The sequence below is a fragment of the Peromyscus californicus genome, unplaced genomic scaffold, assembly GCF_007827085.1.
Source record: "Peromyscus californicus insignis strain IS unplaced genomic scaffold, ASM782708v3 Scaffold_23__1_contigs__length_62951481, whole genome shotgun sequence".
NCBI lineage: Eukaryota > Metazoa > Chordata > Mammalia > Rodentia > Cricetidae > Peromyscus > Peromyscus californicus.
In genome coordinates, this window is record NW_026294534.1 from 46,470,550 (window position 1) to 46,533,131 (window position 62,582).

General features: G+C 38.8%; 1 protein-coding gene across 1 annotated transcript; it reads left to right on the forward strand.

Moving 5' to 3' along the window:
* The first annotated feature begins 27,812 nt into the window (after window positions 1-27,812).
* On the forward strand, window positions 27,813-57,619 carry Hpgd (15-hydroxyprostaglandin dehydrogenase). The gene is made up of 7 exons (XM_052752310.1): window positions 27,813-29,656; window positions 29,897-30,020; window positions 33,197-33,303; window positions 40,388-40,484; window positions 53,216-53,292; window positions 54,647-54,810; window positions 56,646-57,619. The coding sequence occupies exons 1-7, from the start codon at window positions 29,564-29,566 to the stop codon at window positions 56,782-56,784; spliced, it is 801 nt and encodes a 266-aa protein (XP_052608270.1). The 5' UTR covers window positions 27,813-29,563; the 3' UTR covers window positions 56,785-57,619.
* Window positions 57,620-62,582: the final 4,963 nt, after the last annotated feature.

The following is a 62,582-nucleotide window of genomic DNA, read 5'->3' on the forward strand; positions in this document are numbered from 1 at the left end:
CTCCTTACTGTTTAAGGAATAGGAAGTAGATTGTTTGAGACACTTGGGACATGTCAAAAACAAAACACAGCAAAACCTCTGCCTTAGGGAAGCAGCATCCATCCTGAAACCAGAAAGCAGACAGTAAAAAGAGGACAGGTAAGCTTTAATACAAGGAATAATGAGTGAGATATGAATGCAAGAAAATGAATGCACATCCAGAACAAAAGTAATTCCTCTATATGAGACCATCACAGCTTAGCAACACAAGACACTGTAAATGTCCAAATGTTTGTCCTCAAGATCAAGCAGTTAAGTGAGAGAAGCTATCACTGAAGGTTTTCAGGTGAAAGCTCCTGCACTAGCAATCTTAACAAGCTGCATAGACCCAGCCATGCATCTTCAATATGCTAATTAAAGAAACAAAGTGACAAGAGACAAAATTTATCCAGTGTAGCCACACTGGAAAGAGGAACAAATAAAGGACTCTACAGACCATCCCACTCACCCCCACCTCCCAAGTTTTCAGAGTAATGACTTAAGATTCAGTTTTAAATAGAAGTCAAGAAGGATACATAATCAAGCTGCAAGCTGTACTGGTCATTGTGTGGTCCCTCCCATCATCCATCCATCATTTGTCTTGGCTCTGGACTGTACAGCATGAAGTTCCTCAAGGTGGTCTTATAAATTGGTAGAATTCTGTGGAATCTCTTCCTGGGAGATAAGTTCCTTCTCTGCCTGGCACCAGCTCTTCAGTCTTTTCCTTCTCCCAGCAAGAAATTCCTGGGGAAATTACATTTCCTGGGGCCCATTTCTTCAGTGGTCTGATAGCCAAGGCAAAGGGCAGAAGTTTCTGTTTAAAATATCTTTTCTACCTCTCTCCCAGTTGCTGTTGCCAAGAGGCAAGAGAAGATATCACATAGCCTACCACCATCCTAGGAAGGATCAAAATTCTAAATCTTAAATCCTCTTTCTACTGAATGCAGCTGGCTTCCCAGGTACAGTGATAAATGAAAGGTCTACTCAACATAAATCAGACATTATTCATCTGTGTCCTCAGTGTTATTAATCTCCTTTTCCAGCCCTGCTTTCACCACTTTCCACATTTTTCGATATGCCGTGTTTTCATTTAGTTAGGAATATTTTTTTCAGTTCCTCTGGAGATTTCTTCTTTGACCTGGATGTTAGTTTAAAAGTAGTTGTTTAGTCCAACAGTAACTGTGTGCTCTCAGCCTCCATCTACCCTTTCATTCCCATTTAGCTCAGGAAGGCACTTATGATTTTTATTTCTTTTTAAATTTACAAGGTTTTAGTGGCCCAGAGTTGTGATGTCTCTTGGGGAATGTTACACGTGAGCTCGGCTAACTTGTGTGCTGTGCTCCGGCCGGGTAAATTTCTTTGTAAATGTTACTTACATCCTGTTGATTTGGGGCAGTGTTGAATTCAGCTGTCTTTGCAGATTTTCTGACTGCTGAATCTGTTTGTCTGTTTCTGATAGCATGGCACTAAATTTTCCAACTGAAATAGAAAGCTCATCTGCTTGTCTTTGCAGTTCTTGCTGCTTTCTCCCATTTGTTTTGATGTTTTTGTTGTTGAATGAAGACATATTGCAGGCTGTGATGTAGTCGTGGTAACTGACCCTTTAATAATAAAAAAAAAAAATACCTCATTTATACTTGATGACTTTCCTTAACATGAAATCCGTCTTATCTGAAATCATATAACTACCATTTTCTTTAACTGCTATAAGCATGTGACTTATATTTTATTCCATTGTTATACTTACGGAAATTTTCAGCTAACAACAAAATGAGTCTTTTGTTTATGTGTTGTTTGGTCCACTTGACAGTCTTTAATCACATTAAATTTACTGACATTTGGAGTGGTTATTATTACACTTGGATCACATCTACCATATTTGTTACTGTTTCCTAGTTATCATTATTCTTTTTTTTTACTTTTGTACAATTTCTTGTATGTGTGTGTGTTACAATTGAGCATTTTTTCTATTCTTTCCTGTCTATAGCATATTCAGTAATATATACAAACACACACACACACACACATATATACTTATACATATATGTATATGTGTATGTGATTTCTGTGACTAGAAAGTGATAGGCCTCAGAATAGCTCCCTGTAATGCTTGGTCTTTCTGCGGTTGTTGCTAATGTATTTTAGTCCTTACTGTATAGTGTTCTCTGTGTTTGATACATCTGTGGTTTGGTTTTTGTTATTACTGTGAGGAAATTGTCAGTAATTGTTACTTCCAATATTTTTTTTCTGTTCCTTCCTCTTTCTTTTGGACTTACCATATATACTTATTCTATTTTAGTGCCACAATTCTTGGATATTCCATTTTGTTCTCTCTCTCTCTCTCTCTCTCTCTCTCTCTCTCTCTCTCTCTCTCTCTCTCTCTCTCTCCCTCTCTCTCTCTCTCTCTCTCTCTCTCGTCATTTTTCCTTTTGCTTTGAAGTTCTGGGAGTTTCTTTTTAAAATGTATTTTATTTTTCATTAAAATGTAATTACCTTATTATCCCCCTCCCTCTCCTGCCTCCAGTCCTTCCCATGTCCTTCTCCCAAACTGATGGCTTCTTCTTTCTTTAAGTATTATTGTTTTGTATATATAAATGAAGAAATACATAAACACAACCTGATGAGCCCATTTTCTTTTTTTTTGCTTGTTCAGGGCTCACCCCTGGAGAAGGTTACTTCTCCCTCCCTCAGCAGTCACGAACTGCCTGTAGTTGTTCATCTTGGGGTGGAGACCTGTGGTGATATTGTGCTCCCCAATATATCGTGCACCCTAATAAATTTATCTGGAGTCAGAGACCAGAACAGCCACTAGACAGACATTGAGGCCAGAAAATCGTGGCACTCACACCTTTAATCCTAGCATTCCAGAGGCAGAGATCTGCCTGGGTCTCTGTGAGTTCAAGGCCACCACGGAAACAGCCAGGCATGGTAACAAGAGCCTTTAATCCCAGGGAGTGATGGCAGAAAGCAGAAAGGTATATAAGGTTTTGAAGACCCAGGTTTTGGCTGGTTAAGCTTTTAGGCTTTTGAGCAGCAGTTCAGCTGAGAGGTTTTCAGTCTGAGGAAACAGGATCAGCTGAGGAACTGGTGAGGTGAGGTGGCTGTGGCTTGTTCTGCTTCTCTGATCTTCCAGCATTCACCCCAATAACTGGCCTCAGGTTTGTTTTTATTAATAAGACCTGTTAAGATTCCTGCTACAGAGACCCATTTGCCCTGAATACCAACTGGTGATGCCATTGTTTGGGTTTTATTTATGCAGCCATATTGTTGAGGTATCATGGATGCAGATTTCCTGTCATTCCTAAGAAACAAAATCTCACAGAAGACTTCCTGGTCCTCTGTCTCTCTCCTAATCTTTCTGACCCCACCCCCTTCCATGATGTCACCCAAGCCTCAGTTGTAGATGCTGTGTTATAGGTATGTCAATTTCTTTGGGAAGCCCACAATCCATTTGCTACGTTTTGACCAGTTGTGGTTTTCTGGAATGGTCTCCATCTGCTATAAAAAGATGCTTCTTTGATGAGGGGTGAGAATTACAGTTCCCTATGGGTATAAAGATAAGTGTTTAGAATGTGACTGGGGATTATCCTAGTTTAGAACAGTGGCAACAGTATGTGAGATCTCATTCCACCGAGCCTTCTTTGGGCTCCTAGAATTTTATCTCTGTATATAATTTACTGATATCCAAGGCATTCTTCAATTTTGTTATCATATTAATCCACAGCAGTTGTACTTAGTTTGTATTGTATTTGTATACATATACAAAAATTTACATATTTGTAGATGTATACAAATAAGAGTTTGTATTTATTTTTAGTTAAAATTTTGTTTCTGTTTAGAGTGTCTCCAGAGTCGTACACTGTCTGCTACATACATAGAACCATTTACACAGAAATTATAGTTGCCTGAATTTACTAGTCTCGTTATTCCAACAACCTTGATACATATCAGAGTCTGTTACTAATTAATCCTTACTTTTCTCTATAGACTCTGCTTGCTTCCTTCCTTTGTAATTGTTTCTTGAAAGCTGGATATGATGTAGTAGGTAAAGAGACCTATAAATAGGTCTTTACAATACTATTGTAGAGTGTGTGGGGAGAAACGTTCTACAGTCCTATAATTAGATCTTACAATATCATTATATGGTGTGTAAGGAGAAGCATTCTATAGTCCTATTATTAGATCTTGGTATTCTAAGGACTCTGGCTTTGTGCTATTTTACAAGCACCTACCAGCTGTTTGCCTGTGGGGCTTGGTTTTGTTGTTGTTGGTTTTGTTCCTGTTGTTGTTGCTGTTTGTTTTGGGGGGTATCAGTTCTCTACCCCTTTAGGTGGTACTGGACAGCCACAGTGGACTAGAGCTGGGCATTTCCGTTCCCTTGAGTCAGTTAGACTCTAATTAAATCCACACAGTTAGAGTCGCAGTTAGTTTCACAGGATCAATGACCTTGTTAAAAACAACCTTGGTATAAGTCAAAGTAGTTACTCCCACCACCTCTGCAACACACATACACACACACACACACACACACACACACACACACACACACACACACACACATATGCTTTGAGAAACTGCTAGAACTTACAGAGCCAAAACTCAGAAGCCTGGGAATCTCCAGACTAGCCCTTTAGCAAGCTATCAATTAATGCTTAGGTTTTCCTACACCGGCTTTGCTCCCCTTGGTGTATCAGGCTCCCTGGCTTCTGCTCCCTGCAGTTGTGAACATTGATGTTTACCTTATCTTGGGAACTGTGCTCTTTCTCTGTCACAGCATGTCTACTTTGCCCTGAGAAAAGTTGTTGCTTCTTGAGTCTATTTGCTTCCTACATGTTTCTTGGAATGACTTCCGAGTTATTCACACGATGGACGAGCAGAGTCTTTCTACAGCTCTCTCCTTAACTGCCATGTGGTCAGCCACCTGGTGACTAAAGAGCCCTATTCATTCGTAGGTCCTAACATTCATGGCATAATGGGCACTGAGCATTACCTCCTATTCTAAGCACTAGGTCAATGTTCCCAGGGATTTTTCTTTTTTTCTTTTCTTTTTATAGAATCAAAAATACAGAAGGATATTATTGGTAAGTATTGGTGTCAAACACTACTCCAAACTCCTGAAGAGAGATGAATGCAGGCATTTGTATTCCCCTCTTTAATATATACATATTATATATATATATGTATTTATATATATAAATATATATATTTATTTATGTATATATATATATATATAAAATTTTATGTGTATGAGTGCTTTGCCTGCGTGTATGTCTATACATCATGTTCATGCAGCTCAAGAAGGCCAGAAGAGGGAGTTGGATCCCTTGAGACTAGAGTACAGATGATTGTGAGTTGATACATGGGTGCTGGAAATTGAACCCATCCTCTACAAAAGTAATTAGTGCTCTTAATTACTAAGCCATCTCTCCAGCAATCCTACTTTCCTAATTTTTAATGACCAGAAATTTAGTCCCAACATTTATCTCTGCCTCGACATAATATACATGGCCACTAGCATACCATATAGCACTTCTTACTACCATTAAGTCCTCTTTAATTATAAATAGTCTTCACACTCACACACTTCTTTCTTTTTTTAACCACCGCTGTGACAACTTAGTACATTTTAATGTGCATTTTTGAACTTTTAAAATGTTGCTTCTTGTCCACTTTTGCTATTTACATCCATTTCTTTTCATAATGCCCAGAATAATTAATTTGAAACCTAAACATATCATGCTGCTTTACCATCCAGTGACCTCTCAGCATGAAATTTCAATGGTAGTTAAATGACAGCTCACTCTTACAAGTAGATCTTTTAACCTATAGCAACAGCCGCATTCTTTTATAACCATGGACATGGAGTCTCAGACTTCAAAATGAGCTTTTTTGAAAAGGTCAAAATTATGCTGGATGGCTATAGTGGTTGATAATGTACTGTACTATTTTCAAGGACCAACTAAATGGGATTAAAGAGAGTTTAAGATAATGAGCAAGTTTAAATGTCAAAAGATGCCTATTATTTAATACACCTAGAAATTTTACACTAATTATCAATCAGCTTATAGAAAATTATTCTCTGCAAAAATTTTACTTTATAATTATACACTTCTTAATTATGTTTTAAAGGTACAAATAGGTTTCACTCTCAGAGTGAAAGAACTGCTCAGATATTAAAAGGTCAGTACATTTCTTCAGATTTTTGGTTAATTCACTTAACACCATTCGGGATAGTGTCATGCAAATGTGAAATCTGCAGTCAGAAGACCTAGGACCAAATCTAAAATACACTTACTTGTTTTAAGAACTTGACTGATAAAAACTTTATGAGACTCCATTTCCATATTAATGTAATATATGTAAAAACAGAAATATATGTGTGTTACATTTCTTTCTCAAGTAATTCAGAGTTACAAACAATTACTCTGCAAATCAAGGAACACAGGGTTACCCTTTAAGTGTACAGTCCCATTTAGTTATCTTTATAATTCCCACTGTGGCTATCAAATATGTACAGAAGTCTAATTAGACTGTTTCTCCTACATGCTGACATCCACTTAGACCAGAACCATTTGTTGAAGATGCTTTCTTCTTTCTATTGCATAGTTTTGGCTTCTTTGTCAAAACTCAGGTGTCTATAGGTGTGTGGATTCACATCTGGGTCTTTGATTTGATTCCATTGGTCCACATGTTGGTTTTTATGCCAATACCATGCAGATTTTATTACTATAGCACTGCAGTAGAGCTTGAAATCAGGGATGGTGATACCTCCAGAAGTTTTTATTGTACAGGATTGTTTTAGCTGTCCTGGGTTTTTTGTTTTTCCATATGAAGTTGAACATTGTTCTTTCAATGTCTGTAAAGAATTGTGTTGGAATTTTAACGGAAATTGCATTGAATCTGTAGGTTGCTTTTGGTAAGATGGTAATTTTTACTATGCTAACCCTACTGATCCATGAGAATAGGAGATCTTTCCCTCTTCTGATATCTTCTTCAATTTCTTTCTTGAAGAACTTGAAGTTCTTATCATACAGGTCTTTCACTTGCTTGGTTAGTTACACCAAGATGTTTTATATTACTTGAGGCTATTGCAAAGGGTGTTGATACTCTGATTCTTTCTCAGCTCTATCATCTTGCACAAAACTCAAGTCCAAGTAGATCAAAGACCTCAACATAAATCCAGATACACTGAACCTGATAGAAGAGAAAGTGGGAAATAATCTCAAATGCATTGCACAGGAGACAACTTCCTGAACAGAACACCAATAGCACGGGTACTAAGATCAGCAATTAATAAATGGGACGTCACATGAAACCAAAAATTTTCTGTAGGATAAAGGACACCATCAATAGGACAAAACAGGAGCCTACAGAATGGGAAAAGATCTTCACCAACCCCACATCTGACAGAGGGCTGATTTCCAATAATATATAGAATTCAAGAAACTAGACATTAAAAAAATCAAATAATCCTATTTCAAAACTGGAGTACAGATCTAAACATAATTCTCAACAGAAGAATCTCAAATGCCTAGAAACACTTAAGGAGATATTCAACATCCTTAGCCATCAGGGAAATACAAATCAGAACGACTCTGAGATTCCATCTTACACCTGTCAGAATTGCTAAGATAAAAATCACAAGTGACAGCTCATGCTGGTGAGGATGGGGAGGAAGGGAAACACTCCTCCATTGCTGGTGGGAGTGCAAACTTGTACAGACACTTTGAAAGTCAATATGGCAGTTTCTCAGAAAACTGGGAATCAACCTACCACAGTAGTCAGTAATACCACTCTTGGGCATATACCAAAGGATTCTCAATCATACCACAAGGACACTTGCTCAGTTATGTTCATATCAGCTTTATTTGTAATAGCCAGGAGCTGGAAACAACTTAGATGTCCCTCAACTGAAGGATGAATAAAAAAAATGTGGTACATTTACACAATAGAGTATTATTCAGCTGTAAAAACAAGGACACCAGGAAATTTAAAGGCAAATGGATGGAACTAGAAAAAAAAAATCATCCTGAATGAGGTAACTCAGACCCAGAAAGACAAACATGGTATGTTTTAACTCATAAGTAGATATTAGCTGTAAAATAAAGGATAAATATGCTACAGTCCACAGACTCAGAGAGACTAGGTAACAAGGAAGTTTCGTGGAGGGATGCCCAAATCTCCCAAGGAAGGGAAAATAGAAGAGAAGAGATATCATGAGTGAACTGAGTGCCGGTGACAATGGGAACATAAGTGATCAGGTTTGGGGAGGGGTATTTATGGGGAGAGTACTGAAAGAGACTACTGGAAGTGGGTACAAGGAAATCTCTCAGGAACCTACAAGGAAGACCCCAGCTAAGACTCCTAGCAATAGTAGATCTGTGGCCAGATTGGTGCCTAGACCAATGGTCATCAGAGAAGCATCATCCAGCAACTGATGGAAACAGATGCAGACCCACAGCAAAACATCAGACAGAGTCCAGGGAATCCTGCAGAACAGAGGGAGAACGGATTGTAGGAACCAGAGGGGTGAAGGACACCACAAGAAAACTCACAAAATCAACGAACCTGGGCTCACAGAAACTGAAATGACAACCAGGAAGCCTGCATGGGACTGACCTAGGCATTCTGCACATAGGTTACAGCTGTGTAGCTTAATCCTCTTGTGGGACTCCTAACAGTGGGAACAGGGGCTGACTCTAATTCTTTTACTAGCTTTTGGGCCCCTGCTTGTCATGCTGGATCACCTTGTCCAGCCTGAATATATGGGGGAGGTGCTTAGTCTCACTGCAACTTGATGTGTTATGTTTTGTTGATACTCATGGGAGACCTGCCCTTTCCTAAGCAGAAACAGAAGAAGAATTGATTGAGGGGTAGGAACAGATGGGGGGGGGTGAAGGAGAGTAACCAGTAGGAGAGGAGAGAGGGGAAACTGAGGCCAGGGTATAAAATAAATAAATAAATTTATTTAAAAAAAGAATATGTTTCTCTTGCACTTAAATATCTTGGATAAGTGTTCAGATGTGGAGTTCCTTCTGTAGTTCTTTCTGGGGCTCCTGTATGATTCAGTTTTTGAAACTGAAAAGAAAATGACTAAAAAAAATTAAATGCTTTGTGTATATTACCTCACATGTGGTATTATGAAATTTAAGAACTGGCTTTCAGAAATATTGTAACATATAGGACTTTTGCATAATGTAAATGTATAATTATTACAGCTTCATATCAGACAGGTTAAATGCTCTGTATTAATTCAAGAGAATGAATTTTTGAATCACGTTGGTACAAATAAAAACATTGTTTTCTTTGTTTTATTCCTCACACACACAAAAAATAGATGTTCAAGATGGTGATCAAATTGGCTTTAGTTCACATTAAAAATAACGCAATTTGCGGGGCAGTAGTAGCAGTGCACGCCTTTAATCCCAGCCCTCGGGGAGGCTGAGGTCAGGCTGGTCTACAGAGCAAGTTCTAGGACAGCCAGGACTGTTACATAGAGAAACCTCGTCTGGGAAAACCAAAAAAAAAAAAAAAAAAAAAAAAGTAATGCAATGCAATTCTGAATCCAAACTAAGTAACCTAAAATCTACTTATTTAGCTACCAATTCTTTACAAATCAGTAGGTGGGAAAAAGGGGGAAAGCAGTCTTTAGAAACAGGACAAATTATCTTCAGACTCACTGGACTCTGACTCGTCTGCCTCATACTGGTAAGTGTGGGAAAGTTGGTCTGAATCAGCCCCACCCTCTAGTGTCTCTGCTTCCTGGTGGCAGTCAGGGGACAATAGCAGCAGTGAACTGCGCCTCCACTTCTAGTATGCTCTTGTGTCCCACCCAAAGCTCCTGGCTTCTGTCAACAATAAGTGGAGAAAACATCTGTGTGTGGTCGTGAAGAAGATCGTGGACCGTTACTAGCTTCTAGTGAGGAAGAGGGTTTTTTTGAGAAGGAAGAGAAGGCGCTGTACTGTGTGGGTCTGGAGCACTTTTCCTGCTTATCTTCTCTGGGTTGTTGGGTTGGAGCCAAAGACAAGCAGGTATTTTCTATGCTTTGTTAGATAGAATCAGAGTGGCATCCATCCATCAGGAAAGTTCATCCCGGCAAGCTGTGTGTTTGGGTGCCGAACGACATAGTGTGCTTGACGGAGCACCAAGGAATACTAGCTGGGCCAAAACAGGACATTTATGGGGCATGTTGGCAATGATTCTGCTTCAGTGTACAACACACCTGGCTCGGAATCAGAAGAAATAGAGGGGAAATGTGGACAAGATCTCCTTTGTGCAGATTCGGAGTGTCAAGGAATCCTTTGCTCTGCCAGAGCTCCCCAGGGAAAATTCGCCAGAGTCCACATTGCAGCAAGGCTTGATGAAAATGTAGTAAATAGACATAAATCCTTGGCTTGATGCAACCTTGGCCCGTTCACAGTGGTGAAAGCCTCCACAGTCAGTGTAAGGACTGGGGAAGGAAGAGCCCTTGAGGGGGAACTGTGTGCTGACCTGAACTGCACTCAACTTCCATAGTAGAGAAATGTCTGGAAAGTTCCACGTTATGTGAGAAGCTTTAAGGAACTATGCAATAATACATTTGACTTGTGGAAGATAAGACCTTTGCCAGGTCTAAATCACTGCTGTGTTGTGGTGAATAGGCTCTTTGATTTCTATCCCAAGTCCTCCAGAGTGTGGCTCACCAATGTAATTAAAAAAAAAAAAAAAAAAGGACAGGTGTTTCTCTCTCTCTCTCTCTCTCTCTCTCTCTCTCTCTCTCTCTCTCTCTCTCTCTCTCTCTCTCTCTCTCTCTCTCTCCTCCCTCTCTCCCTCCCTCCCTCCCTCCCTTCCTTTTTTTTTTTTGAGAAAATTTGATCCCTCAGAGGAATATCGCTCCTTTCCCTGAACTTAGTTAAGGCCTGGACTGAGGTATTACATACTTTTAGCTACTTTCAGTTTTTATCTAATTTGCATTGCTGAGAAAAACTGACTATGGAAATCCTACATTTTTTGTGGTACTAGTTTGTGGCCTGGGTGCACGATTTTGGGGGTTGCTGTTCAGAGGTCATACTGAGGCCTGGGAGGTTGTTGTGACAGCTCACGCTGCTTTGGGGAAATCATGTTAGTAACCTTTTTCCTAAAGGAAACGCCCACAATGATTCAGGAGGGACTGTTCCTTGGGCACTATACTGGAAACAAGTATACTAAAACCCAAAATTTTGTTTGAGGGAGTAACTTGTGGTAAGACTACCGTGGCCAGGCTGAACTCACAAGTAGTATAAAGACTTTAGCCAGGTGGTGGTGGCGCATGCCTTTAATACCAGCACTCAGGAGGCAGAGGCAGGTGGATCTCTGTGAGTTTGGGCCATCCTGGTCTACAAAGTGAGTTCCAGGACAGCCAAGGACTGTTACACAGAGAAACTCTGTCTCAAAAAACTGAAAGAAAAATAACCTTAGTGATATGACCTCAAAAGACTGTGTCATAGCCGGGAAGATGCACTAAAGGAGAGCATGTCCACAGGTGTGCCATGGTTGGTGGCTAAGTGTGATAAGAAGAGTCACTTCATACTGGTGCTTTCCCTGGAATATACATGATTGTCAGAGCAAATTAGATTTTGTTTACTCTTGTGATGACCTCTTAGATATCCTTGAACAGTCAAGAGACTGGGAGAGAAAATATTCTTATTGTTTGCAAGTACTTCCGATTAGAATTTCAGGGCTTCCCTAAGCCAGTCATGGTGGAGTCTACCCAGAGTTAACAAATATTCTGGTTCCAAAACAGATAGATGATAACTTCAAGATTTCTTTTAAAGCCTTATTGAAGTATAACTAATAGGCCGAGAGCCTATATTTAATGTATAAAGCTGGACTAACTTGGATACATGCTACATCCTAAACCTATGAAATGATTTTAATCATTCTAAAGAACATGACCACTATCACTGTATTTACTTGCACCCTTTTATAATTTTCCCTGTTTAAGAACCAGCTCTCCAGGCAATCAATGACTTATGTACGTTCTAAGTAAATTATTTCACATTTTCTGGATGATCATATTATTTCAGTTATAGAGTATCTTTTAAAATTATTCTGATTTGTAAGTGCTGCTCTTATGAATATTTTATTTCTATTACTTAGTATTCTTCTGTTGTCGCAGGAATATGTGACAATATTCCTGGAGAGATATAAACAGTCTATTCGCCCAAGATAAGTGAATCGACAACAGATCAAAGTAAGAATATGACCTAAGTTCAACTTGGTGAGGCAATGGCTTCTATCTTTCATTGGGATTACTGACAGGAGTATGAGTAAGAGATTTCTTACAGGAGTAGAAATGGTTCAGAAACAGCTGTAACACCAAAAGCTCACTTCGACATCAGTGAGAGCTCACAAAAGCTGGAAACCTGGAGTGCTCTGAACGACCACAGGCAGCTCAACAGGTTGGAGACTGTCTCTTTCAAGCATGTCAGGGTAGCTTCTTCCAAGTAGCTCAGCTGATCTCAACTTCACATAAGCAGCTCAGCTGGTCTTTGCTGTTTGTATATGCTTGGGGAGGAAGGATTCTAGTCTATCTCATCAGTTCGGGGGACTTCCTGATGACTTTGAATTGTTTGTGTCCGAGATTAAGGAACTTCCTGCAGGAGAGAATTCACCTCACTTTATAACATCTTGTATCCTAATGGGCTTTCCTCCAAGATGCCTTAGGGGAATACACAATATCTGTATGATTACATACTGTTTATCTATTCATCTAATAATGAACATTTGTACTATTTCTGCTTTGTGTCTATTGCAAGAAAACCTGTATGTTAATGATATTTGATGTAGTGTTTTAATATATTCTTATGCTCTTGAAAAAAATGTTTCTCTTGTTCCATTTAATCTATTCTTATTAACACATAACATTATTAATAGAAGGCAACGGAAAGGCATACATTATGAAGCTCTATGAACTCTTCCTCCGTGTTTTATTATCATCTATAATTTCATCGCCAGGAGCTTTTTCTTCTGTCTCCAGCATACTACCTGGTAGTTTATTTATAATATCAGACATCATGTCATTGAATGGACAATACCTTAAAACACATTTCTAAAATGTAAGTGCTCTTTTACAATGCTAATAATTACCACATGGAAAAAATCCAAATGTTAGAAAGTGGATGTAGTAAACAAGCTGACAGTTTATTAGGTAAATTTTATATGTAAGGAGCATATGAGAAGTATTCAGGATCACTAGTAATAAGAATTCAAATATAAACAATCATTTAATTGTATTACCTACATTAGGAAAAGACTTGAAAGAGTGATAGTATTAGGTAGAAAGAATATGGATTCTCTCCAGCTATTTGGTAGGTGTGTATATTGGTGTCAACTTTTTGTAAAATAATCTAGCATATTCTATTAATTCTGAAAGTTTGATTTTTAGCAATTAAAAGAAAAAATTGCAAGAAAAATGTAAAACTGAAAATAAAAATCAGTGCTGAGGTGTAGGAATTTAGAAAACCAACTTATCAGGATTCTGGCATGTACTTTCATGGAATAGTGCTATCACTTAAAGTAATTCTGTGACTAAGAGAGCAAGCTCATATAAAGTCATAGCTAAATTAAAATAAATCTCACTTACCATGAACAAAAATAACAAAATTCATAAAAAATGTGTTTAAATATAGATTATATTAACTATTACATAGAAACGATGAAAATTTGTTTGCATCTAAATGTGAAGTTTTGTTTCATATTGTTAGCAAAGTCATTGGCAGCATTTTGACAATTGAATAACAAATAAATCAATATGTTAGTTATGTTTCATATAGACTGATCATGTAGATAGAACAAAAATATTAAAAATGGTATTGTTTGCAAAAATACAATAAAGTGGCAAATTTGTGTGTGCTAGTACATTTATAAGGCTATAATTACTTATAATAATAATATTAAGATAATGATAATATGGTTTCTATCACAAGGAGGAGAAAGGAAATAATATTTTATTAGTGTGAATCTATTCTGTTAAACCTTTGTTCCCTTAAATTTGAATTATGATGGTTATCCTGAGTTCACATGAGAGAGACTGTACTGTCAGCAGGCCCAAAATATTCTGGGGTGAAAGAACGTTATATTGACAACTTTCGATCAAATGGACCCAACACAAACAGTTCCTTGTGAAATTTTTAAAATATTTCTGTAACTTTAAAGTTATTACCAAAAAAAAATCCAGTTTATGATTTTATTTAAACAAGACACTCTAGAATAACCTCAGTGGGTTATCCACAAAAGAAGACAGAAAAGTGAGAGGAAGATTAGAATTTCAGTGGGAGAAAGAGCTAGATGAGAGATGAGAATAAGGTGTGGAAATGACTAAAATTCATTATATATTACAGTGTTAAACCGTTTAAAAGAAAATAACTAAACATTACTTTATCAAGTGAATTCATAAGTCACCTCTGTCTCATTACTGCTTGCTAACACAATTCAGAGGGCAACTGTAAGCAACTGACAGTTTTACTTATAATAGACTCATGTGTATTTTTCCAGCTTCATCTCTTGTCAGTACGCTTTCATGTCCAAAGAATGAACAAACTCAATGTTCCATTGAATCAAATATCTTTCATCACATGTAAATTTACTATTAATCAATTTCTTATATTGTGTGTTCATTATGAATTAATTTGTCCAGTCTTATATCTTCAAAGGACAATGTGGAATTTTCAGATACTAAAAACCAAAATTGAATATTCTGGATGCTAAAAACCAAAATTTCATTTACTTTGTGCACTTTGACTGGGAATTTGAATTTTTAAAGGGAGGGACCTATGAATAATGGAAATGCCATGGCATGTGACTGTTGGCAAATACACTTGCCATTTCTAATGTAACTAGATGTGAATAAAATGTATTGCTGTTTGTTGTTTGGGTGACCCAGTATCACTAGATTTGCTTGCAGAAGCATGGATAAGGATTTGTTTACAGGATCAGGGACACCTCACTAGTAGCTACACCACTGAAGAAAATGTCTCTCCATCTCTCATCAACCATTAACTGTATATAAACCTTCAAAAAGGAATGGGACACCGTGAACCCCTTCCAATTCCATGACAGGGTGTTGATATCCCCAAACTTATGCATATCTTGCTGTTGTGAGTTCAGTATGTCATGACCCAGAAGTCAACATTCTAGAAGACAGCATTCTCTACTGCTCTTCTTCCAACTCTTCATTCTTTTGCCCCCTTCCTCTATTATGTTATTTGAATCTTGAGGGGATAGTGCAAATGTCATATTCATGGCTGGGTATTCAACAGCCCTTTATTCTCAGTATTTTGAGCAGTTCAGAATCACTACAGTTACCACTGACCAATGAAGAAAGAAGTTTCTCTGACCCAAACTGACAGTAACTGCCACTAATATATGGCCATGAGCATTGGTGTTTAAAAGGCAATTTAGTTATCATGTGCCATTTTAGTGAAACAACAACAGTAGCTTCAACCACGAGGATCTATGGTCTTCACAGTCTTGAATTTTTGTCTAGATGTGAATTCCTTCCTGTGAAGTAATCATCAAATAAAATTGGTTGGTTACCACCATGACAGACTTGCCATTATTGCATCAACAGGATTATTTTGCCTAGCTGGCTCGTATTACAGTTCACAGGGTTCATAGTTCAATAAGACTGTCAATGACAATTTTCTCCCAACAGCCTGCATAGTACCTTCCAACACTGTGCAGGCTCCAGCCAGCAGAAAAGAAGCTTCCATCCCTGCTCCATCCATATTCTCTGTTGAAGTTTTTATAGCCTCAGTTTGGAAAGATAGGTACCAGTCCCGGTATTTCTTTAGCAAATAGGAGTATTGAAGTGCTCGGTGTACAAAATAGCTCATCCTTAGTATTAGACTTTACCAGAGTCATTATCATTCCCCTTTTAATTCATCAAATTCATAAGCTCACAATCCATAGTTAAGTATTTTTCACATGCTTTGTTCTTTGTCATAAACAGACAAAAATATACACCCTAATTACTAAAACCTTTCAGTCTGTGCTGTCCCTGAAGGGCTCTACTTACAGTCACCAGATTAACTCTTGTGAACTTATCATCTTCATTTTTAAAATCCCTGTCACCACACAATACATGTTGTACTTCTTGACTGTAAGTGCAATTGTTAGATAATGAGTGTTAGGACATTTGGTAAAACCTCAGAAATACAGCAGGACAGGAGATGTTACAGCATAAGGTGAAGGTGGTTTCATAATGGCCACCTCTGCCATTGACTAAGGGTATGATGCCATGTAATTTACCAAATATCTCTAGTCCTCACTTTCATAATAATGAAATAGCTGTCCATCCTCATAGAGACTTATACCATTGCTTTAGAGAATAAATGAGGTAATATGTAACTCTAAATATAATACCTGTTACAAGGTGAGCACTTAATATATGTCAGCCTACTCTAGTCTAATGTGGAATTTCTAGGTAACTGAGTTACTGTAGATCCCATTGTTTTCTTTATGTACATAACTATGTGATAGAAAGAGTACTTCCCAGAAAAGTTGATCTAGCTTCTAGATGCAATTTTAATAACTTTTGCAAGAAAGAAAAACACTGAATTAATAATCGTTTTAATCTCATCTATAAAGTAATTGGAACAGATCATAATTAGTGATGTCACCACTGAAACTGAAGTTCTCAAATTTCCCTTTGGCCAGTTTCATGACAAAGAATGAATTCCCCTCCAGTGACAGGTCTCTTCATTCATTTCTGGCTATCAGCAATAACTCTTACACAACTTTCATTTCAAAACTAACAAACACCAAGTGTTTCTGCTGTCTAGCAGAAATTCATAATGACCCAGAAATATTAATGCAATGCCAAATAGGCCTAATAGTGCATTCTTTTTGAATAAATACATTTGCCTGTCATTATCTTTACATCATCAATCCTGCCAAAATTTCTATAAAGCACCTAAGTAGGATGTAACAGAAGCATTCTCATCTTACAGACAGGAAGAAAAGCTTGTGCAATACGAGAAACTTGCATAGTTGGAGTAAAATTACTTGTAATGCAGGGAGCTCCATAGAAAAAACTAGATTGCTGAGCTTCCATATCAGATTATTTAAGTGGGATGAGAAATAGTGACATGAATAGATGAGGAACCAAGTAGAAGATGTCTTTTGGCTTTATTCAGATTTGACCTACCTACCAAACAAAACAGATGAGATCAGCTGCACCCCAAGAGTCTAGTTAAAGAATAAAAAATGTTAGCAAGATTGTAAAAATATTATCTCCACCAAACTACACAAAACTGACAGCAGGTCACTAAGAAAATACCCAATATTATCCTGCTGCCAACCCAGTTACCCACCATGGTTATCTAGTCGATTAGGAAGCACACTGTTCCTGTGGTGTGCTTCGGAGCAGCTGGGCACTCATTCCAGAGCCAGGCCTGGAGGTACTGTCCACGAAAATACTGACATCTCAACCCTTCCTCCCTTCCTGCTTTGCTTCCTTTCTCCCTCTTCTCTTCTTCCACTCCATCCTTCCTCTCCTCTGCCTTTTTCTCTTTTGTCCCTCCTGGTCTAAATCTCTCTCTTGTCACCTCTATGGCTACAGGAACCCCAAGATTACTGACACAGTTATCTCTAAAATCTGTAGGGATCTGTCTATCATTAACTTGTATGTTTATTCTTACCATACAAAGTATGTTTTCACTTTTGTAGTTTCAAAAGGCTTTGGGGGCTAGGGGTATGTATAATTGTGACAGAGCGCTTGGCTAGAATGCTCGGGGCCCTGTGTTTGAAACTCCGTACTACAATTCATACATACACGAAATTGACCACAATCAGGAAAACAGTTTTAAAGCTGAGTAAATGTACAAGCGAGCCAGTGTACTGACATAAAATAAAAGTTCCCAAAAGACAACTTCAGTGCCAATATTCAGCTGAATAATTTTGAGTTATTTTAATGTATATACATGTTTTTGAATTTCAAAACTTTTAGTTTTTTTGTGGTTTTGTTTTTGTTTTTGTTTTTTGTTACAGATAATCTTCTCAAACACATTTACCCCCATCTCCTCAGTAATAAGTGACCTATTGTGAGCCATGAAGCAAAAGAAAGGATAACAGTCAGTTTTGATTAAAGATAGCTTCAGAAGTTGCCACACGTTCCAAGCCCTATGACAGAATACGCACAACGTGTACCAAATAAACTCTAAAACACATTTCACTAGTACTGCCTGCCATTAAATCATCTTGACTACAAACCAGTTCCAGCTCCAAGACAATAATGTGTGAGTCCTTTGTTATCTTAACAGTAAATCTAATTGTCTCCACATGGGAAAGAATGTATGCTGTGACTCTCTCTTCATAAGCCACAGGCCACATAAGGCTCAGGTCCCTCATATTCTATTGCGTAAAATTCCCTCTGAGATTGAAACATTCCACATTCCAGGGAAGCTCCTTAAGTCAGAAGGTAAACAACTCAAAATAGCTTTGGGAAGGCCCTGAAACTGATCAGATTCACCAGGCCCCTTCTTCCCAAGAGTAAACAACCCAAACTGCTGCTGAGAGTCACTCTCGGACAAGTTCTTCAAGGTTGACTCTGAGACCCGACCAGCTGCCTGGAAGGGATTGAAATCACTTGGAAAGAACACTCTCTAACCTGCCTGAAGGCTGTCCAGAGTCCCAGCTTTTGTGCTCACTCATGCTGGGGTGAGCTTAGGTGATGATGCAGCTGTCTTTGGGTTCCTTCTGCTCCTGTTAGTAATCCCTTACCACACTCCAGTAAACAACCCCGATAAAACAGATTGGCTTATCAAGTTGGATCTTGGTGTATCCATACTTTGGTTGATCGTGGGTTCTCTATCTGGAGTATTGTGTCTCCCCAGGAAAAGTCGTCACACAGCAATATATATATATATATAATTTATTGCGTTGTTATGTGATACAACGTGACAGACATTATAAACTGCATCATATTAGCAAATGTTATAGCCAATTGCCATATCTTCTTCTAATGGTTCAACTATGTTGTTATAAGGCTGCATCGATCCTCATCAGTATTTGCAGGTCAGAGAGTGTGTGGTGAGTGGAATGGGTAGGTACAAACCACAGCCACCTGAGTTCTAAACTCTACCCTTCTCAATCCTGTTATCCCTGTTCTCGTCCCTTTCCTCGTCCACTGTTGCAATGATTTAAAATCCTCTGCCATGCAAATCATGAATCAGCAGACATGGAATAGAGGTGAAAGCAGAGACCAAAGAAAGGTCGGAGTGTTCAGTGGGAAGACAACCTGACCCAATATGCCCAATTCCTAATAACACAAGTGAGAAAACAAAATCCAATTTTGTTAATGTCGGGTTACTCATTCACTTAAACATATGCGACAGCAAATTTTCCAGAATACCAAGTTACAGCTCCTTACAGTTCTGGATCTAAATGTCTTTAGTGTGTTCTAAATTTCAAAACCAAAAATGTATCTGAGGGCCTTAATGATAATTTTAAAATACATAATTTATGAATTTCCTACTTTCAAAATCCAAAGAATTAATAAAAGGTAGAAACAAACTTCAAAGAGTTTCTTCAAAATCTAGGCAACTGGATACTGAAAGCCACCTTCTCTGTTACTGTGCATTACAGAGTGTGGTGGTATGAAAGAAAATGGCTTTCAAAGGGAGTGGCACTATTAGGGAATGTGGTTTTGTTGGAGCAGTTGTGGCCTTGTTGGAAAAAATGTGGCACTGTGGAGGCGGGCTTTGAGGTCTCAGGCATACCCAGTGTCTGAGTTCGCTTCCCGTTGCCTGCAAGATATAAAACTCTCGGCTTCTTCTCCCGTACCATGTCTGCCTTCACACTGCTGTATCCCACCATGATGATGATGGACTAAAGCCTCTGAAACTGAAAGCTGCCACCTCGATTAAATGTTTTCCTTTATAACAGTAGCCATGGTTAGAAACCCTAACTAAGACACAGAACAAGGGTGGCACTGACTTCTGCTGGAATAATCTCAAATTATTAATGACCTATCAACAACATAGTCACATTCTGGACTCTTAACCTTTCTTCCATGGAGGGTTAGTTGTTCACTTGAGCAGGGTGAGCCATGGGTTAGTTGTGCTAGGACCTTCAGAGATCCTCTCATCTGATAAGGGCTCCAGTACACCCTCAAAATGAATGAAGATGTTATTCCTACTGAGCATAAGAAGGTCTGAGAACAATACATGCAATCCCATAAGTGTAGAAGACATGCATGGTGTTTCCTTGTCATACTGTAAAATTTGAAAAGACTAATGTGGTTATGCATCTCTGACCAAGACAGTGGAATTACCAAACAGAACAAGTGCCAATCAGAAGGGATTTTTCTAGGACCCTGCCCACCAGTTCAAAAGGAATAAATTACTTCTCAAAGATGGAATAGCTCAGTCAAGCACAAAGAAGTTGCCTTCCTCAGATTTAAAAGGCAAATGTACATCCTTACTGTATTATACACAACATACTGTTTTCATTATCGTGAAAAATATGACGAACTCAAAAGCAGAAAATACAGATGTGAGTGACTGACATTCCTCCCTTGCCTCTGCCCTGTCAAGTCAATTTTTGTGGTTGGCATCATGTTGGCTTCTCTCATTACTTGGCTTCTTCCTAGTACTGTACTTTTCATAGCTATGCAACTGAGTGAATAAGTTACTCTACAGCTTTTGCCCCCATGGGAGTTCCTTCCCCAAGAGCCACCAACATAAACTTGCAAATAACCCATATGAGAAAGCTCTCCGGCTTTAAAAGCCATGCGGTGATTTTCAGCTGTTTGTGGGTAAACATCTGAAATCCATTTTCTTGGCTTACGCTGTTCTTCATGTTCTAGCCCTTGTTTTATTCTCCAGCTTCATCTTCTGCCATTCCCCCAACCCCCACCAACATCTCAGTGCTCCCTCACTGTCTCCAGCACTGTGACCTGAGACTCCTGTTTGTACTACCCCTTTTCCGTCTTTCCTAACATCTGTTCTACTCATCTTCCCAGTCGGAGAACAAATAACACTTCTGTAGGAGACCTGCCTCTCCTACCTCACTAGATTGAGCTCTTCTACAAAAACTCTCCTGACAGTCTGTTAGGGTCCTGGAGAAGTCCCACAAAAGACCATCTACTCATGCAATCAGCAAGAGTAAGGTACCAGTGTGCTGGGCCACACATCCAACATAGCACAAAGGCAAAATGGCGTCCATGAGAGAGGCTGTTAAGTACAGCTGAAAGAATTCCTAGGACAGTTAGGTCATTTTATCTACGATTGGCTTAAGCTAGTGGAAATTATGTTAGTACATTGCTAATTGACTAGGGCCAGCAGAGGTTGACTAGGGCTGAAGTTTTCCATTTTTGGACAGGCCTGGACAAGTTCCTGGCTTTGTCCTTATTTGCTTATTACCTTGAGCTGTTGTAGGGGGCTGGCTCAGGCCTAGCACATGCTGTCTCCCTCACCCCTGACAGCAGGGGCATTAAGTATTGATTGTCCTTTGTTTGTGGCTTCCTCAGAAACTGCCTGCTCAGCTTCAAGAAGCAGGAAGTGAGGCCTAATTCTTAACTGAGTTATTTGGAGCCTGTCACGATATTTGCCTGGCCTTCTAAATGTCCATTATATATTAAATCCATGTTGCTGTTGAGTCATTGTTTGCAACAGATAGTCAATATAAGAACACAGGTAAAAAAAAATTATTCTGACTTTACTCACAGTTACTTATAGGAGGTATATTTCTTTTCATCTTGCTTCCTGTCAACAGATTACCAGCATACGACCACCGATTCATACGATTATGAAATGCCTTGTTACTTTCAAACCACAAGACTGGTTCAATCTAAATGAGACTACAAAATTTTCCAATACATATTTTTAATTATTAAATAGACTTCTATTTCCAGATTGGAATGTGAGGAATTTTGTGCCTGGTACCACCAAATTCGAAACCCGACTCCCAAAAACAAAGAGCATGAGTATAATATATAAAGATGGGACCTGTATTTGTTTTCTTGATAACTCATGAGTTCCTTGAGAATTCTATACGACGTATTTTGTTTATATTCATATCCCATTTCTTCCTGTGACTCCTCCCAGATCCACCCCCACCTCCCTCTTCCATAATTGTGTGTTCTCTGTTTATTCATTCTTAATTAACTCAACAAGTCCATTCTGTGCTCCTTTTGTACATCTGGGTAGTGGGCCATAAACTGGAGGGAATTCAACTTGCCTTGGGCCATACCCTCAACGAAAATTGAGTCTCCCTCTCCTAGGATCCATTATCTGTCCATAGCTTCTCCATTAGAGGTGGGGCTTGTGAGCTCCTTTCTGTTCCATGTTGGAGTCTGGGCAGAAAAACTGGTAGCTGCTCTGGGCAACGAGTGCCATGAGTGTAGTGCCCCTGTTATGTCTAGAAGACAGTTTCTTTCCGCTGCCACCTGCCAACCTCTGGCTCTTGAAGTATTTTTGTAGGGTAAAGCCTTTTAAAAGTCAGTTAACTTAAAATGAAAACATTAGGACAGCCCTTACTCCAGTCTGCCTGTTGTCCTTGTATGAAGAAATCTGGCCACAAAAGGAAACATCAGTGAGACATATGTCCTGTAAGAGGCAGCTACCTTTAAGCCATGTAACTAGGCCTCAGGAGAAATCAAGCTTCTCAGCATTTTGACCTGGAACTCCAGAATTAGCCTCCAGAACTGTGAAAAGTACATTTCTACTGCTCCTCCCCCAAATCTACAATACTTTCCTGTAGATAGTCTAGCAAACTAACGCAGCATGAAGAACTGGGAATATCTTACTTGCAATCTGGAGTTGAAATCTACCATTGTGATCTGAACATTCATTCATTTAGAGTTTGTGACTAATTATTATCTCTAAAATGCAGAAAGAAATAGGACCATCAAAGGAGAAACCTGATATAAATAATTCATTATCACTAAATAAGTGCTAGGCATGACAGTGGGTGATGCAAGGAATGACAATTTGTTCTCCCTGTGATGGATCAGGAAACAGACTCAGAGAGGCTGAAGGAAGCACTCTCGTAGCTAGCAAAGGGAAAGAGAGGCTACATACAACAAACAAACAAACAATAACAAGAACAACAAACCCCTGGATGTAAGGCAGCTGAGCATGGCAGAAAAGCAATGGCTTTGAGGCCATATGGCTTGTTTAAGGGCCAGGATTTGTGCCAAACTTCAGGGTGACCTTGAGTCAAGTCACTTGCCTTCTCTGCATCTCAATTTCTTCATCTATAAAATGAAAATAAAGGTAATGTTTACTTTATAAGGCTGATAAAAGGATTAAGTGTAGTATATTCCGAAAGTACAAGAATTTACTTGACCTTGAAAAGAAGACTGCGGGGGTGGGGGGGTGGAGTGGGGGCTGGAGAGATGGCTCAGAGGCTAGGAGCACTGGTTGCTCTTCCAGAGGTCCTGAGTTAATTCCCTGCAACCCCATGGTGGCTCACGACCATCTGTAGTGAGATCTGGTGCGCTCTCCTGGTGTGCAGGCATAGATGCTGGCAGAACACTGTCTACATAATAATAAGTAAATAAATCTTAAGAAAAAAAAAAGAAAAGTAGACAGCTTGTATCTTAATCCATTTTCTATTGCTATAATAAAACAGAAGAAGCTTGATCCATTACAAGGAAATGTATTTAGCTTATCTTCTGGAAGTTCAAGGTTGAGAAGGTACATCTATACAGGCCCTCTTGGTGGTTAGGACCCTGCAGAATTTGGAGAACATAAACACTCAGCAATAAAGGAACAAGCAAGATCTCTTTTCACCTACTAGGAGAGACACTCACTAATTGAGTGGTGAGAACCCCGCCCTCATGACCTCCTTGGATCTGAATGACCTCGTAAAGGGCTACCTCAGGTATCATTAGCACAGGGCTTTGGGAACTACCTTCCCAACACATGGATACTAAAAAAAAAAAAAAAAGGATGCAGATGGCAGAGCCAAGATCCCAGAGTTATCCCACATGGCCTTCATGTTTTTGCTGCTGCTGCTACTGCTCTGTCACTGTTTGTGCGTTTCAGTGACTAAATTGCCTGTCTCTGTACTTGTTTACATCGAACAAACAAGACGAAGCAAACGTGTAGACGTGACTGAGTGCGCGCATGACAACTTCATCAAGACAAAATAGTTAATTTTTTTTTCAAAATAAAATATACTCTACTCAAGAATCAGCCAGACCCAAGTCAAAGCCTTCTCCTTCAATTTTCTAGATAAGTGGTGTTGGTGTTGGACCAAGTTCTCCAGACTCCCCAAACCTGTTTCTCTCATCTATAAAATAACCACAATAATAACTACCTCACATTGTGGCTGTAAATAACAGATGCAATTATACATGTGTAGTACTTATGTATAATAGCATTTGTATAACATGTGTCGGGTACCAGTCACTGGCTTGTGCCCTTGAATTGTATTTAACTTATTATATGGTCTTCCCAACAGCTTTACGAAGTAGGTACTATTATTATCCTTGTTTTGCTGGTGAGAAAGCTAGAACTGGTGGTGCTCAATAGTTTCCTGAGGGTCACAGGGCTGATAGGTGTTGGGCGTGGCCTCAGGGAGGCTGAGCTATTTGCTATTTTGAGATTTCTACCCGACCCGTCCACTGTAAATGGTAAATATTCAATACTTACATTTTCCCTAGGGAAATAAGTATCCTTTTTGAAATTTCACAACATTTTGTTTTCATTTTAAGAGATCTTGATCAAAAACTAAAACAATCATAGGAATGTTCTCACAAAATTATATTAATAATGAATCTCAGATTTCTCATCTTTCTAGCCATGAATCACATTTTTAGTAGCAACTCACTGTGGCAGTGGAAATATGTAGTTCATGTAAACACAAGTTAATAATATAATTCACACGATTCACGGGTAAGTGGAAACACATTTATCAAAATCCACAGAGGAGTGAGGGTGTCATTACAGGATAAAGAATGTTTGGGGATTTTTATTTTTTAGACAAGAATATACAATAGGCTGTAGATATTTTTAAGTCAAAATGTACCTTTCTTATAAAATATATTAAAATTTTAAAGTATTTTCCTAAAAGTATTAATTTTTCTTATCTTAATATGTGAAGCAAATCAACACAGTAGCTGAACTCTCAGCATTCAAGCAAACTTATCCATCTTCTCTTGACACGACTCATGTCCACCTCTGCTTTTCTTCATCCAGCATGCACTCAGTACACACACACACACTTGGGCCAGATACTGGGAGACACACAGAGAAAAAGACACAGCCTTCTTTGGTGGAGGTGCTCAGATGGTCAACTAAGTATAGTCGGTGGAAAGCTGGACAGGTGACGACAGAAGCAGGTGAGGGAAATGGGAGGAGGAGGAGGAGATCCAGTGAGCAAGTCTTGCAGGGCAAGGTCATGAGGGTGGAGATTGGAATATGTTGTAACCGATACTTCTTCCCGGAATGTAGTGAGAGGCTACCAGATAAATATACTGCATTGATTAGATCATATACAGTACCCTGGAGTTAAAGAGTTTTCATCACCAGAATGGGGAAACATGAGCCCATCGACGTCTTTAGAATTTTTCCTGGTTTGGCATAGAAGCTGAATGGAAGAAATTTAAGGACAGATAAATTCAGGAGCTGTAGCTGTCATAAAAGGTAAGGTTCAACTGAAGCAATCAGAAATCGGTAGTGAAAAAGTGGAGATTGATAAGGAAAGTTAACAAGTCTTGATTTTGAAATCCTAGGTCTTCTTGGATAAAAAAAAAAAAAGAAAAGAAAAGAAAAGAAAAGAAAGAAACAAAGAAAAGAAAAGTCCTTGTTTCCCGACTCTCGTGAATGATTTATGAACAATCTAGAAACAATTTGTTAAGATGAATATTTATTGTGCTATTATTCTGTTCTAGGCCCTGTGGTAATGCTTCACATGCATTGCTTAATTCTTACTTAACAAATAAGGAATCTGAGGCAGACTAGAAGGAGCAACACCCACAAGGTCACCTTAAATCTCACCCATAGACCCTCAAACTCCTGTTTTTCTCCTAAATAGAGTCTTCAGTTTAAATCAACACTGCCCTTTTCTCTTTTTTTTTTATTTTTTAATTCGTTTTACATATCAACCACAGATCCCCTTTTGTCCCTCCTCCCCCTCTCCCCCACTCCCCGTCTCCTCCAACAGGGTAAGTTCTCCCATAGAGGGACAGCTAAGTAAGCCTGGTACATTCAGTTGAGGCAGGACCAAGCCCCTCCCTGCTTTATCAGGAGTGAGCAAGGTGTCCGACCATAGGTAATGGGATCCAGAAAGCCGGCTCATGCACCAGGGATCAATCACATTGCCAGGGGCTCCTCAGACAGAGCCAGCTACACAACTGTCTCCTCCATGCAGAGGGTGTAGTCATGTCCCATGCAGGTTCCACAGCTGTAGGTCTCAAGTTTGTGACTTCCTTTGAGCTTCGTTCAGTTGTCTCTGTAGATTTCCCCATCACGATCTTGACCCCTCCCCCCCCACCCCTGCCTTGCTCATAAAATCCTTCTTCCTTCTTTTTCACTGGACTCTCGGAGCTTGCATGGCTGTGGATATCTGCATCTACTTTTATCAGTTACTGGATGAAAGCTCTATGATGATAGTTAGGGTATTCAGCAATCTGACTACTGGGTAAGCCAGTTCAGGCACCCTCACCACTGTTGCTGGTAGTCTAATCTGGGGTCATCCTTGAGGATTCCTGGGAATTTCCCTAGCACCAGGTTTCTCCCTTACCAGATAATGTCTCCCTCTATCAAGATATCTTTTTCATTGCTCTCCCACTCCATCCCTCCCCCAGCTTGACCATCCTGTCCCTCATGTTCTCATCCCCCATCCCCTCCCCTCTATTCCCCCCCATCCCCTCCCCTCTATTCCCCCCCATCCCCAGTTTACTCACGGGGATCTCCTCTGTTCCCCCTTCCCAAGGTGATCCGTTCATCCCTCTTAGGATCCTCCCTGTTTCCTAGCTTCTCTGGAGCTGTGGGTTGTAGTCTGATTATCCTTTGCTTTACAACTGGTATCCACTTATAAGTGAATACATACGTGTTTGTATGTACTGTTTGTCTTTATGAGTCTGGGTTACCTTACTCAGAACTCTGAGATACCATCTTACAGCTATCAGAATGACTAAGATCAAAACACTGATGACAGCTTATGTTGGAAGGGATCTGGAACAAGGGGAACACTCCTCCACTGTTGGTGGGAGTGCAAACTTGTACAGCCACTTTAGAAATCAGTATGACGGTTTCTCAGAAAATTAAGAATCAATCTACCTCAAGACCCAATGATACCACTCTTGGGTATATACCCAAGGGATGCTCAAGCATACCACAAGGACACTTGCTCAGCTATGTTCATAGCAGCATTATTCATAATAGCCAGAATCTAGAAGTAACCTAGATGTCCCTCAACCAAAGAATGGATAAAGAAATTGTGGTACATATACACAATGGAGTACAACTTAGCTGTAGAAAACAATGACATCATGAAATTTGCAGGCAAATGGATGGATCTAGAAAATATCACCTCATCGTTTTCTTAAAAGAAAAACTTAATCAACTTCTAATCTCCCCAGTTACCACCCAACCCATGTTGTGTAATGATGGCCATGGCTCTAACACGATCTCTCCTCTACTCAGCTCCTTTCTCCTAAAATTTCAGCACTAAGTGCTGTGCCTTTTAAATATACCCATACTAGCTATTATTGCCCTAGCAAACTAAAAAATCTTTTGCCAAACTTCTACCCCTACCCCACCCCACCACCGCCACCCCCATCACCCCCACCTCATGTTCCTCAAAGCACTGGCCATTAGTAACCACTTCCTTCTTCTTGGAAACTTTCTCCTTGTTGAGCACAGCAAAGAGATGTCTTCAGACATCGTCACTCGTATTTCAGTAGTTTTTCTTTATCCAGCTCTGGCCAGGTCTTTCCTAGGGAAGGACCTGTTTCGTTTCTTTCCCTCTGTGCCGTGCATGCCATCAGCGCTGGCTTTCTGTTATTTGCCTTTATTATTATTATTTCTTGTCTCTGCTTTTCTCCTTCAACATGAGCCCTCACATGTAGCCACTGGTGAGCTTCCTACGCTTCAGTGCCTGGTCTCATACCCACGCACAGATGGGCAGGACTAACTGAACTTAGTGGGTTACTTGAAAAATAAGAGGAGGGGTTGGTGGGGCATAAGGACCTTGGTGGGAGCAAATAGGGGGTTAAGGTGGTCATTTTTCCTTGTATCCGTGCATGAGATTCTGAAGAATAAAGTACAAAATTTAAAATACTGTCTCTCCACTTCCTCTTCTCAGTACAATGCTGAAATATAAATATCTTCCTATCCTCTTTTCTCAACATTTTTTTTTTCAAGATCGAGTTTCAAGGCAACTTTGAAACCAGTTGGCTCAACACCAACTCGAATTTATGCAGCCTTCCCAAACACTTCCCTGAGGAACCAGGCACATTCCCTAAGATTTCCTTCTATACGCAGGCAAAGTACACAAAGAATTCATTCTGCTGTTAATCTCGGGCTGCCCAGGGTGCTCTGATTTCTTTGTTTATGAAAATAGATGCCAATGAATTAAACCGACAGATTGTACTTTGAAGCCTGCCGCTGTGAACGTGAGAAAGGGCGAAGCTTAGTCAGTGGACCTGCGCCCTGGCACACAGCGCTCCAGTTCTTGCGGGCTCCAACCCAAGTCTAGAAACTGAACCTTGCGGGGGCCAGGACCTTCCAATGAGTAAGCTTCCACCAAAGCCGCAATACATCAGGCTACCAGCGATGCTGACCGTCTAAGCGAAGGCATGGTTACAGACCTTCCAAGATGACACACAATTGGCACAGATCTGAAACAGGATCGCTGAGGGGGTTCTTCAAGCTCTAGCGCTGAAATATGATTCAGTTTAAGGTCAGAGCAAAATTAAACTCTCATGCCCGATATTTGTACAAAACGCCAGTAAATAAAGTTATCATTGCTCACTCCTACCTTACAACAGTATTTGTTTATGAGATGAGAAATGATGCAAAAGCTTTAATACACACACACAGAGAGAGAGAGAGAGAGAGAGAGAGAGAGAGAGAGAGAGAGAGAGAGAGAGAGAGAGAGAGAGAGAGAGAATCGTCCCTTAACATTTTGTGTTCATTCTTTGGCTTGCTTGTAGCTCAGTATCCGTCAAGAGTAGGAGGAGAAATCCCAGTTCTCCAGCCTCTCCTCTGCTCTCCTATAGGATTAGCCTTTGAGTAGTCCAAGAAACTTTTTAAGAAAGTTTTTTTTCCCCTTCCTTTCTGCGTTTCCTCCGTCAGCTCAGCACCTTCAAGCAACCAGAGGCTTGGGAGCAAATTCTCCCATGGACAAAACCGGAAAGCCTAGAAGGCAAAAGTCACCCCGGGTCGACCCGGGTGCTTGGGGGCAGGTGACAGAGGGACAGTTTCCTAGGCGCTGGTTTGACAGTTTCATCCCCGCCCACTGGCAAGAGCGCTCCTAGGGCCGCTGCACAGGCGCACAGAGGGGGCCATAAAAGCTGCAGCCGCGCAGAGACGCGGAGCTCGCCCACCCCCGGCGGAGCCGCGACCCGCCATGCACGTGAACGGCAAAGTGGCCCTGGTGACCGGTGCAGCGCAGGGCATAGGCAGAGCCTTTGCCGAGGCTCTGCTACACCATGGCGCCAAGGTAAGGACCTCTCTGTCCACCCACACGCCGGAGCCCCAGCCCCGAGGGTTGCAAAGCCCCAGGCTCGCTAGCAGACCTCCAACACCGCTGGCTGGCAGAGAACCCGAACTTGGATGAGCACATTCTGAGGTCTAAGAAGGGAGCGTCTTGTTTATTCATTGCTCGTGTGTCCCGCGGCTTGGTGTGGCAGAGCTGCCCACAAGACCTGCTCCCATTCTCTCTCTCTCTTCTTGTTTGTAGGTAGCCTTGGTGGATTTGAATCTCGAGGCAGGTGTAAAGTGTAAAGCTGCCCTGGATGAGCAGTTCGAACCTCAGAAGACTCTGTTCGTCCAGTGTGATGTGGCTGACCAGCAACAGCTGAGAGGTAAGACATGGGAAATCAATCCATAGACTCGGGAACACGCCCTGAGCAAGCAGCAACCTGAAGACTGCCAGGTAAGAGCCCGACAAGGCTGAACGCCAGCATCGCTCCCTTGGAAGAAGCTGCGACCTTCTAGCTCCCATGGATAGTTTGGACTGTTATGGTTCTTTCTGACAATCCAATGGCCGTAAAAACTGAAGGGAAGACAGGACAGCCTAAGAAATCCTTTTATTTTAGTTACTTGGCAGCACATAATGTAATCAAATGTCTTTTGTGTATTCGAAGACAGTGCTGCTACAGTAATTACTCGGTGAGGGGACAGGCTTAGGAACTGTGGCAATAACTCCCAGAAAGCTGGAAGACGCAGTTAAATGACAAGCAAATGCGGCATGCTTCAGACTACAAGTTCAAGGGTCAGGGTCACAGGCAAACCACATACTTTTAGCTAGATGTTTTCTCTGGGTTTCCCCCCTCTGAGATGGCTCTTAATCACTGTGTGGTGTTAGAAGGAAAGAAGGAAAGACTCTATCGCCTTTCCCCAATGTTTTCCTGTTTTTCTGTGACCTCTTAAAATAGACTTGCAAAATATCAGGAAGAATATTGGCGTCAGCACTATACACTGGCTGTATAGAGGGCTCCAAGAATTTTCTTAAAGAAAATTTCCCAGGGGGGAAACATAGGAAAAAATATTGGTTTTTCACAAGGTGTTATTCAAAGGAATGAAGTAAATTGGTGGGCACATCTTTAATCCAGAAGTCAGAAAACAACACCAGGTCCACGCTAGAGCTTAAAGGGATACTGAGGTCCTAGGTGTCTTACAGCTTAAGATATCCTATGAATAAAATGGACTGATCTGTTAGAAGACAGTGAGTCTAAAGATAAGGGAAACTGGATTAAAGAGAATATCATTAAAATATGAAAGTGATGATATGTCAGGCAATAGAGTTAGCATGCGCGAGTAGAACAGATTTTTAAGGGCAGTCGTTAACAGGGCATGCTTTACCAGAGGATAGTTTTATTGAAAGCATGTTAATGACATTTAGGTTCAACCAAGAGCCAACATTTATTCTGCTGGAATAGAGGACCAGTATAGATCATTCGTACGGCTTTACCCAAGACATTTAATGTATGTTATTTTGCCAGTATTTAAAATGCGTACCATGGCTATGAAGATATTTATTAAGCATAAGTAATTGTGAAGGAAACTCAGACACATAATAAATGACCCGGAAGGCCTGTCAATCATAAGAAGTTCACCTGTTGTTTAGAGTGAACAGGCATAAAAATGGAAGGATGACAGTGATGCTCACAATGTCACAACTGAAGGCTGCTGGGACTTGTGAAACTGTTTAGATACATTGTGACAATGCAGAGTTGGAAGGGTTCTTGGAGACATCTAGACATGTTATTGTACAAATTAACAAACCGAAAGAACACAGACATTTAGATGAAGTATAGAGTGTCGTAGCATGTAAATGTCAGAGGGAGCCAAACTTTGAAGTCACATGAACCAAGATCTCAGTGATATGTCAAAAAGCAGATGGCACAGGGCACTTTGGCAAAATCAAAGCAGTGGCAACTAGGAGGAAAGAAAACTGAGGAAAAATCAGACATATGTATTTAATAATTTAAACCTAGGATAGAAGGGGCAGGGGCAGGTTAATATTCCTTGACCTTTTCTGGAACCAACTGAAGACTTAAGAAATGGTTTTAAAAATCCATTAAAAAGTAAAAAAGTTTGTTTTATTGTTATTATTTTTGTTGTTTTCCAGTTTGGCCCAATGAGTATAAAATGATGCTTATGCAAAATCTTGGAAAATGCACTTCACAATCAACTTGCATGTTTATTGCCTCCCCAAAAATATTTGATGATTGTTAATAATTCTATAAATTTGTTTCAGTCACGTTAAATTTTGTATTGATCTGCCTATTTAAAGAAACCCATGGGTTCACTTGCAGGGCTGGAAATAGACTTATGCCCCGTGAAAGGAAAAAACATAGTTATTGTCTATAGGCTGAAGTAATAGAAATAGAATAAAAGTGACCACTTGTTAAATCTATAGAACTTCATAAAAGGATGCTTTAAGAAATATGAGCTTCCCAATACCAAGGTGGTAAGGCCAACTTTGAACTGGATATAGAGGGTTTACAGACTTTGATAGATGGTTAGACAATGCAATGTGTGAGATTCAGGTCTTGGAATCTATATAAACTTCTCCAACTGAACACAGTTTTATACAAATCCATAATGTAAAGCAGTAATGATAATAAGAGGGAAGAATGAAACAAGAAAATAACATTAACATGGTAAAATCAACTGAATAAAAAGTAATCTTTCACTAATTAGGACAGCAAAGATTCCTGGAAAAATGGTCGTGATGGATTTAAATGCATGAGTACTGAGTTAGTTTAATGTTTTGTGTATACAATAGAGCTTATTAAAAGGGGATATTTGAAAAGCTAGGGTCATGGTCCCTATGGTGGAGCACTTTTCTATAGTGTGTAGGCCCTAGATTTGACCCTTGATGCAAACAAACGCAAAGAATGTGTATTATAGTCTATACCAAGGAGTTACAATAATTTTCTAAGAAGAGAAAGATACTAACTGCCCAGACCGAACTCAGGAGGGCTCTTAGTTTGCAATGCTCACTTCTCTAATATCTGCTCCATCAATTTATTGATTATGGAATGCTAACATGAATTCAAATCATCTAAGGATATGTTGAAGTAAGATTCTGATTCAGTGGGCATGCAAGAACTATACTGCATTTCTAACATTTGGGTAATTCTAGGTATTACCCAGAGTTAGTCTGCAGACTACTTACTGAGAACCAGATTATGAGTGTACTTCTTACTAAATGGTCAAGTAGACTTAAAAATCCCACCAAATTTAGTAGTGCAAGCCTGTAATTTCAGCTACGGAAGCTGAAGAACGAGGATTCCACATTTAACAACAATCTAGGCAATGTAGTGAGATCCTGACTCAAAATAAAAAGTAGAAAGATGGCTAGGGATATAACTCAGTTGGAGAGTGCTTGTATAGAATGTCAGGTCCTAAATTCAACCTCTGGTCCAACAATGAAATAGAATAAAATAATAAAGTAGACTCAATGAAGTCCATAGGAAATTATTTAAATACATATGTGGAAAATGAAAATCTCTCTCTCTTTTTTTATTAGATACTTTTAGAAAAGTCGTAGACCATTTTGGAAGATTGGATATTTTGGTCAATAATGCAGGAGTGAACAATGAGAAAAACTGGGAACAGACTCTGCAAATCAATTTGGTAAGCTGTATTAGACTCAATTATTCACTAAGACTATTCAGTACCACTTCTGCATATCTAAAATGTTATTATAGTCACAGAATAACAATAATGGCCTTCAGTGTAGAAAAATGGAAGTTACAGAAAGCTAGCAAATTATCTTTTCATAAATATGATGATACTTGATATTTGTAATTATGAAAACATGTCTTAAAATATTAAAGAGAAGCAAAAACAAACAGTTCACCAATAACCTGACATACATGAATAAGTGAAACTGAAATTTTGGTATCTATAAAGTTTTATTAGAATACAACCCTGAAGTCATTGTTATGTTTTCTGCATCTAGCTTTGTGCAGTAACGGCAGACTGAATGTTATGACAAAAATCTCATGGCTTGCAATGCTAAAAATATTTACTGTCTAGTCCTTAACAAGTTAAGATTGCTAAACCCTGACTCAACTTACGTTTTGAAAAACAAGTCTTGAATTCTAAAAATAGATCAGAAAACAAGGTTAAAGAGATCATTGAACTTTATAGTTAATAAGACTTTTGCCATAAAATTCAGTAATTCAGTGTGTGTGTGTGTGTGTGTGTGTGTGTGTGTGTGTGTGTGTGTACATGTGCATGCATGTTCTTGTGTGTGATATCCACATTTGAAGATGAGTTAGCTCTGAAGTAAATTGTGAGTAAAATTTTAAAATGAGGTTTTTAATTCATCCAGTGTTGTACAAGTGGGTAGATTAGGTAGATTATAACATTTTATGAACACCCTCAACATAAGGCTATTGTGGTTTAATAAAACTCAAACCTTTCCCCAGCATTGCAAGAAAACAGGAACAAAAACAGAATGTTAAGAAGTGTGTAGCTAAAACAAAATGTCAGATGGATTTTATACAGGGCCACCATGCCCTGGCTCAAGTTATTACAAATTTGCTAAGCAGCCAAATGTCAAGTACAGCACAATGACTTCATGGGTGAGAATACAGAGTACTGTTTCATGAGCTTCCTCCTAGGAGATAATAAGCTTAAAAACAGCAGCTAGATGGGGCTGGAAAGATGGCTCAGCAGTTAAGAGCATGTTTTCTGTTTTGCTCTGTTCCCCCACCCCACAGGAGTGAGTTTAGGGGTCCTGATCTATTGATCTGTTGCCGTGGATTTATTGCCTACCATTGATCTATTGCCAAAATGATCATTTGTGATTTTGCAAATACTCATTCTGTCTAGAACATTCTTGGTGAGCTCTGAGGGGTTACATATGGCCCTCCAGTTGCCTTCAGACAAAGGGAGAAGCTCAAAAATGGCTTTTGAGACAGTAGAATGGGTGCATTTCCTGTGTGGGAAGGGCTGATGAGATCAGCAGGGTGAAGAATAAGTGAGGGGTAACTATGGTAAGTAATGAACGTGCAAGGACACACACACACGAGATGGTTTGGCAAATCACCAAAGACTGTGCCAAAACACTGAGACGCACACAAAACCACTCATACTAATTTGTACAAGATTCTTTGTATTTCTACCCTCTAAGAACACAAAAAGTAATTTTCTGCCTTCACAGAACTTAATTTGTGCTAGCATGAATTATGCATCTAAAAACAGTTCTAATGGAATTATACACTGCAGAGTTTCTATGAGAATGGTGGAAATATGCTGGATAGGATTTCTCAGGAGGATGCATTCGGAATGGAGGTACAGAGCAATGGTATAATTATCTGTTTCGTATATATGAATCCTGAACTCAGCCCTCAGGAAAAAACAAAAAGGATGCTCTTAACTGCTGAACTATCTCTCCAGCTCCATCTAATTCCTATTTTTAAGCTTATTATCCCCAAAATTCATGAAACAGTACTCTGTATTCTCACACAGGAAGTCACTGTGTTATACTTGACATTTGGTTACTTTGCAAATTTGTAATAACTTTGGCAGGTAGGTAGGTATAGAATTGCTTCAAATATTAGTAAAGCAATTCGATAATGTGATTCTTTTAACATTTTGAAGCTTTTGTAAACATAAACAATTCATCTCCATGCAGATGAGAAATACAATCTAATTTTGATAAATAATTAACATATATTGAATCCTTTAGCATATTCAAATAGAAAGCTGCTATTGATGATTATCTTTCCAGAAATACTAGTTGACTACCGATTTCCTCTGGGGAAAAAGGGGGTGCATATTCGGAATTAGTCAAAACTAAAGTTTAGTCCTGAATGTAACAATTTATGGACTCTATATAAATATCTCTGACCTTGACATTCACAGTTGTGAAAGAAGTTAAACTTCTTGCCTCTAAGAACCATTAAGGTTAAATAGGACACAATTTGTGTGAAGGATACAGCCCAGTGTTACTACAGAGACATTCAATAAAGCAAATTTCCCTTCTAGGTACCAGAATATATATTTGTGCACAATCTCCTTTTCATATGAAGTGGATTTTTCTGCCTTATTGTTCCTCTAATAAGGAGATAAATTGAGAAAACAGGCAGAACTGTTGCTGCTTAAATAAAAAGTTTATTATGGATTCATCAATAAGAGCTTAAGAAAAAGCAAAAAGCATGCTGTTGGAGTCGAGCCCACGGGGAGGTCAGCCATATGGCAGACAACAGACACACAGTGGGGAGAGTAACATCAGAAAAAGAATGAAAAAATCCCAAAGTATTCCACAGAGTATACAAGACTCTGACCAGCCCCCAAAGGACAAAAATGGAAGAGAGAGGGGAAAAAAGGAGAGTTACTCCTGAGTCAGGACTCAGAAACCTGAGCAGACCCAATAGAACCTCACTGTGGTTAGTAGGTGTCTGCTGCACTTGAGTAAGGATTCTGGGAGGGAAAAATACATTGTCTCATTAAGTTAATTATCTGCTCCCTCTTTAGGTTAGTTTAAAGAAGCATTGTTCTTAATGTGTTTGCTTTTGTTGGCTCCAAAGGAGATTAATAGCAAATGAAATATGTAACCATTTGCTGCCACTGCTACTCTGTAACAAGGAAAGTTCTAGCTGAAGTATATTAGCAAGAATTGCTAAATTGTAAGTATCTCTAGCCAAGTAGAAGACATTATATCTAGCACCAAAACAAGGATAAACTAAAAAAAAAAAACCTTAGACATGAAAAATTAAACAATGAAGGAGATTTCAGAAAAATAATCTCCATTAATGTTCTTTGGGAACTGGCCTGGAGAAAATACAAGGATCTTAAAAAGCAAATTTGCATGGTTTAGATGCCAGAATATTCTCAATTACAATGTAGTGTAAGAACTATAAACTGTGAAGTACCTCAAGAGGAGGGGAATGAGATGAGGGAAATGGAGAAATGACAGACTGGGAATTTCAGTAGTGAAAAATATAAGTGTATGTCTCTCTGAGTATGCATGTATGTACACTGTGTATGTGTGCTGTAGAAACATATGAAACCTGATAAGAAAGAAAGCAAACAGGATATGTTTTTTCTAGATGTCTGTGTTACTAGAGAATTATTTCCAGTACAGAGGAATAGAAAAGCATGGCTGTAAGTTATAGAACACTGCAATTAGCAAAAAATTCTAACACTTGCAATAGGTTTTAATTATAATTTTAGTATTATATATAAAAGTTGACTCTTCATAACTAAAAGTATTGAATGAACATGTTGATTTGATCATTTTGTCAACAGTTAAAGAATTTCTCCTCTTTGAAGTTAGAGAATTTTTTTCCTATGAAGTCAAGAACAGAATTTTAACTACATTCACAATGTATCTTAAATAATACCACAGAACCAATTTATATTCTGTTTTATCTAGAAATGTCATATAATTTTATCTTGATGCTTGATTTAGTGATCCAATATTATATATATATATATATGCATTCCTCAAAACAAAGAAATATTAACAAGAAATATTTCATTCTATGATTTTTTTAAAAAGTTCCGTGTGTGTGTGTGTGTGTGTGTGTGTGTGTGTGTGTGTGTGTGTGTGTGTTGTGTTGTGTGAAATCTGGAACAAGGAAAAGTTTTTTTTTTTTAGGAAAAGATTTTTATGATAAAAAAGTGAAAATATCATTTGTATACAGCCCAAACATTGGATATTCCTTGAAATTTGTCCCATCAACACTTTAACTTAAAAAGTTATTCAGTTCTTGAACTTAGATGGTTAAGAAAAATATTCCCTTGTCCACCTCTACAGAAAATATGGAAATGAATCCTGCTTTTTAAAACTTTAAAACTAGGGAACTGGAGAGATGGCTCAGCAGCTCATTGGCTGCTCTTTCAGAGGATAAGGATTTGGTTCCCAGCATCCACAGAGTGACTCACCACCCTATGTAACTCCAGTTCCAGGGATCAGATGCCTTTCCCTGACCTTCAAAGGCACTGGCTACCCACCTGATGCCCATCCATACTGGCAGGCAGACACTCATACATATAAAATAAAATAAATACATTTTTAAAAAAATTTAAAATTGAAGCATAAACTTTTGTACATTTCTTATCTTACTACAACTTGAAGAATTTTAGAAACACAGAAGCAGAATGTCAGGAAAGCTTTAAATAGCAGAATAAAGGCATATACTAATGTATGTAAACTAGAACCTTACTCAAGCATGCTGAAGAATTGGGCAGAAATTAACAAACAGAACTGATTTTAGTAATTTCAGCCATGTACATATTTTTCCTTCTTATATAATCCATTTAGGTGGTTTTTTTTCACTTAGAGGGAAGTGTGATAAATTATTTAATGCCCCTGCTTAACTGGAAAAATGCCTTAAATGAATAGAATTTTCAATTTACCTTTTTGTTTTGTTTTGTTTTGTTGTTGTTCTAGACATACTAGCAGGAAATGGAATCTCCCTAAACATTTTCCAAGAAAGTACTTTTTCAAATGAAAAGAAGGAAAACACTAGTATGTACCCCTAGTTTCAGACTCATGGCCTATTGACCTTTATCTGTGCATTACTATAGAGTATAGATAAAGCAAGAATTAAGCTGTCCAAAGTGAATTTTCAGTTTTGAAAAGCTTAAGCTGAAAGAGAGAAGAGTTCAGAGAAGTAAAAGGAAACATACTATCAGTTTTCTCTGGAGTTATTTCAGAGAGTAGGAAATTCTTAAAAGTTAGAATAAAAGTTGAGTTCCCACTGAAGGGGTGAGCAGGGAAACTAGTGGACGATCAGAATAAAGCCATCAGCAGTGTGGAATAACATTAAGTAGTAGATATGTCTAAAGACTGTGTCTAAGTAGCAGAAAATCTCCGCTCAAATTACAACTAGAAAAGAGTCATGTGATTTCCCCAAACTGAAGGGCTTGGGATTATCCGACACTGTACACCAATGTTTTCCTCATGATCTAATCTCTTTAGCCCCGCCATCTTTTATTCAGGTTTCATCTTCATGATGTTAGTATCTTAGCTGTGCTTTACAGTGACTGAACAGTCACCAAGCAATGTAAAGGGGAAAATGTAGCCATTTCTTCATACCTTTCTTAAGAACAACAGATTTCACGATCGCATTCTTCACCTCCACCTTCACCTCTCTATCCACAGGTCTCACTAGCCATAGCTGAGTCATACTCTAGGTCTCAAACACAGCACTATAAAGGGGGATGGAATTTCCCTGACTGAATCACATCAGCCAGTGTCTACACTAATTCTAGGAACGTCACGTTCTACTGTGTTACATGGAGAAGATGCATATAGATGTAAAATAGATAGTTTATGCTGTAATCCCAGCACAAACGATGATGAGGCAGGAAAACTTCCTTGAGATCAAAGTTCACTTGGGCTACATAGTGAGATCTGGGCCAACCTTGGTCTTTGTGTGAAAAGCACAACAGACCCTGGATAGACAATCCAATCCTGAGAAAAGAGAACAATTCTTGGGGTAACATAATACCTGATTTCAAACTACAATTTGGAGTTATGGTAACAAAAACAACATGATATTAACGCAGAACATATATGTAGATCAATAGAATAGAATAGAAACCTCACATTTATACCATCATACATAGTTAAAACTATCTGAAATTTCACAGGGATGCTAAAACCATACATTAGAGAGTCTCATCAACAAGTGGTATACATATGTAGAAGAAAGAGGTTAGATTTCTGTTCTTCACTCTGTACAAAAACCCACTCAAAATGTTTCTGAGATATTAATGTAAGACCTAAAACTCTGGAAGTCTTAGAAGAAAATCCTGAGGAAATACTTTAAGATACACACATAGGCAAAAGCTCTCTGAAAAGAGCTTCAGTCCTTGGGAAAATAAACAAATGAGTGAGGAGACTGCTTACAGAATGGGGAAAAAATTTCCTAATTATTCATCTCATGGAAGATTAGTAATCAGAATATATAAAGAACTCAAAGAGAAAAATAAACACACTCTTGAAGTAAAAAGCAAAACCATCAATAAATGAGCTAATGAAAGTGAACCAGCAAGTCTCAAAAGATAAAAATACAAATGTAACCCATAAACATCAACCAAACTTCCAACATTCTTAGCCACCAGGAAAATGAAAATGACGCCGGGCGGTGGTGGCGCACGCCTTTAATCCCAGCACTCGGGAGGCAGAGCCAGGCGGATCTCTGTGAGTTCGAGGCCAGCCTGGACTACCAAGTGAGTTCCAGGAAAGGCGCAAAGCTACACAGAGAGACCCTGTCTCGAAAAACCAAAAAAAAAAAAAAAAAAAAAAAAGAATGAAAATGACAGGATCTATCTCATGGCAGTCAGAATGACCGTCAACGGAAAGTAAATAAAATAATGTTGACGAGGATGTTGGGAAAAGGGAGCCTTTGTACACTGCTGATAAGAATGTACATGCTTGCAAATGAAAATTCAGTTTTCTCTATGGGTGTCCACGTGAAAAGATAAATTACTCTTAGGGATATAGGCTGCATGCCCAGACATAGATATGCCCATAAGTTAGGTGAACTTATGTAGAAATATGATAACTTACACTAATGTTAGGAGGGCAAAAAAAGCAAATCAGGAGCAATTAAAAATTTAAAGCATGCAAAAACTCTCATTGATTATACTTGCAGATCTCCCTACATACCTGAGTGAGCAACATATTTGGTATGTAGATAGATGATAAAGACTAATAGCTGTATCGCTCTTTCCATTTTTTCTCCTGGGTTAGGTTTCTGTTATCAGTGGGACCTACCTTGCTTTGGATTACATGAGTAAGCAAAATGGAGGCGAAGGTGGCGTCATCATCAACATGTCTTCACTAGCAGGTAAGAACAATTCTCATTTTAACAGGAATTTTTTTCTTATTGATAATTTGGACCACAGAAGTAAATCTGTGAAGTATATGAATCATCATAACAAGATTGAATTAAATCTGGTTATTTGTTTCCTTAAAGATTTTTTTAGATTTTTCTACACATAATGCAAAAAATTTGAACAATGCATCTGTTACTTCTTTTCAAAGTTATCTTTACGGTGATATTGCTTGTGTGTGTGTGTGTGTGTGTGTGTGTGTGTGTGTGTGTGTGTGTATTTCCAGTTACTTGTTTTCAAAAATTATTTTAATACTTCCCAGCAGTAATACTTGTGAAAAAAAACTTTTGACAAAATAAAAATTACTAATGTGATGTCACCTATCTCTATTCCCTTGTGAATTTAGTGAGAATGTGTAATTTTAAACTGTGACATCATTTGTACTAGTTGGTGTATGTTAAGCTGTTAAACAATATCCAAACACATCTTAGTTTTGAGATATAATTAGTTTTGACAACATCTGTGTATTATCGAGGGCAAAATTTTTAGTCCTGGGTACCTAGTCTATATACAGCAAGTTGGAAAACCTGGCTGACAGAAGGTCTTCACCTCTATCACAGAGCTACTAGTGTTGATCTGCAGTAGGCAGAAACCTTTTTGTCCAGTAGAAAGAAGTAAGGCATGTGGAGGACACATCACTGCTCTTCCTCCCCCACCCACCCAAGCCATGGCAGACCTTACTGTGCTTACATTCCAGTGCAGAATTTGACCCATGATTCATCTAGCTACTTGAAAAATCTGGAAAATATTTTCTAATTGTACATGTAAGAAAAATGGTTTCAGTGGACAGCTGATCTTTTGCCACACCGAGGACTGAAGAAATGAGGCCACACAAGCAATCCAAAGGTGGTTTTCATTCAGAATAAAGTGGTTTAATGTCAGCAAAATGCTGTATTCTTCAATAACAGCCGCCAATGTGTGGAGCGACTCAGTTAAGTAACTATACTTTTTACAACTCCAGTGAGGGATGGATGTGCTGGTCCACACCTGTATCACCAGCACTTGAAGGAGCTCAGGTAGGAGGAAGGAGGACGGCCCAGATTAGAAGCCAGCTTAGCCAGCAGCAATGCCCCGTCTCAAACAAATGAACAACAACAACAGAATTTCTCGGAATAATTCACCAATGCTTCTAGAAGGGTGCAAGTGAAGCCATGACATTTAAGAAGACTGCTCACACTTGATAGCGAGTCTAAACTCTTCTTTGTCCAAGATTATGAGCCTAGGAAGAACATAAAGGAAACTGAAACCCTGTCTTGAATAAATCTTTCCCTTTGGCTGGTCCCTCCAGGCCTCATGGGGGAGGGGGTCCCGACCCTCAAGGCTGTTGCTAACTTTCCTGTGACAGTGCAGCTTTCCCTCCTTCGACACACACGCTGGGAGCTGGCCTGAACCCCAAGGTCCAACGTGTCATCAAGAAGAGCAATTTAAGGGCCTCAATCTAATGTTCATTTTGCTTTCTTCGCTAAGAGCTGGCCCCATCATGCCACTTACCCATGGAGCTTTTTTTTTTTTTTTTTTTTTTTTGCCTATTTCTGACACAAGATCTATAACTATGTATAAGTTTTTGGTCCTGCAGGTGCAACTGTGGATTATTAGAAATTCAGTGATAGGATATTGCTTTGGTTCTAAACTAACTTTCTGATCCTATTATCATAATGACTATTATGTCGTCTCAAATTCCTCCTCCCTTTGATTTTCATCCTAACATGTGAGACACCCCCATTTTAAAAGGCTAAACAATGGACTAAGTGTCTCTGTGTCCACTCTGCTCGGCTTTCAGGCCTCTTCAAGTGTCCTTTGCACAGCCAATGCAGCCTGCACACCTGCTGTATATCATTTCCTCGTTCTCATTAGCCATCTTCTGCTACCGCGCTTCCCACCCAGAGCTTTCGCTAACATGCCTTCATCGCAAAAGTTTCAGAACAGTCTTGCGTTTTATCAAGTAATGTCTAACTCATACACAGTGGATCAATTTGATAAAATTTCAGAGCATATATATATATATATATATATATATATATATATATATATATATATCCCAACATTAAAGAGGAGCAGACAAGAGAATGGCCAGTCTGAAGCAAGTCTGAGCTACATAGTGAGATTTTTGTCTCAAGATAAAAAAGGTTGAGCATGTAGCTCAGTAGAAGAGCACTCACCTAGCATGAATAAGCGCATGTGCGTGTACATGTACTTGCAGCCATATACACACACACACACACACACACACACACACACACACACACACACACATACACACACATGAACAACAGAGTATTAAAATAATAAGAGATAAAAGAGAACCCCTTATTCACAATTTTCTCAAAACCATATCAACAAATGTATGACCTTGAGTCATGGTACATAGATTGAGGTCATCAAACAAACAAACAAAACCTTAGAGGTATTATTAAATATTAAGTACTTTTTTGTTTTTGAGATTATAATTACATTATTTTCCCTTCCTTTCCTCCCTCCCTCTCATATACCCCTTCTTATTCTTTTTCAAATTTATGGCCTCCTTTTTTCATTAATTGTTGTTATATGCATATAAATATACATAGAGAGAAATGATATATATACATACATATATATGAAATATGTATACTAAATATAAGTTGCTAATCTATATAATGTTACTTGATCTATGTTTTCAGGGCCAACCACTTGTTATTAGATAACCAACTGAATACTCTTCCCTGGAGAAGACTATTTCTCCCTTTCAAAGTGTTTTTAATATTTACTTCCTGTTTGTTTTCCAAGCTTCCTTTGCACGTTTTTCAGTTTGGGTTTTGTTTTTTTTTCTGCTCACTCTAGTGCATGTAGAGTTGCAGGCCATATTCAGCTCATCTGGTTCAGCCCTTATGATTTCTTGTAGACCAGCAGAGTCCTTCACTGCCCTGGGAAAACCACAAGTTGTCACACTGGCTTGGGCAGAGAACTTATGAGTAATGACCACTCTGACACAGTTTCGAAGGCAGCTAATGGGTTTAACGAGCAGAGTGGATGAGCCTGAGCAGAGGAATGAATGTGTTCCACCTGCCCCTCCAGAAGAGGGTCTGGCCATTGCTCTCCACGTGGACTCTTCTATAGGAGTTTTTGTTTAAACACAATATACAAACACTCATTCTGTTCCATACTCAAGTATTAAAAAAAATGCTGGAGGGAGCAAGCGAGAATGAAGTCTGTCTTATTGCCGATGACTGGGTAACTGTGCGGGCACACGACACCTCAACAAGTCAAATGGGCTTCTTAGGATGGGAACGAAGTTCCGTGAGTAAGACCATTTAATAGGCAAGCGTGAAAACCTGAGTTCAAATCCTCAGCACTCATGCAGCAAGCTTGGCACCGCCACCCATGCCTGTAACCCCAATATTGAAGGGTGGAGACAGGAGAATGCCAAGAGCTCACTAGCCAACCAGCCTACTCAAAACAGCAAGCTTTAGATTCAATAATTCAGATAATTCATTGAATTATCTTCAACAGTCATTGAAACCACTAATTTCAAAGGAACTACACAGTGTGAAAAACATTGTAATAATGACTAGTTATAATAAAAGAAAACTCACCTTGCAATATTTTAGTGAATGTCCCGGGGTGGATCAACTTTTCCTACTATATGGATCCTAATGGTTCTGATGCACACTGTCATGAGTGTATGAGCCCCACTTCCTGATTGGCACTGCCAAAGCTTCCCTTGCTAGTCCAGAAAGACTAGTATCACTTTTGTTGTATTTAATCATAAAATAATTAAGAAGACGCATATTAGAAAGGACTGGTGTGGAATCTTAAATGTTTTAATGAGGTGTTTAGGAACTGGGCAGATTCACTGTTTCCTAGTATGGGAAGTAATAGTCTTCTAGAGCTGTGTTTCTCACTGCAAACTTTACTTAGGAATAGGATTTTGGGTGATCCTGAAACTCCATTCCAAGGAAAGAGGACATAGGTGTTCACTGCAAGAAATCTGGCTTCCACTGTGACTAGGGATCTTCACTGGCTGGGTAAAGGCCATCTCTGTTTCTTCTGGCAACATCACAGTAGGGACTGGACTTACAGGAAGTAGAATTTTGATGGAATATTAACAGCAATTTTCTGAGAATTAATCACTGAAAATATTCTTGGATTTATCTTCCTGAAAAGATTTTTATTATAAAATATGTAATAGTTGTAAATATTCTGTCACTTCTTATGTCATGCCACACTTTCACATATAACCTCTCAGTAAACCTAACAATAAAAAGAAAAGCCACTCGAGGATGGGGATGGTGCTAACTCAGTATGAGGACAGTTTCCTAGCGTGCATCAGTCCCTGTGCCGTATTCCAGAATCACACAAAGCTAAACAAAAAAAACCAAAACTGCCCTGAATAACGTGTTCTGTCATGTGAAAACCGTATAATGAGGAAGTCCCCAAGTTTCTTTGGTCATTTTAGGCATAAACATAGATAAATAGATCCCCACTACTTCTCCATTTCCCCCTCATATAAAAAAGTGGAGATAAAAATAGACAGATAAGCAAATGGTTAGTTTCCTTTGGGGTTGTATAGAAAATGTGGCAGATTTAGATCCTGTTTTTCTGACTCCAAAAATAGCATGTTTGGATTCACAATTTATATTCATAAATTGAGTTTTTTTCAGTATTTTTACATAGTATATTTTACATGATTCATATCTATTGAGAAAAAAATATGCTTGCAGATTCTATACAATTGTGAGAAAAACGTTAGCTTTTGCACAAAATAAAAAAATTAACTTTTTATTTATTGGGAAATGTGGCTATTAAGGCTGGGTTTTACAAGTATGGATAGAAAAATATTAAGAAGAGAATAAAATGAAAATAGAATTTTAGCACTATGACTTTATACATACATAAGTAATTTTCAAGTATTTCAAATGTCTTATATATACTATATAAATTATTTTATCATCTGGTATTATTTAGTAGTACCTCGAATAGTCATAGAAAACATTTATTTTGTGTGAAGAATTTCTCCTTCTACTGTGTTGTGATCTGCACAGCTTTGGAATTGACCAGACTCGAGAGATAGAGAGTGGATACAAGTAAAGAAAAACTGTGACTGGGTAGGCCATGAGCTCTGATAGCAATGAGCCAGGAGCCAGGAAACAGCCATGTTTGTTATATGCAACTGCACCAGGAGATGAGTTAGGGGTCTCGGTAAGGGAGCAGTCCAAAGGTGAAGTTATCAAGGAGAAAGAGTCTGGGCTTCATATTTTCCGTACACACTGTCAAGATCCATATTCAGAACAGAGGAAGACTTTACCATTCCCCTGAGCCTGATTCGCCAAAGATCCTGCTGTTCCATGGGTCTGAGGCATTAGAGTCCTTGACATGACTATGCTTACGGCATAAATGCTCATTCATACAGAAGTACACACACTGCTTACCCTACTGATTTTTTAAAACTGTATTTTATGTATATGTGTGTGGTGTTTGTTTGTGTGCACATCTTAACTTTTCAGACCGTTTGTTCCTCAGTGCGCCTAGAGCTCATCTAGACAGGCTGACCAGTGAGCTCTCAGTATCTGCCTGTCTCTGCCCACCCCTCAGTTCTGGGGTTCCAGGTGTACACTACTGTGCCCGGCTTTGTACATGGGTGCTGGAGATCTGACCTCGAGTCCTTACACTTTTACAAGCATTTTACCCACTGAAGAATCTTAAATTTATTATTGTTGGCAGACATAAAGGCTAGCATTAGGCTTGAGAGAGTGTTTTAAAAGAACCATCTTGTATTTTATTAGTCAACATAGTTATTGAAAAATACCATGCTTGACTTTTAAAATATCAAGTATCAATTTTAAAGCACCAATCAGAGATTTCTTACGATGTTAAATAAAAGAATATTTTTTATTAGTTTTAGGTATGGTGTGTGTCTGTGTGTGTGTGCCTATGTCTGTGAGTGTCTGTCTGTGTGTGTGTGTGTGTGTATGTCTGTGTCTGTGTGTCTGTGTGTGTGTCTATGTCTGTGTGTCTGTGTGTGTGTGTGTGTGTGTGTGTGTGTGTGTGTGTGTCTATGTCTGTGTGTGTGTGTGTGTCTATGTCTATGTCTATGTGTGTACACAGATCAGTGCAGGTGCCCCCAGAGGGACAGAGGCACTAGACCCCTGAAGCTGAAATGACAAGCAGTTGTGAACTACCTGATATGGCCATCCGGAAACAAACTGATCCTCGGCATGGGCAGAATACACTCTTAGCTGCCAAGTCATCTCTCCAGCCCCAGCACAACCAACTGTTTTGCTGTTGCTGCTGCGTTTGAATCCTTTACAGAAGGACAAATTAATTTATTTAGCAGGTATTAATTCCAGCAGCTTGACCTTAGGAGTCCTTGTATTGTCAAAGCTCCTTCTATGGACTTATCTAACCCTCATTGCAGCTGAATATTGTTAAAATAGGACTTGATTATAGTTTACTCTTAAAGGGAACTAAATTCAAAGTTCTTATATGAATCTACTTCCGTAAGTTTTTTTTTTTTTTTTGTGTGTGTGTGTGTGTGGTAGGATTTATAACAGTCCATGGTTTGCTAATTAGGATGCTGTCCCAGGTTTGTAACATTTTAGAAAAAAAAATATAGTTTCTTTTTTAAAAAAAATGCAAAGCAGATAGATGGGTAAATATGTCAATTAATCAATAATTTCAATTTTTATCTTAAGAGAAAATGATGAATGTTCCAGTATGTTGATGTAAAAATAACAAATTGTAATTGTATTTGTTAACTCTCTATGGTTGTGACAAAATGACTGGCTTGAAATAAGTTTGGAAGGATTTGTTTGACTCACAGTTTAAGGATATAAACAATTATGCCAGGGAAGGAAGGAAGTGTGCTTGTAATAATGAGCCTGTTTATGCTGGACAGATCGGGAGGCACAGAAAATGGAATGCTGTCACTCTGCTCTCTCTCTCTCTCTCTCTCTCTCTCTCTCTCTCTCTCTCTCTCTCTCTCTCTCTCTCTCTCTCTCTCTCTCTCTCCTTTCATCTACTCCCCGTCCCCCTTTTTTCTTTCTCAGTCCAGGACTCAGCCCTTCCTGGTTGCACCTCTATAGAAACATCCTCAGAGACACATGCAGAAGTGTGTCTCCTAGGTGATTCTAAAGGTAGTCAAGTTGACAAAGAAGATCAACTCTCATAGTGATGTTGTTACTATGTGTGTAGCATCATTTTAAGCATATTGTGTACATTGATTTACTGTAGACTCATAGTAGATTTTATTACTACCCCGGCTTGCATCAGAAAGCATTACAGTATGCGCCACTTATCTCTGCAGAGTTGACATGGCAGATGGGCTCATAATTCTGGATTGAAAGTGTGTCTCCTAGGTGATTCTAAAGGTAGTCAAGTTGGCAATGAAGATCAACTCTCATAGTGATGTTGTTACTATGTGTGTAGCATCATTTTAAGCATATTGTGTACATTGATTTACTGTAGACTCATAGTAGATTTTATTACTACCCCAGCTTGCATCAGAAAGCATTACAGTATGCGCCACTTATCTCTGCAGAGTTGACATGGCAGATGGGCTCATAATTCTGGATTGAAGATTTGAGCTCAGTCTGCCTGATACGCAAGGTCCAATCCACTGTGTTGTGATCCCTCTTGATACATTTAATTACAAAGATAACATTGCCTAGCTTAGTGGGACACGCCTGTCATCCCATCACTCAAAAAAGGTGAGGCAGGTGGATCTTGATTTCAAAGCTAGCCTGGGTTACATCATGAGTTCCAAGCCAAGCTGGAATACAGTTGCCAGATCCTGTCTCAAATAAAGTGAGACTAAAAATATTGTTTTCGGTAGGCTTCATTTTAATAGAGAAGTGTTAGGTTCAAAACAAAATTGGGCACAAAGTACGGAGAACGTGCCTACCTCTCTACTATCACTTAGTAGCAGTCTCTTTCACTAACAGCACCCTTTCTAAAGTACTCTATTTGTTCCAATAGATAAATATACCCTGGCACATTTTCACTTACAGTTCATAACTTACATTAGGATTCACTCTCCTACCATCACCACCTCCACCTCCACCACCACCACCACCACCACCACCACCACACCACCACACCACCACCGCCACCTCCATCACCATCACCATCACCACACCACCACCACCACCTCCATCACCATCACCATCACCACCACCACACCACCACCACCACCAGAACACGTATTTGATTAGATTGAAAGATCCTCGAAGTGGGTGAGTACAGTCTTTATTCACCAAGCCTCACTGAAATTTAGCATTCCCTTGATCATGAAGGTAGGCATGGTGCTGTGACTTCCTCATAAGGTCCACTCTTGGTGTAGACGTGAACAGACGACACTGACTCAAATTGGCAGCTATCTTATTGTGCATGCTGCCCTGTCTGCATGCTCTGATAACCCCCTGCTCTACCAGTTCATTTCTCCCCTATGCAGCCCTGGCAAACACACATCTTTCCCCTGTCTCCACAGCTTTGCCTTTTTTAGGAAGTCATGGCTTGAATCCTACCATATGTCATTTTTGCAGCTCAGCTTTGTTTCTTCACAATAAAAAATTTAGTTTCTGCCTCATCTGTTCATGGCTTGATATTTCATTTATTTTTAGTGCTAAGTACAGTGTACTATTTTATTCCTTTACTCATAGAAAGACATCTCACTTGACTCCAACTTTGGGCAGTTACACACAAGACCACTGGAAGCATCCACGCTCAGGTTTTTGTGAGGACATACGTATTCAATTACTTTGGGTTAGTGCCAAGGAGCACAATTGCTGAGTCGTGTTGTAAAAAGACATTTTTGTCAAACACTGCCAGGCTGACTCCATGGGGCCTGTGCCATTTTGCATTCCCACCAGCAATGACTCGGAATTCCTATTGTTCTATTTCACTAGCATTTGCGACTCTCAGTGTCTGGATTTGGGCTATTCTAATTAGTTCCGGCTAGTGAACTAGAATTGAAGTATGAAAATAATTTGTGACTGCCTGTGTGCCTGTGACAAAGAGAGAGGAATTGAGAGTATGTTGTCCAGGAACAGTGGGTACAAAGAGGACCAAAAACAGCAGTAAAAGATGAAGGGGTACCTCGTTTTAGTTTGAAATTTCATGAGGACACAATGAGGTTGAGCATATTTTCTTTCTCTCTCTTTATTATTGTTTTTTGTTTGTTTGTTTTTTGAGTCAGGGTTTCTCTGTGTAGCTTTGGAGCCTTTCCTGGATCTTGCTCTATAGACCAGGCTGGCCTCAAACTCATAAAGATCCGCCTGCCTCCCAAATGCCGCGATTAAAGGTGTGCGCCACCACCACCCAGAGAGCATATTTTCATATACCTCTTTGTCATATGTAGTATCTTCTTCAGAGAGGTAGTTTTATCTGTATTAAAAAGTTTTTATTTCTTTTCTGTTGAGTTTTAAAATTTGATAGGTATATTTCGTTAGCAGTCCTTTATGACATATAACTTTTAGAAGTATTTTCTCCCAGTCTGTGTGAAAGTTGTTAGTTTCTTGGAGAAAAAAAGCAAAGCGGTCATATTTAAATACTAAAACAGTGCTTATAAGTGATATTTTATATAGTACTAGTCCACCCATTGGTTATATGCATTTTAATTTACATATGTTTGCCTTTGTGCTTAATCTTACTCGTGTGTGTGTGTGTGTGTGTGTGTGTGTGTGTGTGTGTGTACTGGAAATGAATTCAGTGCAGCCCCAATGTTGGAATTAGTATCCACATAATTTAAGTAAAGAAGATTGTCAGGAGAGGTGGCTGTGACTAAAACAAAGCTCCATGTCAGGAACAAATAGCAGATGAGGGGTTCTTGCTGAGAAGTTGGAGTTCAACCTTGAGAAAAATCGGCCCCATCTGTGTGTGCGCACATGACACAAAAAGAGAGGAACCAGGAAACTATGTTCACCAGATAAAGTCATCCAGAACAGGAACATACAGAAACCAGAGGGTCGGTGACAAGTCTAGAGTTGTTCGGCATGCTTACAGGTCTAGCCAAGGAGAGAAGCCAATGCTTCCAAAGCGTAGCTGTATTTGCTACTACAGAGGAAGAGATTGAGCCAAAGGAAGACAGACACTTAAACTGCCATTTGAATGGGGTCCCAAAGTCACATTATACCCACCCTAGTACAAGAAGCACTGCAGATCAATAATCCACCCTACCCATTCAAAGTCTGTGAGGCGATAAATGAAATCAACACCCTCTGTGAGATGAAAAAAAAATCTCCATTTAACCAAATCATCTAGAATTTGACCAAATGCCTAACCGGTGGGTAGAGTCCTCTTTATTTTGAATTTTAATACCACAAAACTGGAAACAGCCCAAATATCTATTGCAAAGTGAATGCATTGTATAGATAAATGCTATATCATTCAGTGGATTGCTGTTTAGCAGAACAATAATAGTAATGATGATAATATCAATAAGATACTGATGAATGAATCCCAACATAGTTATCACAAATGAAAGAACCAAACCCCCCCAAAAAATTCATTGATTACATATGCATAAAATTCTAGAAAATGCAAACACTAACAAAACATATCAGTAGTTTCTTGGGTGGAGGACGAAGGGCAGAAGGAAAGAATCATAAGGTGATGGACTTGTTTGTTGTCATATGCTTATAGCTTCATAGTTTATGCTCATAACATCAGTTGTTTATACATATGTCAAAACTTATAAAATTATGCACCTTAAGAATATGCTGTTTTTTCCATGAACTGTGGACTGGTGGCTGTGGAGCCCCCATGGGACTGGACTAAGCCCTCTGGACACGGAAGACGGTTGTTTGGCTCGAACTGTTTGGGGGGCACCCAGGCAGGGGGATCAGGATCTGTCCCTGGTGCATGGGCAGGCTTCTGGGAATCCAGTGCCTGTGGTGAGAAACCTTGCACAGCCTAGGTGCAGTGAGAAGGGGTTTGGACCTGCCTGGGCTCAGTGTGCTGGGCTCTGCTGACTCCCCATGGGAGAACTCGATTTGGGGGATGTGGGGATGCAGGGTGGCTTGGGAAAGAGGGCTGGGAGTGGGAGGAGGGAGGAGAAGGGCTCTGTGGATAGCATGAGGAGTGAGTAGAAAATTTCTTAATAAAGAAAAATTTTTAAAAAATAAATAAATAAAAAGAATATGCTGTTTTTTTATATCAATTACAACTCAGCAAAGCTATAAAAATTTAAATACAGTGAAAACTTACAATGTTAAAATAAAGTTCATAAAACCCAATGCTGTTTTTTTAATGGGAACAAAGTCACTGGGATACGGTAGCTCCTGCTTTTAATCCAAGCACTTGCAGGATTGAGACAGAAGGATTGAGAGTTCAAGGCCAGCTTATGTTACATAGAAAACTTGAGACCAGTCTGGAGTATATAGTGAGACCTTGGTTTTTGTTTGCTTGGTTGGTTGGTTTGTTGGCTGGTTGGTGGGTTAGTTGGTTGGGTTGGTTTTTGTTTGTATGCAATTCTACTTCTAAAGAAATGGCATATATATATATATAGTGTGTGTGCTTGCTCATGACCACAGCCAAAAAAAACTAGTTTATATATTTCTCACGTGTGACCCCTTGAAATAACTAGAGATCGTAAGTTTGTCCACTCTATTATCTAGGTAACAAAAATTCATTCAGTCATCACCTTTGATAATATTTATGAACAGTATTCTTGTCATTTCTGTGGCTGTGTCAGTTAGCTTATCTGTGATTCAAGACGTACCTTTTGTTATTTGCGCAGGATGTGAAGACCATCGTGCAAACACTACCTTTGTCCCATATACCTGTAACAAATAGATGACACAGGGACAAAAGCAGTACCATCTGGCTACACTCCCTTGTTCTCTTTATCTTACACGTCTGACATCCCTATGTACCCTGTGGAGACACTGTAAATTCTTGCACATTTTACTGACTCAAAACAACAAGAGGACCAACATGTTCTAGTACCTTGAGATCACTGTGTACTAAGTGTGATCTACCCTCTTCAGGGATTTAAACTGCTCTTGGGCAAACATGCTTCATAAATGGAAGCCTGGAAGGCACCCAGGGAGTGGTTAAGGTCTGACTTTATTGCTGAACTTTGGCATGACACTTTCAACCATGTGGTGGTGATGTTGTGTGACTAGTTAGCTGGGTGGAGACTGGCACATATCAGCAGAATAATTTAACACGAATATGACACTTGATGTGAATGAATCTCACAGTAACCAGGGGCCAGTCACTACTTCCTGACTGAGAGGAATTACATATTGAAAAAGAATTGTTAAAACTGGATCACCTGAGTCAGGCAAAGTGGTACACACCCATAATCCTGGTACTTGGAAGGCTAAAACAGGAGGATTACAAGTTCAAAGACAGCCTGAGATATATAGTGAGACTCTGTCTCAAAAGGAAAATAAAGTTAGTGGAAGAAACTCATCAGTCATGAAAATATATAAATGAGTAGTTAAATCCGACTGTTAAGTTTGGACTGACGTGAGAAATAAGCTTGGCAGCAACAGTCACTCAAGTCCAATAGGTTCTGTGGGATGGTTGTTTGTTTGGGGTTGTTTGGGGTTCTGCTGTTGCACCTGGGGGTCTGGTTTCGCCCCAGTGTACTTTCCGGATGAATCTTAAAGTGCTGTGACCAAAAGCCATCCTTTGTACAGTCTTTATAAGATAGTCCACTTTTGAGAACTTCAACTGTTTTAGACTTTTTCTTCCTTTCTTTCAGGACTTATGCCTGTTGCACAACAACCTGTTTATTGTGCCTCCAAGCACGGCATAATCGGATTCACACGCTCGGCAGCGGTAAGGAAATCAGAACCACAGACTCTCTTCCTCCTTGTGCTCATAGATGAAACCCAAATTTTATAGACTATAAGAAAAGAAATACAAATTAAAAAAAAATCTAGCCAAAAGATGGAGGAGACATCCCACTTAAATCCTTATGGTGAAAACATTTTCGATCATGTAGAAGACTAAACAAAGAATATATCACTGTCATTAGGTGACACTAATGAATATTTTAAATAATAGAGAAATACTCTTTGTTTTTAAAATTGTGCACAGTTTCTACAATATTAATGTCAGGAGTCCTTAAATAGAACACTCAAATAGAATTTTGCCTGCTCTTTGGAAAATGTATTATGAAGCACAGACAGCAGAAAAGGACAGTTGGGAAGTCTCTGAGTAGTACTGGATAGGATGAAAGGACCAGAAAGATGAAGTTTCACATTAACAAGGAGAAATCATAAGCAGAAGCACCAGGGTTAATCATTCTTGAGAAGGAAAGTAGTCTTTACTCTTAATTTGGGTTGAATAGACCTCAGTACTTAATTTGAAAATATTTCAGGGGCTGGAGAGATGGCTCAGAGGTTAAGAGCACTGACTGCTCTTCCAGAGGTCCTCAGTTCGATTCCCAGCACCCACATGGTGGCTCACAACCATCTGTAATGAGATCTGGCTCCCTCTTCTGTATATGTAATCAATAAATAAATCTTAAAAAAAGACAATATTTCAGTGTTTTAGAAGAAGATAAACCATTACCAAGCAGATATTTCACATTTAAATGTATGACTGACTATTTCTATAGTTGATTCTCATGGTTCACAGCAGTTAGGAAGTTACTTGCAGATGCTGAATTAGTAAATATTGAGTCATCATTTCTGGAAGAAACAAAAGGAGAAGTTACTGAAAAGCCTGAGTTGAAAACATTTTGGTCGGCCCCCCCAGTATTCAACCTTGTTTTATGTGTATTTCTGTATAATGAAAAGTAATGTTTACATAGTGTGACAATATTGAATTCATAAGTAGTAGAACTTTTATTATGATGTTTGCCCCCCTCCAAAAAAAAAAAAAAAAAAAGCCTCAGTTGCTTGACTTCAGGTCCCTAAAGAGTTCAGTAGAGAAGAGCAGCTTGGATAATTCTGTAATCTTAGGAGTTTTCCAGTGTTGGTACTTTTAAAAGAGTGAATGCACTGGAGCTTTCATGAATGAATTCTGTGTGTTTATACCTTATATGCCCACTGGTAATTATTCCATATCTCAGAGCCTATCTAGTGAGTGTGCTTTCCGTGAGGATTATAAGGAACTGTTAGTTTCAGTGTCCTGTACTGTACTTTTATAAAGCTCCTGAAGCCCTCAACTGTGTTCTGATTGGCAGATGGCTGCCAACCTTATGAAGAGTGGAGTAAGACTGAACGCTATTTGTCCAGGCTTTGTCAACACACCCATCCTTGAGTCCATTGAAAAAGAAGAAAACATGGGCCAGTATATAGAGTATAAGGATCAGATCAAGGCGATGATGAAATTCTATGGAATCCTGGAGTAAGTAAATCTCTTTCTTTTCACAGTGGATCAAAGCATTATCTACACAAGCAATCTTTTTAAAGTTTTAAATTTTAGAAAGTGATACAAATCTCAAGGTTTGGGTTGACAAACTTTTGACAGGAAAAACAGGCAGGAGGAATAGAACTGTGGTTAAACATTACGAATTTTGCTTTGAAAACAGCCTTCAGCCTTTATCAGATTTCTTATCTAAATGATATTTGTTAGCTTTTCACGGCAATTATACCTTACTTGCCTAAACTTCAACTTCAAGCAAAAATCAAGTAAAACCCGTGTGTAATGTTGTATAGTTATATGACTCCAAAATTTCAACCACTTTCATAAAAACAATTGATCCTCTCTCTCTCTCTCTCTCTCTCTCTCTCTCTCTCTCTCTCTCTCTCTCTCTCTCTCTCTCTCTCCCTCCCTCCCCCTCCCTCCCCCCCTCTCTCACACACACACACATACACACACGGACACGGACACGGACATGGACACAGACCTCACACACACACACACACACACACACACACACACACACATGAACACGGACACACACTTGGGCACACAATCAAAGAACTGTGTCTAAGTTAGAATAGATGGACCGACACAAATATGAACTCACAGAGACTGTGGCAACATGCACAGGGCCTGAACAGGTCTGAGCACTGAGACGGAAAGCAGACACATGCCCCCATCCCTAGCCCAGAAGCTGTCTGCAATTGAGAGCCACTGGAAAATGAAAAAATAGTTTTCTCCAGTGGACTCTCACTGGACATACAAACCACTCCTAAGGCCAGATCCTATACCCCATGGTAGACAGACAGCACAAACTCAACGGCATTTTTAGAGGTTGTCTCATAATGCCTTTCCAGGACTTTTTTTTTTTAAAAAGCGTTATTTTGGATTCTTATGGGATTTCTGGATGTGTCTCTGTGTCTATACGTATTTCTTGAGCTTTTTCTTTGGCTGTTTTTCTTTTATTGGTTTGTTTTTATCTTGTTTAATTTTGTTTTATCATCATTATTTTTACTATCCCTATTTTAGTTGTATTCTAGTGTGGTAGAAAAAGGAAAGATGTGGGTTTGAGTGAGTGGGGAAGTGAGGAGATACTGGAGCAGCGGGGGGAGGGGAAGCCATAATCAGAATATCATACAGGAAAAAGAGTCTATTTGCAATAAAATTTTCACAAAAAATAAATAATAAAATCCAAATATACTGCCATGGCATAAGGGTATCCTTCATTTAAAAAAAAAAAAAGTATGTGAGACTTTTGCAAGATGAGTTAGATGAGTTTTTCTCAGCACAGAATTATAGCTGTGGTGTTGAAGGAGTCAGAGCTACGATTGAATCTCAGCTTTAACTCCACCACTGACCATGAACTTCTTCACCAAACTTCAGAAAGTATCAGTTTTCTCACATGTAAAGGCATAGTATAACAAATTTAGGAATCTTTGGCAGACCAATAAGATGATATACATCATGGAATGTAGTTAAAATGGCACTTGGTAAAAATGATCTTCAATAAATGCTATTAATTGATTCTATTTTTCCTCCAGTGGAGTTTCTGTCTAGTAAGTCAGATATCTACTGATCTGGTCTAGATGAGAAAGTGAATATTTTTAGCAATATGATTAATGACTTCAAATGCATTGCCCAATGAGCACTAAATTTATTATATAATTTACTTAACATCTCAATGAATAAAAATTGAAGGTAACAATAGCTTAATGAATTGTATTTCCCTATGATAAGCATGCAGCTGCTTAAGAAAATATTGTGATGTTATTTAGTTCCATTTATTTTCAAAATACAAATGTTTCCTTCATTTTTAGCCCATCAATCATCGCCAATGGATTAATAACACTCATTGAAGATGACGCTCTCAATGGTGCCATCATGAAGATCACAGCATCTAAAGGAATTCATTTTCAAGATTATGACATCACTCCATCTTTTGTAAAAGCTCCATGAACATCTTAAGCATTGACCATCACTGAAATTAAGCACAAGGGACTCACTCAGACTGCATCTTTATTAATATAGCTTTTAAAATGAAATGCTGTGTAGTATGAAACCTACCTGTCTGTGTCTGATGTTAATATTTTTCTAAATGATCAGTTAAATGTATAGATAAAGATGTACAATAAGCTAGCAAAAATACAGTGCAAGCCAAAACTGGGTTATAACCTACATAATCTAAGGGCAAAACACAGGATATTCAAGAGATATTCTGCCTTTCAGAAAGCATATTTATCACTGTGGCTCATAAATATTAATGGTTTTCAGAGAGGAGATACTTGAATTGTTATTTAAATCAAAACAGATCTTAAATGATTCACTTTATATGTTTGCACTTCAAGAGGGGGAGGCTACTTTGCAATGGAAATACTTAGTAATAGCAGCTTGTACATGATCTACAAGCTAAACATTTCAACTCTTTGAAGATATGGTATGTGTGCGGGTCAGTAGTTAGGGAATGAATTCCAGTGGGACCATGTCCAAATAAAATGTCTGATGTATGGGAAAATGATATTTTTACTAACACTGAAGATTCACACTTCAGCCTCAAACCAAGGAAGATGGTTTTTGTTTTCCTTCCTAATTTTAGAAATTTAATGGATTCCATAAACCTCAGGAATGAAACTTTCAACAACAGTTATAGCAATAAAGGAGGAAATTGTAAAGTTTTATATGTATTGTATATGCTTATTAAGAAATGATTCAATGTATTTTTATTGATTATTTCTTTGTTGGTTTGTACTAATTTCAAAAGTGCCTATCTTTCAATAAAACTCTTTTATTCCAATTCACATAAATTACCTAGTCTTTTATATGTACATCTAGTGAGATGATAAAACCAATTCTGTTATATCCCAAACTAAAAATGTTTTTGTACATATACTCATATTAATAACACAAAGTGAGAAATAATTCTGCTTTGCTTTCTTTGTTGTCCAATATTTAAAGATCTTTAAATACACCCACTCTGAGTAATGCTATTTGTAAGCAGTAAATGATACTAGTAAAAGTGAAAGTACATGATTTTCACATCAGTCAGTTTCTCAAAGAAATGCTGTGTAAGTGATTCACTGTGCCTGAAAAAGTCTAGGCTTCTCAGCTTGGAACAAAATCCACCTATTTGAAATTGATGAGTACTTCCCAAATACTGCACTATAAGCATATTTTGCATTATTTTAACTCTTCCATAAAGACCTAACCACTTAAATTTTAAGGAGAAACTTGAATAGGAATGACTAGTCTGAAGTTTCACCCGAAATATGGACATGTAGCAGGAAACCAGTATTTGTGAACATCTAGTAGAAATGAGTTACAATTAGACATAAACACCTTTGCATATTCTAATAGTGACCAGTCAGCAAGTACTGCAGGTATGTGTAGTGTGTCTTACATCTTTCCTCCCTATAATGTGACGTTTTACTTAAACTTCTTATTTATGGCCGGGCGGCAGTGGTGCACGCCTTTAATCCCAGCAATCGGGAGGCAGAGGCAGGCGGATCTCTGTGAGTTTGAGGCCAGCCTGGTCTACAGAGCGAGATCCAGGAAAGACGCAAAGCTACACAGAGAAACCCTGTCTCGAAAAACCAAAAAAAAAAAAAAAACAAAAACAAAAAAAAAAAACCTTCTTATTTACGGATAATTATTATTTTGTGCTCACAGACATCAATGTATGTTATACTTTGAATTAAATTTTTTCAAATTAACTATAAATGTACTTAAAATCAAATATTACATAAAACTGAAATATCATTGCATCATGTTAAACATTTACTTAAAAATTTATGTTCTATAGGTAGCTTTAAATAAGTCTACAATGCTATGTCTCCATATGATAATTGAAAAAATAATTAAACTAAATGTGAAATGGAGACCTTGGTTTCCTTAATTTTTTAGTAAAAATTCTAATATAAATAATATGTAGTTTTAAATACTTTCCTTTATGAGTGGAATTAGAAGTTACAGAACAGAAAAATCTACAAATATAACCACACAAAAGAAATTGAGGACTAGATGAAAAGACATGGAAATATCCAGCCACCCTGATTTTTTTCTCAAATAAAAACTTTAAATAAGTGTTACATGAACACAAGAATCCAGATGCCATGACTGTCAGTCTGACAGCCAAGACGCTAATTAGTGGGTCGCATATCCAATATGGACATGTTGGACAAAGTTATTCATGTCTCAAGTGAGAAAGAATCAAAAGGCACAGTATTTTATCATGCTACTTAAAATGACACTAACTTAGAACTTATGAATGACTTATATCTTGGATTTTTCCATTAAATATTTTCAGACTATTGTTGGCAACGAGCACTGAAACCATGGATATTGGGTTGTTGAGTAATTATATCCTAGGGACTGGAGAAGCAGCGGATGGAGTGATGAAATATTCCTGTTCCCTTTGTTTCTCCACCTGTAATCATTTGCTAGTTCTAGCATGGCTTCTAAACTGCCATCTTCCCTGATCAACTTCAATTCTTAGTAACAACAGCAGATGCACTAAAAACTTATACCAAGGTCAGCAAGATGTCTCGGTGGCAAGAGACACTGATAGACCTGAGACTCTGAGACCAACCCCAGGATCCCACAGTGACAGGTGAGAATAGATTCTGAGAACTACCTCTGACTTCCACACCCACACTTCAAGTGTCTGTATTTACACACAACAGCATGCGTGCACGCACACACATGTATACACACAAATTAAAAAATAATAAAAAAAAATTGAAACTCATACCATATTAAGAGTGTGATTTCTTACTCTTTCAGAAAATACCTACCAGAAAAATTGTCATGCTAAATGATCAAATGTTAACAACAAAAACAACTTGGGGTAATTGGGAAAAGAACCAGAATTCCCATTATCTCCCCACTTTTACCCAACACTCTGGTTTAATTAGGCAATAAAAAGGAAATTTGACTGTGAAGGGAAAAAATAAAATTATTGTTATTTCCACTGGATAAAACTATAACTGTTAGAAAGTCCACAATTTTTAACTAAAGAGTGAATGATGAGCTGAGCAGGTCTATATGACTTTCGGGATAGCTAGGGGATATTGCAAATTCACTGCCACACCCCCAATAAAGTAAATATCAAAAGAAAATGAGTCACGTGAGTTTGTTAGATTGCTTCTGCTTATAGCGTTATATTTACACTTTTGTAGAATATTAACTCTGAGAGGCTAATGTGCTCAAAATGTGTATATTAAAATACTTTATTTTATGAACAATGAGATGCCAAAGATCACTTGAGCTTTCGGGAGCCTTCAGTGAATTCTAATGAGTTTGTTGGTGGAGAGTTTCTCATGAAGATTAATGGTAGCTGGTGGATCAGGGTGCTAGTTACTGAAGGATAAGATGGCTGCAAAAGTCCCTTAAGATACAACACTGCAATTTGCTGCATCCTTTTCTGCTCCCTAAAGATTTTTTTTGGCAGCATTTACGCACATTAGGACTTCAACTACTCATTCTAAAATAGCTCCTCAGCTGGTTCCCAACCCTCCCAACAGCCAGAACCAGATATACAAGTTTCACATGACACTTTTCCTGGGGAAGCATGAAACACATATCAATTCACCCCAGAGAATAAACCAATGACTGATAAAAGTAACGATTGCACCAGCGTCCAACGGGGTGAGTTTGTTGATGTTGTTTCCAGGAATATGGGTGAAAAGTTACTTACAGAAGCAGTGATGATTCCAATACAGCTGCTTCACTCCAGCATGATGGGGATTTGATAACTCACGAAGCCTGGAACCCTGAGACTCTGTAAATGTTGTACTTACATAGCCCAACAGGTAGAGGAATGTTTTCTAGGCAGCTCAGCTCATGGGAGTCTCCTCTAGATAGCTTAGCTAGTCAGAGTCTCTCGTCCCAGATGTTTTTAGTGTGTTTGTAATCTTGTGGATGGGCTTTGGGAATCCTGTAAGTTTTATTTCTCGTGGAATCTGTAAAGGTTTTATTTTAAATGTTTTCTTTTTTTGATATGAGAATATAATTAGACCATTTCCCCCTCCCCTTTCTTCCCTCCAAAACCTACTATGTACTGGCCCGCCCCCTTGATTCCTTTCAAATTCATCACTTGTTTTTCTTTAATTGTTGTTACATGTGTGGCGGGGGGGGGGGGGGCATGGAGAGACCTTTCTAAATACATAAAATACATTAATACAATCTACTCGTTCTGGAAAGTGTTACGTGTGTGTGTGCGTAATTTCAGGACTGAAATTTTGTGTTGGATAACCAATTGTGCTCTTACCTGAAGGAGCCTGCCTTTCTTGCTTCCAGAGGTCTTAAGTTACCTAACATTCTCTGTCTAGGGTCACTGCCTCATGAGCGTTTCCCTTTCCACATTAGTATGTCTTAGTGCTTCCCTTGTTCAAGCCATCTTTTTCATGTTTAGGAAGTCGGGTTGGTGAGACTTATGGAAGTAGCTTCTGACACTTCCAGGAGACACAACCTCACCGAAACTCCCAGCTGCTCTGGCTCTTACAATCTCTCAGCCCCCATTTCCACAATGATCCCTTAATCTTAGGTGCAGGAGTTGTGTTGTAGATCTGTTGGTACTGGGCTCCACAACTCTGCATCTTGATCAGTTGTGGTTTTCTGAAACGGTCACTGTACATGTTTCCTTAATGAGGGTGAAGACTGCTATGCTTCTCTGTGGGAAGCATGAGAAGCATTCTTGTGAGTTGTTGGTAGGGATATCCAAGAGACTTCAAAAATATTGGAGACTGTTACTGTAAGACATATATATATATGTCTTACATACTGTAAGGCATATATATATATGTAAGGCATATATATATGTAAGACATATATATATATATATATATATATATATATATATATATAAAATCTCCTGAACCTCCTATCAATATGGAATATTGCAACTTGGAGGAAATTGCTGTACAAAAATGAGTGAGCCCCAACCAAAGTTAACCAAGCCTGACTCAAAGCAGAGAACCTTCTCCACTATACAAAACCCAAATCATCAACATACAGAAGCAAGAAAAGTAGATGGTTGTTGGAATCCCTTGATGTGTATGTGCTTTGTTATACAGACATGCTCCCTGAAACGATAAGGTCTAACAATAAGATACCATACAGAGTCTTACAAAAATCCCGAAGCAAAACATGTAAAACACAGTAAAGTGAATAACATAAAAATTATCAAGCACTGTCTGGCTTTGACAAGTACCTTCCAAGAAAAGGTCAAAAGAAAGAAAGAGGGGGAAAGGAAGAAGGAAGGAGAAAGAAGGAAGATCTTTTTCAAGGAATATGGAAAAAAAGTTTTTAAATGAAAATAAGATCTCCAGATGAAGGAAGATGCCCAGAGAAATGAAGGATAGTGAAAGGAAATGAGGAAGAAAACCAGAATGAATAACAAGTCATGGAAATCATGCCATCTAGGAAATAAAATATCCATAGAACTGAAATACACGAAAGCACTAAGTGTAGATAGGAGTGAGTGGAAATAAAGTTTCCTAAGGCCTTTGTATTTACTAGTATCTTGGGATGGTGAACATTCACTTTCAACTTGACTGGATGGGCTCTAGGGAGGCAACATTTGTCATATGTCGGTGCAGACATTTCCAGGGAGGATTAACCGACAAGTGAAAACTCACCCAGAACATGGTCGGCAACCGTGCTGTGGGCTGAGGTTCTCGACTGAATTCTAACAGGTAAATAAGAGAAACTGCTGACCATCAGCACCCACCTCTCCCTGCTTCCCAACTGCTGATGAATTC

Coding starts and splice junctions, on each gene's coding strand:
- Hpgd (XM_052752310.1), top strand. CDS start 29,564: ATGCACGTGAACGGCAAAGTGGCCCTGGTGACCGGTGCAGCGCAGGGC. Junction 30,021..33,196: donor TGACCAGCAACAGCTGAGAG/GTAAGACATGGG, acceptor TTTTTTTATTAG/ATACTTTTAGAAAAGTCGTA. Junction 33,304..40,387: donor AGACTCTGCAAATCAATTTG/GTAAGCTGTATT, acceptor CTCCTGGGTTAG/GTTTCTGTTATCAGTGGGAC.